Source organism: Buteo buteo, chromosome 5 (assembly GCF_964188355.1).
Source record: "Buteo buteo chromosome 5, bButBut1.hap1.1, whole genome shotgun sequence".
In the NCBI taxonomy this organism is placed as follows: Eukaryota; Metazoa; Chordata; class Aves; order Accipitriformes; family Accipitridae; genus Buteo; species Buteo buteo.
In genome coordinates, this window is record NC_134175.1 from 10,871,933 (window position 1) to 10,942,398 (window position 70,466).

General features: G+C 51.7%; 2 protein-coding genes across 2 annotated transcripts in view; both read right to left on the bottom strand.

Moving 5' to 3' along the window:
• Positions 1–10,531: 10,531 nt before the first annotated feature.
• On the bottom strand, positions 10,532–37,459 carry LOC142031031 (aryl hydrocarbon receptor-like). Its single transcript, XM_075027768.1, has 11 exons — positions 37,349–37,459; positions 37,061–37,248; positions 23,891–23,997; positions 19,498–19,587; positions 18,412–18,535; positions 17,997–18,127; positions 16,977–17,179; positions 16,742–16,851; positions 16,284–16,425; positions 13,973–15,578; positions 10,532–12,424 (listed from the first exon to the last, which is right to left on the bottom strand). The coding sequence occupies exons 1-11, from the start codon at positions 37,387–37,389 to the stop codon at positions 12,269–12,271; spliced, it is 2,898 nt and encodes a 965-aa protein (XP_074883869.1). The 5' UTR covers positions 37,390–37,459; the 3' UTR covers positions 10,532–12,268.
• A 3,961-nt stretch (positions 37,460–41,420) lies between these two features.
• LOC142031594 (uncharacterized) overlaps positions 41,421–70,466 on the bottom strand; it is a 30,327-nt gene continuing 1,281 nt past the window's right edge. Inside the window, exons 2-10 of the mRNA XM_075029261.1 lie at positions 67,252–67,439; positions 52,767–52,885; positions 48,783–48,872; positions 45,668–45,782; positions 45,047–45,186; positions 44,741–44,931; positions 44,244–44,353; positions 43,725–43,866; positions 41,421–43,287 (exon numbers count right to left, since the gene is read on the bottom strand). Coding sequence (XP_074885362.1) covers positions 41,421–43,287; positions 43,725–43,866; positions 44,244–44,353; positions 44,741–44,931; positions 45,047–45,186; positions 45,668–45,782; positions 48,783–48,872; positions 52,767–52,885; positions 67,252–67,439 — 2,962 coding nt within the window. The remainder of the gene's footprint in view (positions 43,288–43,724; positions 43,867–44,243; positions 44,354–44,740; positions 44,932–45,046; positions 45,187–45,667; positions 45,783–48,782; positions 48,873–52,766; positions 52,886–67,251; positions 67,440–70,466) is intronic.

The following is a 70,466-nucleotide window of genomic DNA, read 5'->3' on the forward strand; positions in this document are numbered from 1 at the left end:
GCTGAAAAATTTGGAAGTGCTGACCACAGAGATCTCAGTATAGATCAGGAGACCAAGGGTTAAAGCCCCTCCAGCTGCCAGCTCACCGCCAGTCACTGGGGCTGGGGATGTTCAGCCACTGGGGGTGACAGCAGGAGTTTTAGGGACTGAAATCTCAATGTAGCCAAACCAAATGTAGACTAAAACAAAACATGATGGCTATGTTACCACACCAGTGGAGGGATCTGCAAAGGGACCTGCGCCCCCATGGAGTGGGAATAGCTGCCCTTTTAAGAAAGGCCCACCACCTTTCCCAAAATTGTGAGCAGTTTCTTGCTAGAGGCTGGTGCCACAGGAGGAAACTGAGGGCCCTTCTCGTGTTGAATGAAGCCCTCACTGCCCCCCGGACTGGTCCTTAAAGATAAGGAGCAGCAGAATGGCTGTACTTATTACAGAGACTGCGCTGAATGACAGGGGATGGCAGAATGCCGTATTTGTACAGCTCTGAGCTCACCACAGGGCTGATCTTGCATCATTGCAATAAACACAAAGGCTAGGACACAGCAGCTAGTAAGGAGCCAGTGCACAAGGCACTCTGCGAGCAACAGCACCAGGCCTTGCAACACGCTGCATTTAACCAGACAGCAGAAGATCTCAGCTATAATAGTTAAATATGGCAAAAGATACCTTCATCAGCCTATTCCATGCATATGGCTCTGGGTTTGTCCTAGGAGAACCCTTAGCACCAAGTCCTGCACTTAAGGAGAGGGAGAATAACACCTGGATGAAATGAAGAGCAAACCCTGTGTTGCCCAGGCAGATCCCTTGTAGGTGGAGTTCCTCCAGGCAGATTGTCAGCTCAGATCCCAGGAAGCAGGTCCTTAAAGTGAGTGGCTCATACAAGGCAGCTTCTCTGGCTCACAGACTCAGTAACACAGCAGAGGACTGTTTGAAAGCCCTCATTTTTCCTGTTTCACACCGGTAATGCTATGGTTCCTAATGATGTGACTTTCTCAGCACACACAAAGCATGTCTCAAGCCAGCATGCATTTCACTCATGCAAAACAACAGGCTTAGCAGCAGATACTACCTTTCTAGAGACTAAGTCACACACTCCCTCCATGGGAGACAACACCAAGACATCAACCAAGTGGAGAACCTGGGTGCGGTGGGTTAATCTCTGCCAGCAGCCAAACAACTGCCCAGCTTTTTGCTCACTCCCCTCTTTCATAGGATAGGGGGAAAATAAAAGGAAGGTGAGAAGACTTGTGGATTGACATAAGAGCTTAACAAGGAAAACAAAAGCTACATGCATAAGCAAAGCAAAAAGAGGAATTCAATCTCTACTTCCCATCGCAGATACCCAGCCACTGTTTAGGAAGCAGGGCCTTAGCATAACGGTTGCTTGGGAAAACAAACACCATAACCACAAATGTCCTCCCTTCCTCCTCCTTTCCCTGAGCTTTTGTTGCTGAGCATGACATCATATGGTTTGGGTCATCTGTCCCTGACTGAGCAGTGGTGTTCGTGTTGCCCATACACGAAGATCTCCTATGCCATTCTAAGTTGCACACCATCCACTGGACAGTGAAATGGTTTTCCATCTATTCTCATATTCTGATTAACTTATGAGTACTCAGCTGGATTCATTGTTTCTTGAAATTCAGAAGGATGCATTTGGTCCTTGAGATCATACTTGTCATGACGTTGTTAACTCATGCTGATCCCATTTCTTTCACACAGAGTCAGCAGAAAAACATGCATACCCAGTGAGTTTTAAGCAGCTGGACTGAAAGACCATCATGTTGCTTTTTTTCCTGGCCACTTTCAGATAGGCACTGGGAAAAAAAAAATCCTTTATTTTTCAGATGGAGGATTTCAGATATTTCCTTTTCCTATTTAAAAAATCTGGTGTTGGCACCCAATAAGATTTTGTCATTCTGAGCACTTTTCCTTCTACCTTAGCAAAGGAAAGTCCCTTGCCCTCAAAAAGAAGATAAATTAAAACACCATGCAGGCAGCCTCCCCCCTCAACCCAAAACCCACAAATGGACTTGCACCACTCCTTTTTGCTTCTCCATAGATTAATAGGGTTTGGTTTCCCATACTTACATGCAGATAATGGAAAGCAGGTCCTGGACCATAACAGCTGACTCACAGCACAACAATTGTCAAAACACACTGAGAAACACCCCCCAGGCCCAATGGTCAGGATAACCAGGAGGAAGACCAGAGTCAATGGGATGCCCCAATGCCCCTGGAAGGGTACCCGCTGCTTGGTGGCCTCACCACACAATGGTGAGCCTCTTCCTTAGGGCAGGCAAGTCTCCACATGCATCCAGGGATGCCACAAGCCACAAACACTTAGGATCCTGAAGCTCAGCTCCTCAACCCCATCTCAGCAGAGAGAAGGACAACCTGGGAGCCAGACAGGATGTAGCCACCTCCTCTGTGTTTTGCTCTTTTGCAAATTGATTTGCTCTGTGCCCTCTGCTCTGCTTAATTGATCCACTGCCCATCTCCAGCAAACAAATTGTTCTCCTGTCTCATTCATAATATGCTTCAAATAAAGTGTGCTTCTGCCTGAGCGAACACCCTTCGGGGGTACTTTAAATTGTCACAGTGCATAAGGCTTTTCCTGAAATCTGCGCTTTTACAGTGTTGGGTCTCCACAATGGCCCCTGGAGCCACACTTAATGTGTTTCAAAGGCTGTAGAGACTTCCTTAAACAACTTGGCTAGGAAGGCAAAGCTTGCTTTAAACCAAGTTCTTTCCATCCTCCCTTTTCCCCCAAACCATCTGAGTTTTGCTTTTTTATCCTGAAAACAAAGAAGAAAACCAAGCTCCAAAAAATGTTTCTTGATCAAGCTCTGAGAACCCACCAAATCAAAGCACGCTCTGGTTCAAACTGGGCAAGGATTCAAATCCTTGTGGGATCTGAGGACCAGCAGCCATTGCAGTTGATTCAAGCTGGTCTTGCTGTTTGAGGAACATTGCTGAGGAAATCAGTGAAGTTGAGTGCGTCCCAAAGCATGCTTCGAGCAGGTAGCCAGTGTGCCCAGGAGATATAATCTGTAACTGTAAATCCCACCACAGACCTAATGATGGTACAGAAATGCTGCTGAAGGAGCAGCCATCATTGCTGATGAACAGGAAGGACCTCAGGTTTGAGCTTCTTTGCACCCTTCATATATTTCCAGGACACAGACCAAAAGTAAGCAGAAGGTGCCCAAATGCCACCCAGTCTGCATTTCTTTAGTGATGCTAGACACCTCTGAACAGCTCGTGTGAGAAGGAACTCAGTGAAACACATAGAGACAAGGGGACTGGATTTTGCTTGTGTTCGCATAGATTCAGAAAGTGGACCAGCTCCGCCATGTGTATTATTTGCACATGAAAGCCCTAAAATGCTGTCTGGTTTTGCTGTCAGTCCTGGTAAGAAGCATCCCCCATGAGAGGGAGCTTCGATGTTTGTGCAGGATGGTTTTGGGGAACAAGGAACTCCTCAGCATCAGGAGGCATGGATCCAACTGCTCCGTTTTTGTCTTTGAATCTGCATATCATGGAAAAAAAAAAAGACCAAGACCAAGGTCCCACAGCGTCTTCCCAGGAGCTCTGAGATGGACAGCAAGGCACAAATGCACACCCAGAAGCACAGAGCAGCGCAAAGGTCTTTCACCTCGATTGATGCTGGCAGCTTCTCACTGCGTGGTCTGCCTTGCTCAGAGGCAGCGAGAGCAGATTTGGAGCATGGGCTTGGCAGGATATTGCAAAAGCTGGGATCAGAGCTGCTTCCCAGCTGGAGTCTAAAATAACTATGAGATTACCTCCACAGGGGCGCAGCCAGCATGTATAATGCTTGGCCTGTTCCTCTCCCAGCTTGCCACAGTCTTGCCTGGCTTCCCTTCCACCTTTCTTCAAAGCCTCCTTCACTGCAGGGACATTATTCCTGCCGAGGGGAAAGAGAGGGCTGAAGTTCCCCCCTGCCACCCCCGTCCTGCTCTCCGTTGGGTGCCGTACCCCATGGGGAATGCTTTGCAGGCAGCCTTCAAAGGCCCCCTCTCCTTGTCCGGCTGTCTGGCTGCCAGAGGCTGCCCAGTCCCTCTGCACCATCCATACCCCACCATGCTCCCAGGAGTGCTCCTTTCCTGCCTGCACTGGAGAAAAAGATCTCCGAGTCAACTGCTGGCAGGCAAACAGACACCTTGGGAAAACAACTCTGAAGTTAACTGCAAGCAAATACTTGAAGGACAGGATCAAATCTGTAAACCCCAGGACTGAACCCATAAACTCTCTTCCTTCCCCAGGGGTGGGAGAGGAGAATCCTGTTTCTGCGGAAGCTCCTATTCAGAGGAAAAGTTGACCTGGCCGAATGCAGCTGATCTCCCTTTGGGGATGAACTGAACCACATGGGATCACTATAACTCAGAGAGGACCTCAGAAGAGTTCAGCCCAATGTGTCTGTTACGCTCCACAAATTAGCTCAAATAACTCTACCCAGTGACCCCACAGGAAGGCAACAAGATCTGAGCAAAAGCAAGGATCTTCCAAAGCCACTACGCACTGTGCTGGCCTCACCAGCAGGAGGGATGACAGGTTTGGTGTCACTTCTGTCCCTAAGGTTGATGTAGAGCTCAATCCACCTCTGAGCTCCTCCACTTTGTGTGCAGATGTCACATTGCTTGTTTGCTAGATCCCTTACTGCTGGGGTCCGCTTTCTGCAAAGTAATTCCAGCTATTGATTTTGCAGAGGGCCAATGTGTAAATGGATTTTCTTCTCCCTTGAGAGCTGCAGTTCCCTTTCCCTTGTGTGGCCAGGCCACCATCAGCTTGGGCTGGGATTTTTAACACTAATGCTATTTCACACTCAAGCCAAAGGTTTTCCTGGCATGAACCAACCTGTGAAAAGGCAGCAAGCACAGAGATGAAAACTTGCAAGAGCCATTTCCTCCCCTGGAAAGCCAAAACCACTAGAGATGGCTGGAACAGCTGGCGCTGGAGCCCAGCACCAATGCAGAGGACTGTGCAAAGTACACGTGGAACTTGGTCCAACTGTTCAGTTTGGAGATCCTCTCAGGTGTGTTTGAGGGTTTAGCAACCACTGCTGACCAGGAAGAGGGGAATTAATGATTTAGGGAAGGGGGGGGTTGGAATTCAAAGCAGACATGGGACACCAGGACACTAAACAGCCCTGGAACACCTCACTGCTCAGTGGAAAGACACCTGGAAGACATCAGCAACATAACAACAACAGTACATCTGTTAGCAAAGGCAGGAGCTTCTCACAGTTGCAAAACAACAACAACAGGCTGCCCACATGTCAGGAGAAGGGGCGAGGACAGCAATAGATGGTTATAGCCAACAAACAGCGTTAAAGTAACCAGGCATGGGTGACTCCAACGCTGGCAGATGCTAGTTAGAGTTTAGCATAAAGCCAATTCTGTTCTGTCTTGAAACAGCAAAGTCTCAGGAGAAGGGATCTAACAGACATGATCTCAGTGATGCTGTGAGGGTACAAATCTGCAAAGTAATGCAGCCCCCCTCACCTCCCTAAGAAAAAGGGGTGACTCTGCAGAAGCCGAGCCTTGCATTCCTGAGGAACCACCCCATCACAGCCACACATTAGCCAAGCAAGACAGATCGACAGCGCTCATCCATGAATCAATGCCAGAGAAGGATGGATGCTCCTTCTGGGCCTCCCCAGCCTACTAGCACTGTGCTGGGGTCCAGCAAGACTGGCATAGGGGAGGCTGACTTCACCATCTTGCCATTTTTGTTTACAGATATGCCAGCAGCTCAGGTCCTTGCCTGTCTCAGACACACTGTTGCTGGTCCCCAGGCACCTCTGGTGATTTAGATCACTCCCATGTAGGTGTTCCTCCTGCCCATCTAAAATTAAAGTCTCCTCAAACTTTGCAGAAGGTAAGAAATATAAAACAAAAGCTAACATGCTCTGGGTTGAAAAGAAATGTTTCACTGGAGGTTAAACAGAGTGACGAGTTTTGACTCCAGCTGTCTAAAATCCATCAAGTCAACTGAAGTAAGTTTCAGTATGAAATAATTAAACAGGGGAGCTGAAAACATTTTCTTTAGATTAGATTTGAGATTATTTGTAGTGGCACATACATTTGTCAAACAACATTAAAAGATTCAGCCCATCTAAATCCAACCTTCTTAGGTCCAGAAAATAATAATGATGATGATAATAGTAATATTTATAATAATAATAATAATAAAAACAACAACATCATCAAATCCCATTATTCAAAAGTACCTCCTAGCCATGAGCTGGTCGTTCCATCCAGGACAATGGCTGATGTGCTCCATCATTCTTTATATCACCAGCCAGGCTTGGAAAGTCTTTGGACCTATCAAAAGGATATACAAATGTATTTGGGCAGATGACTGGTATCTGAAGCCCATCGCACATGAAAATCATGGGCACAGAAGGTTGTGTGCATTGACTGGCCACTCAGTATTGGGTACAAAGCATTGCGCAATCCAGATGTTCTGAAGCACCCGTGTATTAGAAGAGACTTTATACTTTAAGTTGTTTTTTTGATTATTTAAACCAAAGTGAAAGGTGTCTGTTCCACAGTTAACTTCACACCCGCTGTCCCAGGCATCCCAAGTCAGGATGCAGCACCGGTCTGCAGCTCTCCTCTCACCCGCCACAGGAGCTCAGCACAGCTCTGGCACTGAGCTGCAGCCAGCAAAGGGGACACGGGCCAGGCGTGAATGAACACCACCTTCCCACATCCTTCTTCATCTCTATTTAATGCACTAACCATCAGAAAGCATTCTGCTCTACTGCCCACGGCTCCAGCCCCCATGTATAATGGATGGTGCACTAGGTGGTGTGGGCAAACACCAGGCTGAGCTTTTATAGAAATATTTACCTTGCTGTCTGCTGCCTTGGGGCCCTGGGAGACATCTGCTCCTGGCCTCCCTGATGCCATCTGGGGACCGGTGCTTTCAGCTTCATGGATGCCGACAGCATCAGATGTTGCCTCTCCCAGCTGGCTCAAGCCAGGAGCCCCCTTTTGCTGCAGGCTGCAACTCAAAGACCCCTGCCCCGGCTGGCATTTGCGAAAATGGTGGGCAAGAAGGTAAAGGAGAAAGATGCAGAGGAAAAAAAAGTAAATCCCCTTTGCTTTCCTCCTCTGCTGCGTGCATGCCATTAAAAGTGCTAAATCCGCTCCCTCCCCAGTTATAAGCCAGCAGGGCAGGAACAGAGCCCTGACACTCTCACCATTGCTCCCAGGTCAGGCACATACCCTGCTACAGGTGAGGGGACACCATGGGCTGTTCCTTGAGAGAGCACGGGGTTCACCCAGGCTCAGCCCCTCCTTGCCATCAACGTCCATCTCCCCATGCAAGGAGGCATCTCATCAGTGCCGGCGAGGCACCCAAATGGACCATAACTGGGCTTCAGTAAGTCTTTGCTTGGGCTGTTCAAACATTTAACTTGGCTAACAATAAGTTCTCTTGGATCCACACGCAAGTCGTGTATTTTTGGCTGCCCACAACCACGTGGCAGAGTTGACAGCAGGCCCGGGGCATGGAGGCAGAGCAGAGTGCACGGAGGGTGCGGGACGAGGAGGGTGTAGGCAAAGAAGAGTGCTGGGTGTAGGACTTTCACCTCCCAGTACAGCCAGAGCAAAGCCACCCAAACATGTCTTACCCTGCTGCAAGGAGGCACCACAGCCCTTCCTGCCCTTCCCTGGATGGAGCCGAGCCCAGAGCTACACAAGCATCCCTAAATCTCTCCCTACTCTTTTTTCTCACACCTTCCTCAGGCTCATCCAGCTCTTCAGGGGTGAGCGCAGCCCACGACACAGCACTCACCCCAGGCGTGCAAACAAGAGCACAACAGCACGTCTGCTTGACTCCCCTCTTCTACTACCGTGGCTCAGGGCAGGCTGTGGATGCTGGGATGCCGAACGGCAGCTTCTCCTTTTCTGCAGCTCACATGGGAGGTTTTCTTCCAGCCAGGCTCCCCAGGCTGGCCAGGTGTGTTGCAAATCATTGCCATAAGGCCCAGGGGAGGACAAGCAGCAGCTGGTGTGAGGATGGGCATGAATTATGGATGTGCCAGCCTCCTTGGAGAGCAGAGGGCACCTCCTGCCACAGAGATGATGCCTTTTGCTCCACAGACCTCACAGAAACACAGCACTGGACAAGTTGATGCCATGGTTGAGTAAAGGACAGCGCCCTGGTGACAAAGCCAGGAGGGCTGCAGTCCTCCCTAGGTCACTTTGGCTGCTGGGAAGCTCTTGGGGCTGTGGAGACAAGTGGCAAGGAAGAGAGAAACCAGTCAGGGTATTTGGTGATGGTACAAGGAGAAAGTTTGCTAGCGGTGAGGTTGTTCACAGCGCCTGGGATTCAACAGACCATTGGAAGTCAGTGACCTGCAGCCGCAAGGATGCTCTGGTGCCTGTGCCCCAGTGCTGAGAGCGGTGATCCCTCCATCCCCATCAGTTTGTGTGGTGCTGTCCATAGCCAACTCCTTAGGAAGAAACAGGGAGAAAAAGCAGAGCAGGGCAGAAAAACGGTAGAATATCTAATTCTCCCAGCATGTCTCCATCAAACTTGAGAAATATTACAATACTGCCTTATTTTGTTAGAGAAAAGCAGGTGCCAGGTAGGGCTGGGAATGTTCTAAAATATTCAGAAAAACAAACTTGTGGCTTTTTCTAATTTCCAGACTGAAAAAAAAAACAATGGAGGGGAAAAGTATCAGCTAGTTTGTCTTAAAAGACATTTTATATTATATAGATATTTAATAAATATATACATTCTATGTTTCAATATATCTTCTCTATATATTTTATATATACAAGGCTGAGTAACTGATCTCATAGAAAACTTTGCACTTTTACCCCAAACCTGAGCAAAGCTCATATTTCAAACTCCTGTATGAAAGAGGGCTTGCCTGGCCCAGCCCAGAGGAAGCTTCTGGTTCTGCATATTGCAGATACCTTCTTAAATCAGACGGTCATGCAGGATGAGCAAAAAGCTCTCGCGGAAGTCTGTCGTAACCACATGCTCACCCTTCTCCATCAAGTTTCTCAGTTCATTTCAAACTTGTTTCTGAGGATTTTTTTTTAAATGGAAAAAAAATAAGAAACACCCAAATTTTATTTTGCATAAAGACCACACTGAATAATAAGAGCAAACTTTTCACTTTAAAGCAACCAACTGCCTCTCTGGAGAATTTACCCTGGTCCATATAAACCCACCTGACCTGCTGATCTCTAGTTATCTCAGCTGATTTTTTCAAAATATTGGCAGAATACTTCCTTTTTCCCCATTCCTTTAAAATCACCAGATACTCAGATCACCAGATCAGAGACTCGGCCGATTCTTTTAATACCCCTGGGTACCAGCTCTCCAAACCTACTGAGATTTAAATATTCAATTGATTTTAACCTCATGGCTTGCTTCTTTTTAGAGACTGGGGTTCACCATCCCACCCTGTCACCTCTCTCCATGTGCCTGTTGATTCCCAAAGAACGGAATGGGCACATGAAGTCTGCTTTCTCTAGAGAGAAGTCACAAACAACCTCCAGGCTGTCCCACGAGCCCTCTGAAATGCCACATCCCCAGGTTGTACAGATCCACAACCCACCCTGAAGACCAGGTGGCATCACCCACTGGAGCTGGCCGAAGATGCTCCTGCAATAAAGGGATGATGTTCATGAACTGGACAGGCAGTGGCTGTGCCCACCCAGCCCTGCCCAGCCCACCAACCTCTCCAGCACTTTGGAAAGTGCCCTCCAGGTACTTGTGGGGCTGCAGGCACGTCCATGGCAGGAGCTGGAAGATGGGTGGTATGTGCCTGGCCTCCCAAAGGCTACGAGTGCTACTGGGGTGGGGTGCTGCACTCCTAGCTGCCCCCCATCCCAACGATGGCTTCACCTTCGGCTATTCCAGGCTACCATCCCGCACGTGGCAATCCCCAGCATTAGATGGGACAACAGGACTGAACCAAGAGCAATTGTGCATGGAGGAAATTTTCTTCTCTGAGGGCTGAGCATCACCCAGAAGCAGCTCGAATCTCCCTGAGCAGAGGGCTTCTTACAGGCAGGGCTGGCAGGAGCCAGAGCCTAGTGCCCAAGCCAGACTGCACACCAAACTCACGTGGAAGCTCAGCTGCCCCCTTCTCCAGCCCTGTAAACCTCAGCTATTCACCAAAGGCAGCAGACAAAGGTGCCCGGGCTGGGCTCTCTCCACCGCATGACCCGAGTGTACTCCCAGGAACAAGGAAAAGCATGTACGACTGAGAAAGCTCCTTTGTAGGAGCCTTCGAGGGGCACTGCCTAACTCCGGTGGGGGAAATGCACAGAAGAAGGTCTTTTAACCACCTTGATGGCACAGCTTGCAACTGCCTCCAGCATGCAAGGGTGAGCACTGCCTGCCTGCCTCGTATGCGGCTGCTGTCCCAGGTCGCCGGTAGCAAGACCTGGGCTCCAACACTGCAGCCAGCCAAGACCTGATATGCTTGAGACAGGGAACAGACACACAACCAGGGAGATATCAGGGGCTGATGTCCAAAACCATTTATTGAAATGAAAAGGCTAGAAAGTTCACATGAAACCGAAGCCAGACACACAGGAGGAGGGATGATGCTTTGTCAGGTTTCCTGAAGGGTTGCTGTATTTCTGATCTTTTGAACAGCCTCTTTGTCCCATTCCATAGGATGCTACTTTGGGAAGGTAAGAGGTTTTTTTCCTCCACTGGAGTGGCATAAAAATAAGTCTGTCAACTCATGTTATATACACACATATGGGCTGTATTTATTTTCTGTGGGAAAATATCACTCTATCAGTACTTAAAATTAAGTATCATTATAGTTATTTTTTTTATCTTACTGAAAACTTTTTTTTTTTGTACATTAAATCTGAAATCTCCTTAGGTTAGGCAGCTCTACTACTTATCTGCAATCTTTTTAGGCACAGATGCAAGTTACGGCTTACACGCCAGCCTGCTCCTGCTATTTGGGAATGACCCCTGCTGCCCATCCAGGTACTTCAGACCCCATCACCCAGGAGAAAAACTGCTTATCAGCCAACCTGGGCACGTCACATACAGCAAAACCCAGGGTGTTCCCTACAGGAGCTCTAATCTGTATCCTAACAAATGGGAACACCCGGGACACAGGGAAACCTGGGGTGAGGAAGGACTAGTGCAACACAAGAACAGAAGTCAGGGTTCACTTTCTTTATAAAACAGGCAATACCTGTACAATGTGGTCACAGCCACAGGTGCCTGGCTGGGATGGCAGGAAATCTAATACCAGAGGTGAAAACTTTTCCTGTCTTTTTTTTTTTTTTGGACACACAAGTCTTGCATCTGTGTTGGATCATGCATGTAATTGCAAAGCTTTGGCGAAGCTGGAGGACGTTAGCCATCAGAAACCTGCTTGTCCTTTGGGGCGAGGGCTGCCTTGCCCAGACATTGTCAGGGACTACTGAACTGTGGGAGCCAAGTGACAGCCACGGAAACAGCCTGGGTTTCCAGAAGCCTGGCAAAACACACCAAAAAATGCACTCAGTTAACAGCAGAACTGCAAAGACTAGTGTGATGGAGGACTCGGTCCCTGGCTTCATGGCAAAGTGTGGGATTTGCCACACAAACATCACACCTTCAACACAGCAGCCTGGCTAGTAATAGAGAGCAATCCTTTTTTTGTTTCCAGAGCAGCAGTTAGTCTCCGAATGCCATTTAAAGACAGCAGCAACCATAAAAGGCCCAAACTTTTCAAAATTGACTCTCAGTAAGATGTGCAGGCAGGATGGGAAGACACTCACCCCACTAGGGAAACAAGAGCAAGGAGGTCGGGTGGGTAGGATGAGAGACAGCAAGTGACAAATGTGCTCTGAGATCCTCCAGCTGACCAAGAGCCACACAACTCTTGAACACCATGAGATAAAGACGAGGCTGCACGTGCCGGCTGACCCACATCACAGCCCAGCTTCTTCCTGTGCCCTGGGGAAATCTGCCCTCCAGCTCTCCTGCCTGCTACTGCCCTACCCAGGCCAGGGACACCTCCATGGGACCAGCACATGGAGCCTCGGCAGGGGCAGGTCTGTGGGAAGTTGATGGAGAAAAAAAAAAAAAAAGAAAAAAGAAAAAAAAAAGAAAAAACCCCCAGCTGAGCCAAAGCAACCAACATCAAGGGCAATGGCAGGACATGTGTGGCAGGGGGAAGGTTTGTTATCTGCAACTTGAAGGAAGCTCCTTCCCCTGGGAATAGTCCTGCTTTGTCCATTCCAGTCTTTCTCTCCTAGAGACAGAAGTCACCGCTGGAGGCATGAGGGTGATCTGGCAGTGCTTCTGCCCGGGGGTGCGGCTGGCAGGGGGGAGCCAGGCTCCCCCCCAGCACCGGGTGGTCTCCAGAAAGTCCCATGGGAGACCTGGGCAAAACACAGCTGCTTTCAGGCTAGAAGAAAAGAGAGAAAACAGTGCTGAGGCATTTTGCAACGTTTTACTAGTACTGGTCGGGCTGATGCCCAGTGGAGGCTGGCGGGAGGGGGAGCACGTCTGCTCCTGCCCTACCACCCCCGGTGGTACAGGGGGTTAGCAGTGACCCCATACACATCCCCACACCCTCCCCCAGGGCCTCTCTTGCAAATGCCAACCCGTCACTTCATTGACAAGAGGCTGAAAAGCACATAGAGGGCAAGTGCATCCAACTTCTTCAGCTGGCACTAATTTTCACCTACTGACCTGCTATTTGACCTTTGCAAAGCCTGACCAGGTAATCACAGCCCTGCAGCTCACTCATGAAACCCATCTGTAAATCACAGGCACCTGGAGTGCATCTGAAGCAAGCACCTGGGTCTTGCACCCTTGTTGCACTCCTCCTGGAAAGCCAAAAACATGCCAGCCACAAGAGGTGGCCACCAAGCTCAAGAGATGTGTCAGGGCTGTTCTTCACTGGTCCTACAAGCTCCCAAACCCCTAGGCTGGACTAGAATCAAGCTCTTCAACACAGCTAGAAGGTGCCTGGTGTATCGAATTGGAGGAGATGGAGAATGGGAGGACTGAGGTGCAGGGTATGGCCTTCAGGAAGAAGCAGAAGATGCTTTATCAGCATTTGATGGCCACAGAGGTTAACACAGAGATGCCTGTGAGACAGCAGGGCACCCTTCCAGTAGCAGATGTCATCTGGCACCGAGGAACAAGCTGCCCTGTGGACAGTAATCGCCAGGGCAGGGCTGGGTAAGCAGGGAGGCAGGACAGACCCACCCTAGACATCTCACCCTGCCTGGTGGAGCTGTGGGCTGGGGAAGCATCACTGCAGAGATAGGCTCCGCCAGGACCTAGACCAGCTCTCCATGCTACCAGCCCCAGCCCAGAAAGTCGATGGTCCTTACAGACATGCATGGCATCTGCATCAGGGAGAGGGGAAAGGGCCAGGCAGCTTTCACTCCCTACAACCTCCCCAGGCAGCCCCAGTTTGGGGTGTTGGCCCCAATCCCAGGGGAGTCAGTTGCGAGGACAGCCCTGAAGGGCACTGTGACACTCAGATTCAATGCTGCAGACCTCACCTTGTGATGCCGGAGGGCTAGCAGCAGCTGGATGGGCTCTCAATAGGGGTTGTGCACAGGCTAGGGGACACTTCCATAAAGGAAAGACCTTACAGTACAGAAGATCTTCATCTTGCACATGCTTTCTACCACCCATCAAAGCTTACCAGTGCATGGTTGGAATTACTCCCTGTACAGAAATGGCAATTAAACAAACCATATGGAAATCAGACCCAGAGACAGCCACCTTCTAAAGGGAGGAACACACATTCTGTTCTTTTGCTCTTCAACCCTTGGTGCAAAGAAAAGCTCCTCAAGTCTTCCTTTCTGGCCATGCACCAGCTAGAGCAAATCGATACCTGTCTACCAACCAGACAGTGTGTGCCTCCCTGTGCTGAGACCCCCAGGAAATACCAGCACAGAAAATACTGAGCATGAGAGCGGAGAAAGGCCCTTACCCTGTGCCTGCTCTCCTGGCTCAATGCAGAGGTGTACGTCCCATAGGGAGTCTCCAGTGGGCTGCCAGTGCTCCCAAAGCACCCTGAAGCTGAGCTTGGAAAAGGGTGCTGGGGCATGGAGGGAACAGGGCTCAGCTGCTTCTCAGGAATAAGCTGGTATGAGGAGGGGGGGGAAAAACTGGGGTATGGAGCCATCTCTTCCTGGGACCCCCCACTGCCCACAGTTTCCATGCTGCAAAATCCGTTCAGGTTAAAGTGTACTGTTGATGTGCCGGGCCCTGGACCCAAGCAGCCCTGGTGCTGGGAGATCAAGTCTTGGCTGATGCTGTAAAAACCAGGCTGAGCTGGGGACCCCAGGAGTGGGGAAACATAGTCCTGCCATGGGCTGGAGCTGCTGCTGGGAAGGACGTGTGGAGCAGAGTCAGGGCCGTGGCCACACAACCCATTAACCAGCAAGTGACGGTGTTTCGGCTGGCTGGGTGGTCCCACACAGCCCTGGCATTGGCTGGGCAGGGAGAAGGACAGGCGAGCATCCTCTTGGGTGGGATGCATGGCTGGGAAGTCACCCTCCAGCTGCCGAGCCCTGGGTGGCACCTGTGGGCAGGGGGCTCCTGGGGGTAAGCCGGGCGCCTTGTCCCATGGGGTGCCCCGCGCCGGCTGGAGGAAGCGGAGCAGACCCTCCTCCCCAGCTGGCCTCCACTGCGAGCCATCGGACAGCTCTTCCTCCTTGGCTGGTTCCGGCAGCAGCAGAGTTGGCTGCCCTGGCACAGCATGGAGGGGCTGTTCCCACAGCGGAGCAGGGAGCTGGCCCGGGGTAACGCTGGGCTGCGCCATGTGCTGGGGCAGGTACTGCGAGTCCTCATAATCTGCGTGGTCCTGGCACATAGTGGTGTCTCCACATGGGCTCGGGGATGTACCTGGCAGGGGACAGACCTGTTGTCCTCCTTCGTGCTTGTTCACCAGAGTGGTGTGGATGTAGGAGAGAATCTTGTTGCTGGCGAGGCAGTTATTCAGGAACTGGTTGTGGTCAGGGTCCATATTGACCATCACCATTTTCTCATCCAACAGGAGGAGCTCCAGGTCCTCAGCATTCAACCCCAGGCCCTCCAGTGCACTGAAGAGCTCGTTGTTGGAACAGCTCTCATCACTCTTAATTGAAAGTGAGTCCAGGGTGGCCAAGAGAGGATCCTCCTGCTGCAAATCCACCAGCTCCTCTTTGAGCTGGTCCCCCCTTGAAGAAACAGGAGCAGCACCCATACTCCAGGCATCTCTTCCTGCATCCAGCAAGGACACATCTTTGAGTTGGTCCACAAAACTGCTGCTGAAGGAGTGGTTAGGTGCAGGAGCTGGATGGGAGGCGTACACCGCCTTGTCCTGTCGCATCACGGCACCCAGCAGAGAACTTGGGTCAATACCATTCTTCTGGGATCGCACTCCATGGCTGTGGGAGATCTTCTTGGACTTGCTGGTTTTCCCTTTGCTCTGGAAAGGGTCAGGGAAGCCCGGGAGAGGGTAAGCGCTTTGGTATAAGAGCGCCTCTCCTGTAGCAAAGGTAAAGGGAAGATGCATGGACCGTTTCCGAAGGTGCTCTCCTCCTTCTTCATCTCTGCAGGGCAGAAAGAGGAGACTGCAGCTTGCATGTGCACAAACACACCCTGCAAAATGCTTCTGCAATGGATAATTGTGATTCCTGCAAGCCAAAGCCCCTTTGCTATGATCAGCATGCATGTACCAAGCAGAACCACACACATGCACATATATGTATGCATTTACGTACAAATACACACACATTTTTATATATACATACACATAAAGCCACACATCCTCAGCATAACCAAGAGGATACTTAAAGTGCAAAGGGTAACAGAGCTCTCTGCCAGACAGAAGTCACACCTTTGCTCTGCTCATCTATGCTGCAGCCACCCCTTAGGACAGGGATGTCTGGCTGCGGCCATATGCCAGCCACATCTGAGGTCCTTGCTGTTCCTGCACCCACATGTCCCTACAGCTGCTGGAGAGTGGCCACCAGTCTCCCCAGGGTAAGTCTGGACCAGTGCCCAGGACACCGGAGCGGGGATGTGAGGTGCAGGGCACTGCTCAGCATGCTCCCATACTTGCAGGGTGGCCTTGCAGAGGGGAATGTGGCTGAACAGCATCAAAGCACAGTATCCTATGGTTGCTCCTTTAAAAGGCACAAGAAGCAATGACGAATCAAACATCCTACCCTGCTCAGGGCATCCCAGAGCCCACACGGATGGAAAAAGCCAGCCTGTCCCCATCCCAGCCTGGGCTGTACCCAGATGGCACTTACACAAGGGGTCTCTGTGTGACAATGATGTACTCGGGCTTGCCGTTCTTGTAGACGAGCCGCGCATTGGCCTGCACCCACTTCCAGCGATTCTCCTTCGTCAGCAAGCGGAAGACTGTCAGGCCGCTCTCGCCCGTCTTCATCACTGCCGGGAGGAAGCACACATGCTGAGGGCTGTCAGCACCTCACCAGAGGCAGGGCTGCCTCCGGTGATGCTGCTGTTTCCAGCTGGGATAAGCAGGTGGAGTCACAGCAGTAGCATGGCTGGCACACACAGGGGACACCATCCCAGCTAAATACCCCTCACTACACTCCACCCCAAGCTCCCTGCAGTGACATAGCAAAGCATAAAGCAAAGCATCCTATGGGAAAGAGCTGCCAGGCTTGACATGGCAGCCAACAGAGCTGCCCATAGTCCCAGCCCGCTCATCAGCACAAGCAACCAGAGAAGGGACTCTTACTCCTGACGTGGTTCTCGGCACAGTACAGCATGTCAGCAGCGTGGACGAACTGGTAGCCAGTGCCACACATCCGCAGCTCTGCCTCGGTGTAGCCCAAAACGATCTTCCCCCTGTGGGAGACGGAGAATGAACCCAGCTCAGAGGCAGAGCCGGAGTGGGACATCACCCAGGCAGAGTAAGGAATGGCACGCTGGAAGTTCGCAGCGTCACCCCTCAAATCAGCTCTGCTGCTTACTTGGCATCGCACGCCAAGGGGGTGAAGTCCAGCTTGTGCTTCGTCCTGAAGATCATGTTCTTGGTTCGGATCTGCAGGATGGACGGGGGCTGCAAGGGGGTGGAGATAGCGAAGAGAGCCAGCTGGGGTGGCAGTGCAGACCCATCTTCAGACCTTTTGTTCTGCCCATGAAGGAATTTCAGCCTGCCTTGAAGGTTTAAAGCCTAGGAAGAGAAGTTCAGTGTCACACAGAAAATTGGATGGAGAGAGAAGAGAGGGAGGAGAGCTGCACAAAAAGCAAGCCATCTCGCCGCAGACTTGATGCAAGCAATTCCTCGTGACTTGACCCTTGTGACTCCAGTGCTCCCCACTAAAATGAGACAGAGGATCAAAGGGATGCTACACTGAGCTCCCTGCAGCAGCAGCTCACTACTTTCTCCCCCTGCAGCCACTCACTGCCGTCCCAGGGCTCAGACACACAGCGGGACTGAGCACATGCTGCAGTTGCATCAGAGCATCGCATAATGCATGAGCTGCTTTGCATTTTAACTGAGCTATATCACAGGCCCATCAGGGATCATAGTACTTCTTCTAAACAAGGGGCAACCCAGAGTCTTTGTGTTGAGTTTCCAGACTAAAGTGGGATGAGAGGGAGAAACAGGATTGTTACACCTGTGATTATGAAGAACCCCATTAACTTGTAGCAGAGAGGAGGAGGGATGAATGCGACCTACTTGGTCTTAAGACATGCCTTTAACACAAAAACCTAGCAGAACATGTGGAGGAAAAGCACTTTTGTTCAAGATCCAGCATCTCTGAGAGGAGAGGAACAAAACCCACACAGAGAGGTTGTAGGTACAGACCAAACCTATGAAAACCAGCAGAAATATCTCCTTGTTGAGACAGGCAAGTGCTGCACACAGCAGAAAGGAGCGCTGGGTCTTTCAAGGCCAACTTTTATGCTTCAGCAGTGGCACGAACCCCTCGGGGTGAGCCTGCACCCCTCCTGCTGTGGAGGTCACAGTGCGGGTCTGTACTCACCAGGAAGCCGGAGGAATTATCCAGGAGGCAGCGAAAACGGCACACAAAGCTCCTTTCCAGAAAGGAGGAGTTTTCTGGGGGCAGCTGATCCGGCTTGTAGGCGACAGCAGAAGAGCTGAGACTCTTCCCCACTGTGGGAGAGAGCAACTAAGAGAGGAGCAAGCAAAGATCCCCCCCAGCAAGGGTTGCAGGTCCCTAGAAAAGGCTGGAGGTCCCCAGCATCAGGCACTGCAGCAGTTTGCAGAGTACAGCAACAGAAACTTGGGGAAAGCCACAATGTTTGGATGAAGCCATGGCTTGAGCCACAAGGACAAAGCCCCACGCATGCGGTGGCAGGGAGCTGGGCTCCCCGGCGTAAGTGGGGAGCTACACATCTCATGCCAACCAGGATGCCTGGCTCCCAGCCTGCGTTTACCTTCTGGAGAAGGCTCCCCCTCCGGAGCGTGGGGTGGGTTGAGGGCCCAGTGGAGGTTGCGTCTGAATTCCTGCTGGTCCTCAGTGTGGATCAGCTCAAAGACACTCTGGTGCATGACATCTGTCTAGAGGAAAAAAGCAATGCGTGAGCTCTGCAGCCTGTCCCCAGGCGCCAGTTTTCACGTCCCACCTGGAAACAGCCTGTCACAGCCCGAACTGGCCATATCTTAGCCAATTTCCCTGGTGCTCAACTAGGTCCCTGGCTGAATGAGGTTGGAGACCTTCCACCAGAGCTGATGCTGGTGGGAACAGACAGCACATCTGGCTCTAAGGACCCCTTGCCCATGTTGGGCCAGACCTCCCCCCCCTCCTAAAAAGCCACTAGCATCAGCAATACAGCTCCCCCTCTGACACACTCGTCCCTGCAGCATGGTGTCCTTCAAAATCCTAGTGCTGACTAATGGGATGAGATGAAAACATGGGTTTGGGAACAAAACAGCAGCAAAGCCACCCCATTCCTACACTGTTCCCAAGAGAATAAGGCATCTGCTCCAGGACTTGCTCCCTCTGCCCAGATGGACAATCCTCATCTACCCCAGATTTGGGGGAAAGCCACCTGTGTGGGGGCAACACCAAATCACAGTAACTAAAGGACTGTAGGTAAGTCCCACTTCTCTGTAAATCTGACCTAGTGCCTTCCAGGTTACCCGGGTGCCCAGATAACCACAAAGCACTCCAGCCTTATGGGATTTACCAGGGGTCACCCAGAGGAGCGAGTGCCCAAAGGCAGGGAACCCCAGACATCTCACCATGGCATTACACAACAGGGCCTTGAACTTCATAGCCTGTCAATGTGGCTGGTGGAAAGCATCTGTGGGGTAGTAAAGTTGCTTTGACACCTCCCAATGACTATGTCTGGCAACATGAGGTCCAAATTCACAAGACCAAGGAAAAGCCCCATGTAGCCCCCCAAGACCTTGTGGTCCCTGCAGAGCTTCCTCCCCTGCAGGGAACCTGGAGCTATTCACCACCAAGGAAAAATCCACTCTGCAAACCCACCGCAGTGAGACAGAGGTGTTCCACCAACCTGGTGAAATCCAAGATAGTCCTGAATTGTATGCGAGGAGTAAAATATCAGTCCTTCCGATGTCACCACCAGCACAAAGCCATTGAGTGCCTAGGGGAGAGGGGAGATCAGCAGGTACACGCCATGCTCACATCACCCTTTTCTAGCAGGATGGTGAGTTCCATTCTGCTTGGACACTAGTCACCCAAGTCCTGGCTGGACCCAGCTAGCAGGCAGCTGAGCCGCTCCCCCACCAAGAGAAAGGTGTAGAGCAGGAGACAAAGCACAGGAAGCCCTGGAAGGAAAGAAAACCCTTCCCAATGGCATCTCACTGTCATAACACTGGGTACTGCCCTGGCTCTCACCAAATCCTCCAGTGCACTGTTCAAGCAGCTTCTTGGTTTCATACCCTTTCTGCAGGACAGGAACAGCACCAGAGACCTCCAACCTTGCAATTGCCTCTATGCACGTACCTTGCCGTGGTGCCAGAGAACATGCACCTAAAAACCCAGGTTTTCGCAGACCTGGTGAATCTGCTTTACCTATCAGAGGTCAAGGCCTGCAGCTCATTCTCAGATTTTCCTCCACTCTGCCTTGCTTGAATAAACCTCACCAACTGAAGGCTGGCTGGAGGAAAATGGGGATCAATATCAGCAGAGCTGAGCTCACCGAGAAAACAGACGATACCTTCTGCTGGGTTTCTTTGAGGTCATGTAGCTCTTCCATACAGCTGCCCAAGCGTATCCTAATCCAAACTGATGGAAAACTTTGCTTCCATCCTGGAAGCGTTCACTCAGACTCAGACTTGGACATTTATACTCATCCTATGTGAAGAGCAAATAAAAATCTCAGAACTCTTTGCAGAACGAAACCGGACACCATCAGGAACTGGTCCATTGTGATATTCTGGCGGAAACAAGCCTTTCTGACAACCTTGAATCAGAACAACGTTTCATGTCGGCTGCATTTAATGTTGACCCGCATCTACCTGGGTGGCTCCGCTCATGTAGTTCCCATCATCCCCACAGCCCAGGATGGTCTTGGCAGCCATGCATGGCTTAGGATGGCGTGAGGCTGGAAAGGCTGGGGGATGTTCAGTGGAGAGCAAACCCACCGCAGATCACTGAGTACTGCCAGCCTTGGCTGGGCATTCCCTGCTGCTGCCTGGCCCATGTGGATGGGGATACTCCTGTTGGTTTGGGAGAAACCTGCCCAGCTTCTGGCCTTGTTTGCATCCCTCCTGTCCTCCTCAGGTGCCAGAGGGGAGGCCTGGAGAAGGACCGTGGCCACGTTAGCCACAAGACACTCCCAGCCACGCTCCCCTTCCTCTGGAGCTCGCTCTCTGTGTGGTGTACAGATTTACACAATGCTAACAGCCCGTGCTGGAGCACGTGCTCATTCATGCATGCCCTCCATCCAAACAGGCTGAATGCTGTGCTCTGTTTTCACAAAATAAATACTCAAGCTGCTTCACCCATGCAGGTTTGAAGCACTAAGCCCTCCCCACAGAAAATAGCAAGTGCAGCCATCAATCTGAAGTTTCCAATGCATTTTTAATGTTACACAACTTACATATTTTACAGTTCACTGGCCCTTCCATCCTCTCCTCGAGCTCCAGGACTGCAAAGTCAACATCCAAGGGAGCATTGCATTTCCCAGCAGGAACAGGCTGAGCTGCTCAGAGCCTCCGTCTTCCTCAAGAGGGGCTCATTCCCACCAGCCTAACAAATTTGGGAAGTAATTTGGGTGTTTTCTCTGAGCCAGCAGCCCCAGGGCTGGCAGGACAGGACACAGGAGAAGGGACCAGGGTGCTGGCTAATAGTGTCCTTTGCACCTGGAGGTCCGTGAAGATTAGAAGTTGCAGAGGAGCGTTCCTACCAGTTTGGGAGTGCAGCTGCTGTCCCAGGAGCCCTGGCTCTTCATCCCTGCTCTCTGGCACCCAGCAGGAGCTGATACATGAAAGAACATTGCTAACACAGGCACTGGCAGGATCCAGGGGAGCACCCCCAAGTGCTGCAGGCATGCAAGCACTGCACCAACCTTTGCCAACCATGGGGAGCAAGCTTCGGTGGCACAGACCCCAGTGCTTTGAAGACCTTGTCATCACCTTGCCAGGGCTGGGAGCAGGCCCACAGGAGTCTCCCCTTGACCCCAAGTGGTAGGCAACACTCTGTGACTCAGTTTCCCCAGCCTTGACATGATCCTGATAGACTTCCAGTCAACACCTTCAAGCCCATGGTGCTGCCTAAGAGCAAAAAGGCCATGAAAACCCAAGAAAATCACCAGTTTAGCTCCCCAGAAGCCAAACAGCTCTCACTGCCAGAACCACCTGGTCACCCCTCCCCGGGGGCAAGAGGACACTCCTGCCAGCTCAAAGCAGGAGTCTTCTAGAAGGCAGGGGTTCTCCTGCAGCATGCACCCCAGAAGCCCTATGGCTATCCAGAGCCAAAACCATCCTGTACCACTAACCTGAGGCAGGGAAGCCACAGTAGCCAGCCCTGGCCTGCTTCCCCCGCTTCGTAATGTATAGACATCAGGATTAATTAGGGTCTAGCGTGTAGTCTCAGCCAAGTGCAGCTATTGTTGCTGCCAACTCCTGTTTCATTGTCCAGGTCGGTGTTTCTCCCCCCTCTCCTTCCCTTTATTCTGGGCACAAACACTCTCTCTATTTACTGGGGTTGATCTCAGTGTGTGGGAATCTGCTGCAGAGGTTAATTAGTGCTGCTAAATGCACTTTAACCCTTTGAGGAGCTTCGGAGGCATTGCTCTGCCGCAGCGGGAGCAAGCAACATCTTGCAGCACTCTGTCCCTCCCCAACTGCACTGACCAGCAGGCAGATTTAATACCCTGCAGCCAGCAATGTGTACTTGCAGCACTGTGCACCTAGGCAGAGGTGGTCCACGCAGTTCTCAGCCTTGCTAAGGCCTTGGCCCCTTCAGAGGGATTTTCTTGCTTAACTTCAGTTTAAGATACTTTCCTCTGCTGAGATTGCTGCTGGAGAAAGCCTTGGTGGAAAAGGACAGACCAAAAAAAGTAAGGCTGGAAAATTAGAGGAGGGGAAGGGAAGAATCAGGGTGGACCAAGAGATGAGACAAAGGAAGTTTGGACATCAAAAGTGACAGATCATGTGGAAGTAATTTTATAAACATGTAGGAGCATTTCCTTGGGGCACAGAGGCAAGTTCTGAGCCCCTGCCACGTCCAGCATCATACAGAGGGACACCTGGGAGAGCCAAATCTAAACCCAGAGCTTTTAACACCCAGCTTTGTACCTCTAAAAGGGTGGAATCAAACTCTGGGAGGAGCTGATGAGCAGGACATCAATCCCCAGCCAGCCCTGCTGAGCACGGTTTTGTTACATGCACAGTAGAAAAGCCTCAGGGTTTTGGTTATTAACCAGCCTGGCTTTAGCATTTCTCTCACTAGACACTGAGATCCTGGCTCCCCAACTCTCAAGCAAGACAGTAATTATACTTACTGCTGAGCGAGCTTTTGGATAGGAGCTGGGGCTGACCAGCATGCTCACCCTGCTCTGGATGACAGCCAGGCAAGGGCACAGCGCTGCAGCCTGTGCCCGGGTGCCAGGCAGGGAGGGAAGGGGAGACCTGTGTCCTCACAGGACCTCGCGCTGCTGGAGCCTGACCTCTTCCTATTCACTGGGCACAGCTTGTAGACAGAAGGTCACCTCCTGGCGTCTCTGAATAAACCATGGAAGCAGCAGGCTCAGCCCAACCATGCCGCAGCATCACCAGCGTCGCCTCCAACATCACCAAAGGAGCCAACTATATGCCTCTCACAGAGCTCCCAGGATAAATCCACGTACCCTGTGTATATGGGCTGAGCATACGGCCCATCAGAACCTATCTATGTACTCAGTGTCATGCATCACTGCCTGAAAATCAGGGACGACTTCCACGACATTTTCTTCCCTGTTTTCACCAGTGTTGGGACACCATACCTGAGTTAGGACCAGGGTGCCTATGCTGAAAACCACACTCAAAACATCTTGCTCTGCTTGGCTCCTGTGTTACACCTATGGCCCATTTACACATGAGGGCAGAGAAGCAGAAGAGCTGAATCTCTGTGCTCAGAAATTCAGCCCTGCTTCCACCAAGATGGAGGGTTTCTTACACACAGACAATTTAGAGATGGCAATTTTCTCCAGGAAGGATGGGAAAAGGAGGGAAGAAGCAACATAGTTTCTGCCCCAGGGACCTGAAGAGGTCTTAAAGCTCTGCTCAGTCAGAAGCACCACAAGCTACACCACGTGAAATCACTGCTTCACCAAAACATCCCGCAATCAATAACAAAATAGCCTGCTCTTTGGGTAAAATTCAAAGGAGCTGGAAAGGGGACAAGACAAAAATCCTTTGAAGGCATCTGCCAGGGAGAGGGGTCCAGCAAGGAGCACTAACCTGCAGAAGCAGCTCACCCTCCGGTACCGCTGCCGAGTCCAGAGCTGGTCCACTGTCACAGTCTTCGTCCCTCTCCGCTTCTTTGGCACCATGATTCTTTAGAGCAACTGCACAAAGCAAAGGGAAGGGACCGTTGTGTGCTGCAGTAACGCATGCAAGCCACCGCCACGAACGTCCAAAATGTGGACCTGGCTGCAAAGGTAGACAATGCTGTGCCAGGGGAAGGTGTGATGTAGTCAGGTCTTTCCTCCACACCTCAAAAGAGTTGATTTTAACAGGACATTTCCCCCCCCGCCCAATACCCTCAACTTCCCCCCGCCCCGTCCTTTAACAACCTACAAGTAAAGAACAGTTAAAGCCAGGGATCATTAAAGCAGGTAGGCATCAGCACAACACCTATGAGGTCCTGTGTTTACCAGCGGTTACCTGCAACCAGTAGCACAAAAGGACGTGTTTAGTGAGCTCACCAGCTGGAAATCTGTCTTTTTATTTAGCAATAGAAACCACGGAGGTCGCCAGTCCCAATCTGGACACAGAGTCAATGCCTCACATCACTAATTGCAAACAGCAAGGGCTAGGCCTTGGTGCCACACCATGCACACCCCACTGGCTCTGGGGGCATGGCAGCAGCTCTGCTCTTGCTGGGGAAGTCACTGCACCCAACATTTCTTTGTGATGCTGAACTAGAATGGATCACCTCATGCGTGCCCTGACTTTGCAAAGGACAGCGGACCAACAGCAGCAAAAGTCTGCTCTACTCAAAAGGCATTGCAGCAAACCCCACTCTTCCAGGATAAGGACCATGCCATTTTGAAGGGTACAATCCAGATAGACCAGTCAATGATGTCTCATTACAGTTCAGCAACATAGCAGGTTTATTCAATCAAATTAAGGCAAGCCACAGCTCACAGCGGGAGAAAAACACCACGGAAAAACACACAGATGAATACAAACACAGACACCCGAGATCACAGGCAAACTAATAGTGATCGATGCACAATAAATACAGATGAGGAAATTTGTCGCTCAGTTTAACTAAAAGACGTGTCTGTAAATTTTCTACTATACTCCCCAAGAGAACAAATCCTGGGGGTAATTTAGAGTGGATAATATTTAAAGAGTAAGATGACAACAAGCCTGTGCATGGCAGGCCTGTCCAAGAGACAGTGGAGATTGCAGCAAAGCCAGGAAGCTTCTTGCAAGCACTGTGAGGACGAAGGATGGCATTTGGCTGCTGGTACCAGTACCTGGTACCAGTACCAGCTGCTCCCACCGGTACCTGGGAGGAAAGGTGCAAGGCACCAGCAGTAGCTGCCACTGCAGCCTGCCTGGTGCACTCCCTTGCTCCTGCTCAGAGAGAGCAAAAGCTCTTTTGAATTTGCCTTTCCCAGCTCCTGTGCTACATGTGCCAAGGAGCTGCCACGCTCAGACGCAACAAGAGCATCAAGTGGACCCTGGAAGTAATTCAACACCCCATAAAGCTGTCAGCGGGAGCAAAGACGCGAGCCGAGACAGAGCAGCAAGTCAGAAGGCACAAGGCACCAGCCACCAGCACGTAAATGAAACCAGGCTCTGTAAGGCTCAGCCCTGTGACTTGCCAAAGCAGCTGCTGAAACTTAGCTCCTCCATCCACGTGGAGCAGATCCTGAAGGACCTCAGCGCCTACATTGCAGAAGCTTGCGGGCGAGCAGCTTCCCAGCTGCTGGGAAAGGTGGATGCTCCAGATGCATCTCCGAGCCTCCCAGGACCACAGGGTCTGAAGCTGAACCCAGCACTGCCCGTGTTCACAGGGCAGCCACAAGCAGAGGGACTGGTTCAGTCTCCAACGTGCAGTCCCCCCATCTATCAGCACTTCTCTGCTGGGAAGGCAAGCACATATGCAAAGCCCCCCCGCCTTCCACCGCCAGGGCTCACCTTCCATTCCAAATTCCTCTGCATCCTCAGCGGGAATTTGCCAAGCATTGGCTTACAGGTGGGTGGGAACAAGGAAGGATGCTGTCTGCAGAGTCTCACCAGTACGCATGTAAGGCTTTGGGGACAAAATGTTCTTCCACCAGACACAGGACCATCCCAAAGATCGACTCTGCTCCATAACCAAATGCAAAGCACGTCCCAGTTCTAATATTGCTTTTAATTAAAAGAAACACCTGATATGGCAGCAAACCCCCTGCTTCTGGGAGGTCTAAGAAATTCTCCTTGGGCTCAGCCCGCACAGATTATTTCAGGACCTATTTGAACACCGGGATTAAGGTTACAGCACGTGTGTGTACGACAGCAGGTCACTGCTGAGCATGCACGCGCTGCCGCGTCCCAACTGCTCCCCTACCCTGAACGCCGTCCTGCTGAGAGCACTGCCGCCCAGGGAAGGGACTGCCCAGGGTCCCCGGCCTGGGTCAGAGCCCAAGAAGCCTGCGCAAGGTCCCAGGCACGGGTCGGCCACCGGGCAGAGCAGCGTGCGAGCGTGGCGGCCGCAACACCCAGGCAGGGTCCTGTGGTGTGGATGGAGCGGGTTTCTGGCAGCACTCTTCCAGCAACTTGCTTTTCTGATTCCTGGGAGCAAAATGTAGGAGCTATGAATTATTAAAGATCTTCAGTCCTCCTCTGCTAGCTCCCAGGCTGCTGCACTGGAGGTGCGAGACAAAAATAAACCTGAATGATAGAAGAGCGGCTAAGGGTGCTGCCCTCTACTCAGAGCTCTGGTTTAATGGTTTGATATTTCCCCACAAAAGGAAAACTTGATCACAACCACTGCCTAAAAATAGACTTTGCTATCAGCATCTGGGCTGCTCCTAAGCTGTGGGGCCAGAGGAAAGACAAGTTAAAATCAGAGGATGGCCCGCTGTCCTCCATCCAGATGCCTGCCACCAAACCCAGCCTACTCCTGCAAACAGGATCGAACCACCAGGGCTGAGGGGCTGCTATCACATAAACCAGAATCCCTGTGGGGGTTTTCCCACGACCTTCAACAAACAGCGCATTTTCCATCCAAGCCACCTAAGGAACCCCAAAGATGACCTGCTCTTGGCTGCGGACATCTAAGTCTGGCCTCCCTCTTGGTGTCCCCTGGCTTTGTCTCTCCATAAATAGCCCCGCACAGCCCCTTGGGTCAGCAATTCAGCAGAACTGTCGCAGCGCATCAGCCTGACAGAGCGGAGACGAGCCGGAGAGCCGCTGCGGCATCCTCCCCGCCTGCCCGGCTACCCCGGGGAAAGGCAAGGCAGGAACAGGGCAAGCTCAGCACCAGGGGAAAGGTGGCCTTCCCAACATGGCACTTGCCTTCATGTTGGGCAGGGAGACAAGGTGCAGTCTTCACCCTCACCGTGTAACTGGGGACAGGAATTTGCAGGGGGGAAGGGGAAAAAAAAAAAAAAAAAAAAAAAAAAAAAAAGAGAGAAGTGGCTTTTCCTGGGCTCCCTCACTCCAGCCACAGCATCACCTTTGCCACTGCCAGCTGTGGAAGGAGGAAGGTGAGGAGAGAGAAGTTGGTCACCGGAAAGCAGCAAGGCTTGCACGTTTTTCCTGCTATTTCTTCAAAGTAAAAAAAAAAAAAAAAAAAAAAAAAAAAAAAAAGCTTCTGCCAGGACCTGTAGGCTATTTTGCCACAAAAAGCCTTTTAGCCCAGAGGAAGAAAAACCTCTCCCTGCCTGGCCCCATCTCTGAGGAACGAGCTTCCTGCCCCCATCTCCCTCCCCACAAGAGGAGGATGTTTTCTGCACCGTGGTGGTCCTCTCGCACAGGTGCCCACGTCACTCACCAGGTCTCTGCTGCCTGGCCCTGTGCTGTCACCCCCAGGAGCAGGAGGGCTGGGGGGCCAACAGGGGAGGGTTTCCTCCCTCCATCCCCAGGACAGCACTTCCCGCAGCGCCCAGCCTGGGAAGCTGTTTCACGTGATGCTGAAGGGACACCTCACCGCCTACCAGGTTCGCCAGTGAACTCCTGAACCTGCCGGCGCTTTGCAGACCTGAGAAATCTCTGCACCAACAAGTGGGTATTAACATTTTTGAGAGGATATCTCCCAGCCCCCTTCCCTCCACATGGCAAAACCTCCAAGTGGGAGCAGAATTTCACATCAGCCGCTGACTGTGAAGGAGGAAAAGGAGACCACTCAGTCCCACACCCACTCCAGGCGCTGATGCAGGAAAAGCGGCAGAAGGAAACCCAACTGCTTCATGGCTTTTCAAGAGCAGCGAGGGCTCATGTCTCCCCACCACCGCTGGTGTCATTTAAAGTAGGGGAGAAAACCCTGAAGCCAGCTGCAAGTGATGGCAGGGACATCTGCATAGCAACTATTAGCATAAGCAGGTCTTGGCAGGGGAGAGAGGAGTTTTGGTAATGGTGCTCCTGGCAAGCATTCTGCTGTAGGGCTCAATGCCCCAGTGCGTATTGGTCACTCTATGGGGAAGAATAGATTGGCTGATTTATTTATTAATGAAATTGCCTTCTATCCACCTCTTTCTTTCTGTCATTTGTGCAAATACCCTGAAAAGCAGGTCTCCCACTCACGTGGGAATAAAAACTTTACTGTGAGTTACCTCCAGATCTTCCTTTCCCACTCACCTCTCCAGCTCCAAGATACTAATGGGCAGAGGGACCTGCAACTCTGCTGCTTGGTACACACACCCTCACATTAAATAACCCCTCAAAATTGTTTGCCTGCACTTTATTGCAATGAAGAAACAAAATATTGGAAATTTAGAGAAAAAGCTCTTCAGGTTTCTTTTGAATAAACTGATGTTTCATTTTTTAATATAGAAGAGTCATTTAAACCAAAAAGTGGTTTCCCCCCAGTCAGAATGCTATTTTCCTTTTAAAATAACTAACTAACTAAAGGGGTTTCCCCACCATAAGAAAAAGGTTTTGCTGATGAGCTCACCTGGGTTCCAGGTAGGAGGCAGGCAATGCCTGCCACAACCCGCTGGCAGCGCAGGAGCACATGAGTTCCCTTCCCTACCACAGCAGCCTCAGGTCACCCGTATCAGACATTACCCATCTCCCTCCTCCCTTGGCTTGGGAGGGTCTCCTCCTGCTAACAATAACTTGCATTGCCCAGTGGCACTGCTGGGGAGATCCTCCAAAATCTGCCACATCCACCCACGAGAGCAAGTGAGCCCACCCAAAAAAGCCAAGGAAGATCCCAGCTCCCTCCCTCTATCACGACACATGAATTCTGCAACACTCTAGTGAAACCAGCACAAGAGCTTTCATTTCCACTGGTGGGAACCCAGCAGGTGACACAGCCACGGCTCAGCAGGAGTGTGCGATGCAGAGAACAACGGCGTGGTGCTAAGGGAGAAAAATTTGGCCCAAACGCCTTCCTGAGTGACATGCTCAAACCAGTGGAAAGTTAAATTGATGTTGTGAAGGCAGGCAAAGCACTGCAGCCTCGTCTCTGGCTTCTCCGACGGCATCTACGCTGTCAACATGCCAAATCTGATCATTGCTCTGTCATTTAATCCACATGTTTCACAGCAAGCTTACATGTGTCCAACTATTTTGAGAAGCAAAGAACAGGAACATGCACTTAGCAAAGTATATCCTATTCTGGGATATTTTTTTTCCTTGTTGAGCATGAACTGGGCTCTTCCTAGCCAATGCAAAATTATTACACTTCCACATATATGGAAGACTCGCAGGATGTAGCTAGCAGCTCCTCTGATATCAAGTGTTTGAAATGCGTTAGAAGGAAAGAGCATCACAGAAATAGCGAGAGAAGCAGGCAGAGTTTGCTGAAACTGGGCAGCAGAGCCGACTTCTCCCTGGTTTGCTGAACCATCAGTTCGTTTCTCACCACTGAGCTGTATGGAGCTCGTTTTCTAGCAACTGGCAAATACTTCTTGAGTTTCCCTTCATAATGGATACTACGGTTTTACTTATCATTTCATAATATCTGCCACAGCTTCCCATTGACACAAATTTCATTAAATAGATGAATTATTTATCCCTTGCCTGAACGGTGCGGATACACCACCTTCCATGAACATGTGTGGTGAATAATGGATGTCTTGTTAAAAGATCTAATTGCACTTCTAAAAGCGAGGAGGCCTTGACTACGTGTAGTTTTCTGTTGTGTCACCAAAGGCACGTGGGTCTCAAAGGGAGAAGCACATGCAGAGGTTTAAACAAGGACAAAGATGACAAGGACCTGCCAGGCTTTTCCTTCTTCTTGCAGCAGAATAGCTGTTCGAACTCTCCTGCTCCCACCACTGGTCCCCCAGGAGCTTTCGGTGTGCATCATCCCAGCCCAAAACCTTAACCTGGAGTTTTTTGCCAGCTCTGCTCCCGCGCTTGTGTTTGAAGGAGCCTTGAAAGACCCCCGTTGCTTGTAGGCGGAGGAGCAGGCAGCCACCAACAGCCCAGTGGAGACCCCAGGGACCTCCGACAGCTTCCTACCAGCTACCCTCATGAGAGCCAGGGAGAAATACTTGGCAAGGAAAGCAGGCAGCAGGAAAACTGCCTACCTAAGGAAGTCACAAGACTTTCCCAGCTTAAATTGCTCTTCCAAGGCCAGCTTATTACCTAGGCAATTAAGAGATCAGGGTGATCACAGGACTAGGCTTTATTTTCTTAAACCATCCCTTAGGCTTTATTGCTACAGCTGTCTGCAGTATGTGGCCAAACAGCTCATAAAGTGTGAGAGCAGATGAAGTGAACAAACGAGCAACCTTAGTCATCTCTAAACAACCGCACATCAATAAACACACGTCCCAGTCTCATGCCCTCACCCCTAAGCAGAGGTTTCAGGGGCACAGTTATATGGTCTATAATAACTACGTAATTTAAAGTGCTTTTCCAGTCTAACCCGACTGCCAGGGAGCAGCTTAGGCACTTTTTGGGCCATCACAGCTCTAGCAATAACTGTCTGCATTCGTACCATAGTTTAAAGAGTTAGGCTCAGTCCTGAGGCTGCACATTGATCCTACAGATGCCACCTAAAATTTTAAGAGAACTCCAGGAAAACCCCCAACCCTCAACACCTGCAGGAGAGTTATTTTTTTAAAAACACGTGGGAGAGGCAAACTGCTTAGGTTTTGGATACATGACACTAACCTTCCATATAAAACATACCATGCATAGCTCAAAACCACATACAGCCCAAAACGAAGGCTACATCTACCCTCTGATCCACGATGACAGACTGTGCTGCTGATAATCCATCTTGATCCAAAAATTTCTAACGCTACAATACATGCCAGGGTACTTGCCTCCTCTCCTCCCAGTCAGCGATGCATCTGAGCTGCCCCGAGGCTGTGCCTTGGCTGCTGGCAAGCCCAGCTCTGCAGGTACGATGCTGCACACAGGCAGAGGTGCACCTGCACCTCCAAGGAGCCCCATTTTGAAGCACAGTTAGCCCATTTCTGGCTTGCAGCAGGGTTCCAACCTGCACCTCTTGGCACCACTGACTGAGCTTTTCTTATCCCTCTTCCTACAGTTTATAAACCCTACACTTGATTCAAAGCCTCGAGAGAAATCCCACGAAATGAAGGCTGCGGGTCAATTGCTGAACGTTGATGCCAGAGCAACCAGCTCAAGCCAAATGAGCAAACGGCAGCGTACCGGGCAGCGTGCCACCCGGTGCTGCCTCCTCCCTGGGAACAGCTGGAAAAGCCATGCTGCGTTGTAGCTCTCCGAAACAGCACAAGCCCAGGAAAGCCCAACTGAGATCAGTTCAGGTGACGGTAGAATCCTGGCAAAGCCCCAGCGTGCAGGCATCTGGGAACAGAGCCACGTGGGCACAGGTCTGTGACAGGCACAGGACCCCCTGGGGACACTGAGCTAGCCCCCGAGGGCAAGTGAATGCCCAAGGGCCAGGCTTGCTGTAGGATGAGAACCACAGCTTGGACGACCTTCCCAGCACGCTGCAGAAAACAAACGGTGAGAGATATTCCTCCAAACTGAGCCCTTGCCTGTTTTGAGGTCTGCCAATTGATGTCCCACCAGGCGCTTAAGTGGACCAGGCAACACAGAAGTTATCCGACAGCCACACAACAAAGTGCCTTTGAGGCATCTTCCTTTTTTGCTAACAAATCACCAGGCAGGGCGAGACCTAGTGAAAAACCTTCCCCTGGAGCATCTTCCTTTCTTCTCTCCCCCTTTCCAGAAGGCAAGGGAAGCAGAAGAAATGGGGACCCCCCCCAAAAGCCAGCAGCATTTGCTGGGCCCTGGCATCAAGAGGAGGAACGGGGAGGGATTAGAGGGGAGCAGCCCGCCAGGCACCGCCGAGCTAAGCTGCCATCGCTCATCCGGTATGACATGCCGTGCAGACCCCGGCAGGACGGCAGGAGAGAGGCTGCTCGGCGGCTTGGCTTTGCTGCACCACTCCAAGGACAGTCCTCAGCATCAGAGGGGAGAGAAGAGGGGGCTCGGGGGAGATGCAGACCACCGCGCCTGGCTGCTCTGGGCAGCGGCAGCCCTGCAGCATGCTCCCACCTCTACTGAGTCACATGCACTGGAAGAGCTTCTTGCAGAGCAGGGAGGAAGATTAAGATGGTGAATGAGAATAAAAAATATTTGTCTCACCAAGGCGGAATAAAGAAAGAAGACATTTGGGGGGACTGTTGTAGAAGAAAAGAGACCTGGATAGGAAAGGAGAAGATAGAAGTCAGCTTGCACTGACATTTGGATAGGACCTTCAATTTGGAAGCCAATTTCAGCTTCTTTTGGTCCTCTTGCTCCAGGCTAACAGTGCTGGGTTCAGGTCAGCACTGCTTTACTCAGCAGGATGGGATGTGGCAAGGGCAGGGCTGGGCCGGGCTCCTCACTGGAGTCCACCTCCCTGGTGGGACATCTCAAGTCCTCCCACATGGCCCTGCTCCCCCACCTAAGTTCACCTCTGTCATGGTAAGCAGCATTCCCATGGACAGAAAGTATTTGTAGACACTTTCAGCTGCGAAGCCAGACAACAGGGTAAAAGAAAGGCACCTGGGCATCACGCAGAGGACAGCAGTGCTGCTCCATCCCAAGAGAAGTCTCTTCCACCCCACCACGGATCAAACCTGGAATGCCGGCGTGTGCTTGCTGGTGGCACAGCTGGCTCCCCACCATCCTTGTCAGCCCTGCCCTGTGCCACAGGAAAACCTGCTGTCCCAGGGTGGGCACTCTGCAATCCCAGTCACTTCTCTGCTCTATGTCCTGGGTGCCAGAGTGTCCTTCAGATGGTCAAAATCAGAGAGAACCTCCTGCCTGACATCAGGACGCCTGTCCACACGACTTGCAGCCCAACACTTGTCTAAACAATCTTATATCATTATTGCTGTACAAGACAAAAAGCAGTGCTCCCTCCAGGAGCAGACCATGGCCAAGAGCCATCATGGCACAGAACCCTCCTTCCCCAGAGATGCTCTACTGGTTTGGCTGGGATAGAGTTAATTTTCTTCACAGTAGCTAGTATGGGGCTGTGTTTTGGATTTGTGCTGAAAGCAGTATTGATAATACAGAGATGGTTTCCTTATCGCTGAGCAGTGCTTAGACAGCATCAAGGCCTTTTCTGCTTCTCACCCCACCCCACCAGTGAGTGGGCTGGGGGTGCACAAGAAGTTGGGAGGGGACACAGCTGGGACAGCTGACCCCAAAGGGATATCCCATACCATAGGACACCATGCTCAGCATATAAAGCTGGGGGAAGAAGGAGGAAGGGAGGACATTTAGATTTATAACATTTCTTTTCCCAAGTCACCGTTACGTGTGATAGAGCCCTGCTTTCCTGGAGATGGCTGAACACCTGCCTGCCAATGGGAAGTGGTAAATGAATTCCTTGTTTTGCTTTGCTTGCGCACGCAGCTTTTGCTTTTCCTATTAAACTGTCTTTATCTCAGCCCATGAGTTTTCTCACTTTTACCCTTCCAATTATCTCCCCCATCCCACCAGAGGGGAGTGAGCAAGTGGCTGCATGAGGCTTAGTTGCCGGCTGGGGTTAAACCATGACAGACGCTGAATGCACATGGCAACTAAACTGCTTCCCACTTTGTTAAACTGGAAAGATTTGCCAGACCGTGAAAAAGGAACAGAATTAATAGACAAACACACACATGAATGCTCTTGTCCTTTGGAATTCCAAAGACCTGCAGAAGACCACAACCTGGCATCAGGGGTTTCACAGCAGAGGCACCCAACCCAGTACTCAGCACGTCAGCCTAAGAAAATTTTTGTTTACATGAATAAACCTGCTTAACAAAGACAACATTTGATAATCTCTAAACCACTCCAGAGATTAAACAACAAAACACTGAGCAGCCTTAAATCCTCTGATTTCTGTCACCTAACTTCAGTAGTGCTTCCAGAGGGGCAGAAAGGGAGCAGGGACAGTTTCACTTGGGGCCATATAAACTATAAAAATCCTCATGCATAAAGGAAAAACATATCTTTTTAAAAATCAAAGACCTCCCGCAATACCTCTCCAAACCAACGTTCAAAGCTCCACCATTCAGATAAAAGCACGCACAGATGCTTCTTGCACACCATATCTCAGCTATCAGCAACAGCCAAATAGCAGGTTTGCTTCCACCGCACAGCTCAGTCAATCCACCCTGACCTGTGCAGATCAGCCTCTGCAATGTAAACACAAGTACGTGTTTAACGAGGGCTGTGAAGCCTGCTCTGCATTTTGAAGAATTTATCATGTGGCCAGAAGGTGATCGGGAGCCTGAAACAAAACAAGGGAAGCTCCCAGAGACTTTACCAGGGACCAAAATCTAGAACCCAGCTGCTTTTAATCACTTGAGCCCATATAAACTTCCCTACACATCAGCTATGCATAAATCAAGATGCTGAAATAAAATTTAAAAATAATTAATTTTCAAATAGCCAGGAGAAGGAGACATACAAAAAATTATTTAAGATGGGGGCTGGAAAAACAGCAGCTGGCACAAATCTGCTGGGTGAATTGCTGTCAGTGATCGCTGGCACCAGCTGAGACCTGCTCCAGGAGGACATGCTGCAAAGATGGTTCTCACAAGGCATGGCAGCACACCCGAACTTCTGCCCTTGCTTTTCCTTGTTGCTCTTTCAGGGAGCGCTCAGCAGGGACATACTTGAGCGAGGGAGATGCCGGCTCCTTCTTCCTCCCCCGTCAATATCAGGGTTTGCACTGCCTGTTTCTGAGCTGCCTTCCGACAGCTCTGGGATGGGCTGGCTGCTCTCAATAAACAAAAAAAAGACCCCAAACTCTTTGCGTTTTCTGATCTGATCTCACACAGGGCTTGCCAGCATTCAGCAGCTAAAACAGCCTCCTCGGGACCCCGTTTCACGTATCCAAGGATGCTGAGCGGGAGTCGGAGCATGCAAGCTCAGCCGGCTCAGCAGCAGGCAGGCAGACCCTGGCTGCCCCTCCTAACCCTGTTCTCTAACAGACCAAGGGGGGAAAAAAACCCCTAAACATGCAGATGACCAAAAAGAAAAAGGGCAAGGAAAGAATAAGCAATAAGCAGAGTATTTTGAACAGCAGCCTTCCAAAGTTGAACTTTATTTCAGCTCCAGCACAGCTTGTCAGAGAGCAACATCACTGTGGCATTCACACTGAAAGGGACTAAAGTAAATTAAAATAATTTTATTTTGTAGATGGGCTGGCCCAGAGCTCCTTTTAATTTTTTTTTTTTTTTTAAAGCTGCAGAAGAGACTCCAGGAAGTCTGCAATCACCATTTGCATATAAAAGGATGAAGCTTTCCTCCTTCCCTCCCACACCTGAATTACTGTGACCTGCCTTAAACCAGACAGAGGCAGGTACCTCACATGTACTCATGTGCTCAGCAGTTGCGGGAAGTTGGCACCACAAAATCAAACTGGATGGAATGACAGAAAAGAAAAAAGGAAAAAGAAGAGAGAGAATCTCAGAATGGGATTTCCCAGTTTCTCGCAATGCAAAACCAAAGTAACCCCCCACGTCGGGGATGCAGGAATGCCAAACCTCAGGACACACAGCCCTAGGCAGGACACTCACTGGGCAGGGGGACAGTCCCCACCGGAGTCATCCTGTGCTTGCTGTTCCCCAGCCAAGCTTGCATGGTGTCCGGGCACAACCACCCTGGAAAGGACGACAAGCCCCAAAGCAACTCCTAGTGTGACACTTTGCAACAAGACCAGCCATTTCAAACCCACCTTTTTAAGGAATCGCTACTACCCCTCTGTTTTATAAATTCTTTAAGCAGTGAACTTTAAATTATTAATGTTTCAGGGGATGAGCAAGGCCCGCACTGCGCCACGGAATCCCACCCCACGCAAGAACAAACGTGCATTAGAAACACCAGCACCATGCTGGTCTTCCTCTGCTTCAGAGCATTGTTGCAGACGATGTGATCGGGGTAACACATTGAGCATTGCAAAGGCTGATGCAGCAAAGCTCCTTAGCAGGGCAAAAATAGTGCAGAAAACACAGTCAATACAGTCAAACAAACAAATTGACCTGATGCTGCAAGGCAAAGAACTCCTCTGCGAGGCCGTTCATTTTTCATTTCACCCACTTGCCAATCCTACAAGCAGGGTTTAAAAGAGAATGGAAAAGGGAGAGAAAAAAAAGGGGGGGATTCAATGCATTCAATGATTTGGAGTTAAAAAGAGAAATTATGGTGTTTCTGAGGTCATATGCAGCATTCTCAAGCCACTGCTATTTCACCAGGGCTGCCTAAATACCCTCCTGTGGGCTCCTATTAATTACAGCAATTATAGCCCAGTGGAATGCGGGCATGTCTTTAACACGGTCTGTTTTAAAAGGTTCCCAAATAAACTGTAACCACATCACAGGTAATTGTTATTCGTTGTCAGCACACTGAGTATTTCACTGTTCTATTATAATGAGAAAAAAAAGAAAGTCACTTGCATGGTGAAACTTTCCAGCGGGGCTGCACAAACACACCACCCACCCTCGCAGCTCTGCCTGCCAAAGCCTCAGCCCGGGCTCACGCTGAAACCCTTCAGCCTAAACCTCAATTTTCTACTTCAGCGGAACCCACAAACAAAATCAACTTCACCCGCCCGCATCCCTCTAATTCCAACCGAGCGGGAGCTCCGCTTTCTCCCAGGCGCGATGCACCCCGAAGCCTTTGCAGTTTGGGATCGCAAAGCGAGAAAATCCGGTGTCAGAAAGGGGGGGGGGGGGAAAGCCAGGGGTGGGAAAAAGCGCTTTGGGGGTGGGGAGGGGAGCAAACCCAGCGGGACGCTGCGGGCGGCGATGCCCTTACCGCTGAAGAAGCTCTTGGCGCGGAGGTAGCCGGCGCTGAGCCGCAGGACCGACAGCTTGTCCAGCCCGGCCACCACCTCCTCGGGGAAGGGCAGCAGCCCCGCCAGCCGCTCCAGCTCCCAGTTCAGCCGCTCCCGGTGCCTTTTGGAGGGGTTGGAGGTGCCGCCTTCGGCCGGCCCCGGCCGCACCCTGCCGGGCAGAGCCGCGTTACCGGGCGCCGGTCCTCGCCACGCCGCGTCCCCCCTCCCTCCCTCCCTCGCCGGGACCCTTCCCCTCGCCCCCCACTCACGCCCGGGGCACTGGCTTCCTCCGCTTGCGACCCGCGTACATGGCCGGGCCGGGGCTCAGCGCGTCCCGGGGCGGGAGCCGTCACCGGAGCAGCCCCGCGCGGGCCGCGGCCTCCGCCGCGAAACCCTCGGGCTCCCGGCGGGGAGATGGAGCGGGAGCGGTCCCGCCTCCCTCCGCCCCCGCCCCGGGAGAGGAGGGGCTGGGGGGGCCGAGGGGGGCGTGGGGTCTGGAGGGGGGGCGGGAGGTGAGGGGCGGAGTGGGGCTGGTGGCTGGGGGTAAGGGGGAATAGGGAGGAGTACGGGGGGATTGGGGTGAGGGGGGGCATGGGGGAATATGGAGGAATACGGGGGTGAGGGGGGCATGGGGGAATATGGAGGAGTACGGGGGGTGGGGGGGGCATGGGGGATTATGGAGGAGTACAGGGGGGTGGGGTGAGGGGGGGTGATGGGGAAATATGGAGGAATACGGGGGGATGGGGGTGAGGGGGGGTGAGGGGGGAATATGGAGGAGTACGGGGGGATGGGGGTGAGGAGGGGCATGGGGGAATATGGAGGAATACGGGGGGATGGGGGTGAGGGGGACATGGGGGAATATGGAGGAGTACGGGGAGTGGGGGGGGTTAGCGGGGGCATGGGGGAATATGGAGGAGTACGGGGGGTGGGGGGTTGAGGGGGGGCATGGGGGAATATGGAGGAATACGGGGGTGAGGGGGGCATGGGGGAATATGGAGGAGTACAGGGGGGTGGGGTGGGGGGGTGAGGGGGGCATGTGGGAATATGGAGGAGTACGGGGGGATGGGGGCAAGGGGGGCATGGGGGAATACGGAGGAATACGGGGGGATAGGGGTGAGGGGGGGCATGGGGGAATATGGGGGAATACAGGGGTGGGGGGGTGAGGGGGGCGAGCAGGGGACAACGGGTGGATGGGGTTAAGGCAGAATATGGGGGCAATGATGGGTGGATGGGAGTGAGAGGATGGGGTTGGGGGGGAATATGGGGGGATAACGGGTGGATGGGGATGAGTGGCGATGCAGGGGGGCTGAAGATGGGGGGGATGTGGGAACAATGGGTGGGAGCGAAGGGGAGATGGGATATGGGGACAATGATGAGTGGATGGGAGGGAGATGGGGGTTTGGGGGCAATGACAGGTGGGTGGGGTGAGTTGGGGTGTGGGGGGCTGAAGGGGGATTGGGAGGTGAGGGGGGATGTGGGGGCAATGAGGTCTGGATGGGGGATGAGGGGAGGAAATGGGGCAGCAAGCCCCGCTACCCACATGGGCGAGGGGTGCGAGCGCTCGTGTCACTACAGTGGTGTTGGCACGCCAGGGTGACCGTCAGCACCACCACGTGCATGTCAACGTGTGCGCCACTGCGAGAGCATGTGTCCGCATCAGGGCACGTGCGAGTGAGTCTGTGTGCCCGTGCGCTAGCGTGCACGGCCGTGGCACCCAGGAAGCTGTGCACACCCGTCGGCATCGAGAGCATAACCGTGCCCGCGAGCCCCACTGCTGCGCAGGGTGGTCAGGGGGTGCAGCCGGGGGACACTGTCGCACCCCTGCCGCTGCGCATGCCCGTAGGGGCTGGGGACAGTGAGAACAAGTGTGCCACACACCCACCCTGGGCTGGGCACACACGGCTGCACACTCACCTGGAGGTGGGGGGGGGTGTGTGCATGCACCAGCCATGTTTCCCCTAGCTCCGTCCTTCCAAAATGCTCCACTGAGTCACACGCAGCAACGGGGCTAGGCACCAAGCAAGCTCAGAACACAAACACACGGGGCATGCAAGCCTGTTTTCATTGCCTGTAACATCGGAGGGTGTCCACAGGGCTGCATTCCTCCCCAAAATTACCCTGTACAAGGCAAAGCACAGCCCTTCCCCACCCGTGATCCCAGCTCCGTGTCTCGCCGGGTGCAGGAGGAGGGGGTGAGCCAGGGCTGTCCTCCTCCTTCAGCCCACAGAAATCAGACTCGGGGCTAAGCTGAAAGGAAGCTTTTTCAAATACTCGCTCAGTCAAGAGGGAAATGGAGAGACACCGTTTCAGGTCAAAACAAACCATCACCGCTATACAAAGCAAATAGCCTTTTAATACGTAACCAAATACAGGGGGTGAGTTTCAGGACATCTTTTTCTCCTCAGCATCGTCTGCCTGCCAACAGCAATACAAAGAAATCACAAAGCATAAAATGAGATACTGCCATGAAAATAGATGTTATATGCACATACACAACGTATAAAGAGAGAAGACACAAGTAACAGAGCACCAGGGGTTTGTCTTGGCCCCACCCCAGCCTGGCAGGGTGTCCCCTCCCCAAGGGCACCTCTTGCAGGACCGGGACCCCTCAGCACCCGCTGGCTGGGGCCGTGCGCTGCTTCACGTCATCTTACAGGTGCCAGGGCAAAAAGGGTTGGTGAGCAGAGTCCATCCTGCTGCTTTTCAGGTCTGCTGACTTGTAAGGCTCCGTATCACGACCAGTCAGCTCCTTGCCCTGTCCTAGGTGCTCCTCCAGGCTGCTTCAGAGGGGTCCAGCATGTTTCCAGCATCGCTCTGCTCCCAGCCTGCAACCAGGAGCTCAACCCTTCCTGAGCCCTATCTTGCCTGGCTAGCAGCCCCGGGAGCCCCAGCACACTGAGGCAAAACAGGGCACAAAGGAAGAGACCTAGAGAGATGAGGCCACCCCACACCAGGACACACACAGGCTTGCTGCTAGGCTAGCTCTGCACTAATTACCTGATTGTACTCATTTGGCAAATAGTACAGGGTTAGTACCGGTGTGAGAGACAGACTCAGGGTGATGGGTGCAAGGGGGGAAGATATGGAGGTCTCAAAGCCCTTTGACCTCTCTGACCAAGCTGGCTTGCCACATCTGGTCTTGAACCAAACCCTCCCCCCAGCCATCATTGCTTTTTCTGTGAGTTTTCCCTTAGGGGTCTGGCAGAACTTGCCCCGTGGTGGGAAAAAACTTAATTCACATCTTAGGTTAAAAAATACAAAAGAAAGGGAATTCAACAAAGTGGTTGTGCTGGTCTCCAGGACAACAGTGTGAAGGGCACTAAGTTGGTCCAAAGTGGAGAGAGGCAGATAGCAGTCACTGCATCCCTTCCTGCCTTTCTCACTGCTTTGGCAAACCCACAACATCCTGAGCAACTGCAGGAGTAAACCCCGTTGTTCCTCCATCTGATGGCACTGCTGAGCACAAGAGAGGAAAGCAAAGAGAAGCCAGTGACAAACCCAAGGGGAGCTTGGCTGGACCTTCCCCACCCTGCTGTAAGGGAAGGGCACAGCCTGGTACCAGCTCTCCCAAACTCCCCAGGAAGGCTGCTGAGGAGCCCAAAATCCCAAGGTGCCTCTGCTTTCGCCAACCCCACCTCCCTCAGAGACCCTTCAAATGCTGCTGAGCTTCTCAAGGGGCTTGGTAACACCCCCTTTTCTAAAGTAACTGGGTCACCAGGGGCTCAGAAGGAGGAGAGGAGATGGTGAGCACAGGAGGGAGGGAGCAAGGAGCAGAGCAGAGGGTCTCAGGCAGGCTGAGATGATGCAGGGGACTGAACAACAACACGACGAGGGTGGTCCACACACACAGGTGATGAGGAGACCACGCTGCATCGAGAAACAGCAATTCAGTGCTACGTGCTTGTAAGGCAGCAGGTCCATCTGCAAGAGGCTGCCACGAGCACACGGGCCAGCAAGCAGGGTGTCCTTCCTTGGACCCCAAGAGTCTGGCAAACCTTCCCACTGGCATGGCTGCATCTCCCTGAAAGGCTTCTCATATAAAAACAAACAAACAAGAAAACCAAAAACAAACCACAAACACTTTATCCTAGACTGCCTGAAAGCTCTGCTAGGGCACCTCGTTTCAGGCACTGGAAGACAAAATCCTGAGCGACCAGGAAGCATGGGGCACCACTCGTAGGTAGGTGTGCATGGCCAGAAGAACTTGTAATTACCGGTGGCTTTTCAAGATGTGGCTCCTAGTTCACACTGAGGCTTCAAAACAGGCTTCCCACATACAGTGCTGTGCCTGCGTCCCCCCGGCACCACCCCTCGCTCCATCCACACGAGCCGGTGCACCCCTCAGGTCCTGCAGCCCTCGCACCTCACCTTGAGCTGGACCTCGCAGGCACAGAGCGGCTGCCCACCCGCAAAGGACACTGATGGGAAGCCAGGGCCCCGCTCGGAGGATGGCAGTGTTCCTGCACCCACCTTCGCAGGGAGAGCTGCTGAGCACCTCAAAACCGAGCCCAGTGAGGAACATGATGCTCCAGGGTGGCTCTCGCTGGGGCAAGGCAAAGCACCCAGCTGCTGGGGAAGGGATATTTTAGAAGCATCTCTAAAAAGGTTGCTGTCGTGTTTAAAAAGGCTATTTCCATACTGGCACTCGGGCAGCACAACGTGGTCCATCTGGTGGGTGCTAGGACCCATGCTGGACCCCAGCAGCAGTCCACCGTGTTGCACCAGACCTGCCCCATCGCATCTCTGAGGAGCTGCCCCAGCCTGCAGGAGCCATGGCTGGCACTGCACAAACCACTTGTCCTCTTGGAGCACTGCCTGCTCCCCTTCCCAGGAAAAGCTGGGCTCTAGGTGGGGTATCAGGGGCTGTTTAGGGAAGCCACCATCCCCTGGCAGCTGGCTGACTCCTAAGGGTGCTGATGCTTGTGCAGGGAGAGCAGCCTCCTCATCACGGAGGTCCCCAGCCCCAGAGAACAAGGACCCATGCGAGCCTTGTGCAGGGCAAGGAGCAGGTTGGGAGGGCACCAACCACAGCCCAGCCCCCGGGGGGGTCTCAGGGCTGCAAGCCAGGAGAGTTTGTGACTCCAGATGCGTTCCTGCAGCTTCCAGCTGTTTCGGAGCTATGGCCATCCAAGCCTCTGATGGGCAACCTCCAGGAGAAGCGCTCTGACCCAAAGCATTGGCTGGGTTTGCCTGGGCTGGGACATTGTGCCACCGAGTCACTAGTGTGTTTGGGTGCAACGGAGGTGGGCAGCTTGACCCCACCAACTTGCACCGAGGCTGGCTCTGATCATTAGGAATAGTGTTATCTACAGGAGTAGAGGTGGTAACTTCTGTTTGAAGCACTTGTCCCGGATTTCCCAGCTGAAGTGCTACAGAGGACTTGCTGCTGGAGACCAGGACATCCAGAACTGTCCCTCCCACCGGCCCGGCTGGGTTAAATGGGACCTGCTGTTCTGGTTGAGCAGAGCTGACCTCGGATGTAACAGAGACTAGAGAGACAACAGCATCCTGGCCTTGTGCACCAGATGCCTGGGGCTGTGGTGGAGCTTGAAACACTGAATTAGCTGCCCAGCAGTGCTGGAAATGAGCCACAGCACTGTTTTCCTCATTGCAGGGTGATGCACTGCAGTGCAGAAAGTCCATGCCCTTCCCAGCACCCTCCCTGAGGAGCATCTGCTCCACATAGGATGTCGCCTCGGTGCCCAGCCTCTCGCCAGCCTCCTGAGCTGGCAGCTCCTCCTCTGCACCCAAACTGAGCAGAGCCTCCTCCCACTGCTGCAGCTCTGCGTTGTCCACGTTGAGGCTATGGAGGGTCTGGCAGATGTTTCCATCCACTTTGCTTTTCTCAAAGAGGGTTTTGATAACGACCAGGAGGGAGTCGCTGTCCTCCTTGGCATCACTAACTTCCTCATTCTGGCTCAGTCCATCAGGCTCAGCGAGGAGATCTGGCAAGGAGAACTGAGGCACGTTATCAGCATGGGAGATGTATATGGATGCATCCTGCTTCATCATGGCCCCAAGAAGAGAGTTGGGGTCTACCGAGCACTGCTTCGAGTGGGAGTTTCCTTGTGTCTGTAACTCCTCCTTAGTCTGGAAGGAGTCCAGGAACTCGGGAAGGTCATTCCCGTACAAGACTGCTTCCCCTGTGGCAAAGCTAAAAGGCAGCTGCAGCTTTCTCTTTCGCAGATGTTCCTCCCCTTCTTCATTCCTTCAGGGCGGAGGGAAAAAGAGATGGAAACAGCATGAGCACCTCCTCTGGGCCAGGCAAAACCACCCTCCCAACAGTGAGACAGGAGCTCACAGCCCTGCCTTGGCTTTTCTAAAGAAAAGGGTGCTGGATTGGGCTGGCTGCGATGCTGCTGATGGCGGACTGTGGCTCTGGGGAGCCCATGGGGAGGTCTGCATGGTTCTGGGAACAGCTGCGTGCCCAGGGCTCACTGCAGCCCTTCTCAGTGTCTGCAGCCACATTCTCAGAGCTGTTTCGCTCACACCTCCCTGCTACAGGAGGGCACATACTGGAAAGTGCTGATCGTGCAACCCAACCACCCTTTCCTCCGCCCCCATTGCCTCTGTGTGCCTCGAGCAGCCCCACGACCACACATGCTAAGAGCAAGTGAAGGCAGCTGGAGATCCAGTGATACTCACGACAGGGCTCGCTGCCGGGCAATGATGCAGTCAGGCTTGCCCCCTTTGTACACCAGCCGGGCATTGGCCTGCACCCACACCCAGCCACCCTTCTTGGTCAGCAGCCGGAAAACAGTCAGCCCGCTCTCCCCTGTCTTCATCACTGGGGCAGGGAGAGAAGAGAGGCAGCACGGATGTGGTTACTCCATGGGGACAGACGAAAGGGACGTGCAAGATGCCACGAGGTTGAGCATCACTTTGCACCCGTAGTACCGGGGCAGAAGATGCAGGACACAGCCAGCATGTGATGCCACGTGTGGTGCTGTCCCTCTGTCAGCTCCCCGAGCAGGTATCACCCAGGAGGGGAGAGCCTTTTTCACAGCTGCTCCAGACTCGGGACAGACGGCCCACCAAGGAGCAACGGTACCGGCATGGCCAGAGCTGCACCGGTACCAGGGAGCCATGAGGGTCCCCCCAAACACACCCAACCCCGATGGCCCCCCCCACCAGCCAGTGCCGCTGCTCCTCCCTGGCACTCACTTCTCACATGGTTCTCCGCGCAGTGCATCATGTCAGCCGCGTGCACAAACTGGTACCCTGACCCCCTCCTGCACAGCTCCGTTTCCGTGTACCCCAGGACAACCTTCCCCCTGAAAACAGTGCAGAAAGCCAATGACACCAGGGATGGATCCCCCAATTGCACCCCACCCACCAGACATGATCCCCTGCCCAGCACCCAGGCAGCTAAGCCAAAGCCTCCCACTTTGGGTAGTGCAACTCTCCATCCTGGGCTGAGCTGCATTCCCTTCTTCCATAGAACAACCCCATGCTGGGTTTGCTGGGCTAAAACACAGCAGCCAAGAAGGGCTGGCACCCAGTTAATCTGCTCCCTGTGTTACTGGGGGGCTGCAGCGGATGGACAAAAGCATCAGGCACCTTGCCATAGGAGTTGGGTCAAAACTGCTCTGCTCCCGCGGGCTATGGTTTTCTGTCCAGCACCAGGGATTCTGCCATGGGGAAGGCGAGAGATGCCCTACCGGGAATCACAGGCCATGGGAGTGAAGTCCAGCTTGTGCTTCGTCTGGAAGATCAGCATCTTGGTCTGAAGCTCCAGGATGGAGAGTGGCTGAAGGAGAGTTGCAATGGCAAAGAGAGCAAGCGGGGACCTGTCCGATGCTGACTTCTGCTGCCCGAGAAGGAATTTCAAGCGCCCATGGAAATTCAAGGCCTTAGAGGGGATTAGAAAATGTGGGTGTGAAGCAAACAGGGTGACGGGAACTGGCTGTGCTCCCATCCCCATGGGACATGAGTGGCCACCAGGGAACAGAAACAGATTTTCTTACCAGAAATCCTGAGGAGTTATCCAGCAAGCAGCGGAAGCGGCAGGTGAAGCTCCTCTCCACAGAGGTCTTCTCGGGGTGGAGGTACTGTGGGCTGGACCTGGTGCTGCATCCAGCCAGCAGTGGCTGGTCAGTGGGAAAGGCTGGGAAACCAAAAGGAAAACGAAGCTTTCCGAGCTGCACGCCTCGAGCTCATGGCCTTGCAGACCTGCTCCTGGTGGAGACTTTGCTGCTCAAGTGAAGCCATGACCTTCACAGATGAGTAAGACCTTGCTGTGGGAAATGACCAGTTCACAATAGTTTCTGGTCCCCTCGCCTCTCAGACAGTAGCAAGACAACAAGCTGCCCCCACTGAAATAAACAGGATTTCAAACCCTGTAAAGCAAAAAGGTTTGGGAGAAGCATCCCCGTCCCTCCAGCACAGCGAAAGGCAGCACATCATTGCTGTTGGCTGCTTTTGGTGACAAGCGGCCGTGCCAACCCCTGGGATGGCTGCGAGTCCCAGAGGGAGGCTATGGGATGTTCTTCAGCACAGGGCTGTGCTTGGTGGCTATAAATGCCACCAGAAGGGTTTTCCCATGCAGAGGTGGCTGGCTGGCCCCCAGGGATCACCCTGGCACTCACCATCGGCAGCGTGCTGGGTGCTGCCAGACGCCGGGGCCCTGTGCAGCTGGCGGCGGAAGGCAGCTCTGTCGTCCGCATGGATCAGCTCGTACACGCTCTGGTAGATGAGATCTGACTGGTATGACACAAGGGGAGAAGAGCATTGACACCTGCCCAGCCTGGCAGAGGTGTCTGGAGGAGGACACAAAAGGAGCCTTTCCTTTGTGGGTACTAAAAGCGCAGCAATTGAGTGTGAAGAAACAGGCAAACGCAACCAGCTTTGTGCGCTGCATGGAGAGCAAGGAACAGGAACCGGCTGCTTTTTTAGGGAGGGCGGCTCAGGGAGGAGGAAAAGGGAGCAGGGGAGGGGGTCTGCCTGGGGAAATCATGGGAACAGCTCAGAGGCTTCTAGAAGCAATAAAAACGGCGATGCCTGAGTAAGCCTGGCTGCTCAGGACTGTCACACTGCCCGTTGCCCCAACATCCTCTTACCATAGCTAAGCAGATCTTTCCAGCCTGTTCCCCACACCAGCAAGGCTGAGGTTCTCCTGGCATCACCCAGCCCTTCCAAGGATGTTTCACTCTGGCTCCTGATCCTTAACTGGAGTCCATGGCAAATGCTGAAACTCCAGCTCCCTCCCCTGCCATGGAAGCCCCTGCTCTTTGGGAAGCTTTGCTCCCCATTGGCAAAGCGAACGCTGCAGCAGTGGCATTTGCCTGGCATGTTTTAACTTCTAGTATCTTCTTAGGACCAAACTCAAGACACAGCGCCAGAAAGGCTGCGGGTTGCCAGAGGCGAATTTGTTTCTGGGTGTATTGGCTTTGTGTGGCAAGGTTTTGGTAGCCGGGGGGGTTGGTTACAGGGGTGGCTTCTGTAAGAAGCTGCTGGAAGCTTCTCCTGTGTCCGAGACAGCCAATACCAGCCGGCTCTAAGACGGACCCACCGCTGGCCAAGGATGAGCCTATCAGCGATAGTGGTAACGCCTCTGGGATAACATTTTTAAGAAGGAAAAAAAAAGTTGGGACAGACGGAAACGGCAGCCAGAGAGAGGAGTGAGAACATGTAAGAGAAACAACCCTGCAGACACCAAGGTCAGTGAAGAAGGAGGGGGAGGAGATGCTCCAGGCACCAGAGCAGAGATTCCCCTGCAGCCCGTGGTGAAGACCCTGGTGAGGCAGGCTGTCCCCCTGCAGTCCAGGGAGGTCCACGGTGGAGCAGATCTCCACCTGCAGCCCATGGAGGACCCCATGCCAGAGCAGGTGGGTTCCTGAAGGAGGCTGTGACCCCGTGGGAAGCCCATGCTGGAGCAGGCTCCTGGCAGGACCTGCGGATCTGTGGAGAGAGGAGCCCATGGAGCAGGTTTGTCTGGCAGGACTTGTGACCCCATGGGGGACTCATGCTGGAGCAGTGTGCTCCTGAAGGACTGCACGCCATGGAAAGGACCCATGCTGGAGCAGTTCGTGAAGAACTGCAGCCCATGGGAAGGACCCACGTTGGAGAAGTTTGTGGAGGACTGTCTCCTGTGGGCGGGACTCCACACTGCAGCTGGGGAAGAGTGTGATGAGCCCTCCCCCTGGGGAGGATGAAGCGGCAGAGATAACGTGTGATGAACTGACCGTAAACCCCATCCCCGTCCCCCTGTGCCACTGGGGGGGGGTTGGATTCTCTAGAATCCGGGAGTGAAGTTGTGCCCGGGAAGAAGGGAGGGGTGGAGGGAAGGTGTTCTGAGATTTGGTTTTATTTCTCATTACCCTACTCTGGTTGATTTGTAATAAATTGTGTTAATTTTCCCCAAGCTGAGTCTGTTTTGCCTATGATGGTAATTGGTGAATGATCTCTCCTGTCCTTATCTCAACCCACAAGCTCTTTGTTATATTTTCTCTCCCCTGTCCAGCTGAGGAGGGGGAGTGATAGAACGGCTTTGGTGGGCACCTGGCATCTAGCCAGGGTCAACCCACCACAGCGGGGTACAAATTGCCAGTCTGCAACAGCACGCAAGACCTCTCTTGTGTTGCCATCCCTAGCCCTCTGCAAATAAGCAGTTTTGTTTCTTCCACAGGATCAATGTAAAAAATAATTTCAAGGTTGATCAGAACATTTTGACCAAATCAAACTATTTTTTTTTTCCAGGCAGGGTGATTTGCTGTTTTAAAAAAGGTTTTTGTAGGTTTTTTTTACTCCAAAGCCATGGGAATCTGTATCCCAGTGCAAACAATCTTCCTTAGTGGGCCACCAGGAAAGACAGACATGCTGATGCTGGACTGTAAAGTTGGCCACATGATAGAAACACCAGCAAGTCCTCACACCTCCTGCCTCCCAACACAGCCCCCTTCTTCTAGGGCCATGCCTTGGACCGGCCTTTCCCATCCCAGTCCTGCATGCTGTGGTGGTCAGCATGGTCTTACCAAGCCCCCGGGCAGCTCAGGCCACCAACTGCCATCTCCCTGCCCTCAGAAATATGCCAGAGCAGAGCCTCCTGCTTAACCAGGTGTACAGGTACTTTGAGAAGACCACTCCCTGCCTGACAGCTGTTTTGACTTGGGGCATCAGCCCCCGAGGATCCCAGTGAGCTGGGAAAGGGTGCAAAGGGGGGATGAAGAAGAAAACACATCAGTCTCTGTGGGTGCACCAGGAACCTATGCAATGAAATGGGTTTGGCAGCCTCATGGCCCTCCTGTTGACTCAGTCCCTTGGCCAAAGGAGCTGGATGTCAGGGGAATTGGAGGCAAGAGGGTGGATGTGGAGAGAGACCTGCTTTTCTTTGGCATCCCATGCAACCCACGGTACTTCAGGGCACTGACACTGCTCACCAGTGAGATACCCTCAGCCCTCTGTAAGTGAGAGCATATGAACCCAGCAGCATGATACAAGAAAAATCTCACACCCCTCTTACACACAAAGACAAGAGGATACAGAGCCTGCCATTGCTCAGCTTGCATCTGTTCCTGCTAAAGTCACAAGCATGCTTGTAGGCTTTCACAGCCCCCAAAGAACATGAGTCATCTGAAAATGTACATCAAAAATGACCCAAGGGAGCTTGGAAGGGAAAAGAAAGCCCTGGCACGGCTATCAGCACCTCCTTCCCAGACCTGGACTGCATCCATCTGTTTACAGCCAGGAAAAAATGGTACCTACCTGATGAAAGCCCAGGTAGTCCTGCACAGTAGGGGAGATGTAGAAGATGTAGCCATCTCCGGTCACGGCAATGACAAATCCATTGAGTGCCTGAAAGCAGAAGTTGAGCCCAGAGTTACTCTCCCTAGCTTCAATCCAGCTGTTGAAAGATGAACTTCTCCAGGTGTTTCTTCAGCAATCGGGGACAGGAAGGGATCTTCTTCATCAACAAGGAACCCCACAAAAAAGGAAAGCACCTTGTGACCATGCAAGACAATCCTGGCTAGTTGGGTTTGGGTTTTTTTTCAGTGTTACCATGAGCAATGATCCAAGACGGACTGACCACTTCTTCTAGACCCATCATTGAAGCCCTCTCACCGCAGGGTAGCTCTTGCATCAGGAGGGACCAGCTAAGGAGAGGTTTCATGGAGGACCTAGAGTTAGTTACCTCCTTGCCAGCTGTACCAGCTGGGTATAGTTATACTCTTCTGGGGCTCTGATTTTCTTTAACAAACTCACCTATCACTTCAATAAGAAACAGCAACAGGCAGTGTAGAGGGAGTAAGGACTGCCTTGAGCAGTGCAGGAGCCTGGTGACTCCGGGAGGACCCTAGCATCCGTTCAAGCATAATGAAGCCTTCAGAGATAGTAACCAAACTGCAGTCAGTCACTGACCTGACCTATTTATCCTCATTAGTTTTAAGGATGACCTCCAAAGACACTTTGGGCCTTGCTCCTCACCCTGAATTTTACAGTTAGGAGATTATACAAGCTTGTTTCTGTATGTCTTCACCCCACACTTTCCCCAATCACCCCCCAAAACCTGCCTTTTAATCCTTAGCATGTGAGGACATTGCTTTCCGTCAAACTCCTGCTCTCAGCTCCAAGGGTACGTGAACAACTCATCACAAAGCACACAAAGTAACACCAAATCCAGTCACCACTATCATTCAAAGATGGTAGTGCAGCTAAAACCAACGCCCATCTTGAAAGCAAAAGAGATGGAAAAATCTGGAAACTCAGATCCTAGATTTGTGAGGGCCCTGACATTGCATCTGTGACATCTGACATGGCATCCCCTCGTCCTTATAAGCATGTAGACTTTTTGACACATCAAGGAGGTGACAGCTTCCTGTTCTCATCTGTCTCCCATTACACAGGACCACAACCTCTTCTCATCTGATTTTGTTCTTGTTCCTGACAAACATCTCAAGAGGCCCCATTGCTCTTGAGATGTTTGTCGGGAACAAACCCCATTGCGCCCCCAATACATCCTGGCATTGAACTGCCACTATGAGACACCATACTGGGAAAATGACTCTCCTCTTCCCAATGTTCTAGATTACAGAAGATAAGGCTTTAAACACAAAACACCAAAATCTCTATAAAAAAAAATCTTTGTGCTTATACCATCTGCCAACTTCACTTCTTGCCTTGTGCTCTGCAATTACATACACATGGTCTGCAGCTAAATCCATACCCAACTGGTAGCTCCTTGCTTGAAAAAGGCCAAACCCACACCAAATCAAAGAAACTATTCCAAAACTATAGGAGATCATGGTGGGGGTGGAGGCAGGGGAGCTCACACCTCTAGTGAATACCCAGAAAAAGAGGCAAGATGAAGATCCAGAGATATCTGGTGACCCTTTCAGGCTGATTTCCTCCAAAAGGAAAGTACTGCACTAGATAGTAATTCTTGCCCCCTGCTCTTGTCTGTAATATATTTAATTTTTTAGTGAATAGAAGGAGAGAAATTAGGAAAAGAAAACCCTAAGTGGAAGTCTGTGTTTAATCAGGATGAGGGCAGAAGTCTCAGCAGATCTCATAAGCATCAGGCCAGGACCTGCCACAAACAGGGACTCTGCCCTCACTGCCCAACTCTGTCATGCTGAGCTGCCCCTGGGGGGACTATGGGGACATGCTGTTTGCTTCAGACCAGGCTGGAGAGAAGGGTCCAGCTGCCCATGATGCCTCTTCAGCTCTGCTCACCATCTCCCCCCATGCAAAGAAGAGGCAGGAGCAATTGGCTGACACAGCTCATGCATTTGCCCATTTACAGCAACACTCAGGCTCGGCCGGGATGGTTTTTTTAGTCATCAGCAGCCCCAAGGAGCAGCATGTTTTATGCTGAGATGCAGAGATGTTTATTCAGCAACCAGCCTTTCCATGGGCCCTTTCTATCCCATTTCCTTCCAGCTTGGATTATTTGAGAGGCTGCTGGATTGAGCATGTTGCTTGATACTGTACAGATGCAGCTTGCAGCAGGACTGGTCCCTTTTCTTTGTGCACTGCAGCCCCCCAAAGGGCCATGAGTCAGAGTTTTCTGCAAATGACAGTATCTGATTAAAATGCTCTTTGAGAAGGACCCCCCCCCCCAAACCATCGGGCAAGCTCAGCTGGGGGATTTCTGTCACATTAACACTTCATAAGCTCTCCAGATGCCTTCAATCACCCAAGGCTGCCAATGCTCTGGTGGGTCAACAAATTGCCATCATGTGGTCCAGCTCAAATCCCTGGAGAGCACTTGGGAGCAGCTCCATTGTGGGACTGGGGCAACCACAGGCTCCCTCCTGACTCTCACATTATTCCAGCTGTTCCTCCATGACTATCATACTTGCAGACATCTGAGACCACTCCTGGGAGCAAAGCCCACATGTGAGAGCACATGGCCCAAGCTTCATTGCCAAAAGTCATGTTGGGTTCTGAGGAGTCACAGCCTCAGCAAAATCCTCCATGGGGGTTCTTGCTGGGGCTCCGCTCGCAGGGGTGCTCGTGCCTGCCTGCCTGTTCATAGCGGTGAGCATTCACGTAAGGCTGTGCAGGAGCAGGGTTGAAGGCACCAGAGTCAGACTTTAAAGACACCCAAGTATCCATCTGCTTTTGTTTGGAGAGGTGGAAGAAGGGACAAGAGGACTCAAGGTCCAGAAAACACAGACATATGCAGTATCAGGAACACAGCCATGGAACGATTAAAGGTCTTGCACAGACTTGCCCTGCAGCCCCAAGGAGCAGCACATTTTAAGTTGAGATGCCGAGATGTTTATTCAGCAACCAGCCTTTCTATGGGCCCTTTCTATCCCATTTCCTTCCAGCTTACATTTATAAATTACAGCCCAAGCAAACAGCATACTGGCCAGCTGATTCACCAGCTCCTTGTTCTCTGAAATTCAGCAAGAGCCATTTCATTAGACACGCGCTGGCCTTTCTACAAAGCAAAGCTTGTACTGCACATTGAATTTGTCCACCACTGTCTCCCAGCTCCATCATCTTTTCTCCCCTTTAACCTTCAAACTGAACCTGGGCTTTTTCCATCCCAGGCAGGCTGTGAACTCGTGCTAGGGACCTCATGCAATGTGCCAGGTAGGGCAAACAGTTCCTAGCAGATGTTTTATTCTGCAGCTATCACCATTCTCCTCTTGGCATTTACCAGAAAACAAGGAACCCACCACCTCTGAGACTAATCAGGAATCATTCCCTACAATTCTGGGTGATACCCCTGCACCTTCCTGGTTGGGATTTACAAACTTGTGCACGTTGGGCCCATGAGCTGTAGCAGGTCCCAAGGAAAAATACCAGGTCTGGGCTTAGTGACAGCTGATGCCTGCGGCTACAGGCACAGAGAGCACCCAACACCTTTGCAAGAAGGACACAACCCACTACCCCAAGCCCTGCTCTGTTCATGGATGCAGTTTACGGCACAGCCCGTACAGAGCCGCTGCAGTGTAACCGAAGTGGCAGCAAACCGCTGCGGGGGGTGGGAGGGAACGGTGGGCACGGGGACCCGTCCCAGCCAGGCAGTGTCACTGGTCCCTGTCCCGAGGTGCTCAGAGCCTGCAGTAACCACAGCGAAGCAGCTCCTGGTAAGGCAGGGTCTCCTCTTCCTCCACAGGTCAATCGCATGCTCCATAGCTGCTGTATGTTTCGGCAGGCAGGGACCGGCTGTCGTGCCCAGCAAATAATGGGAGCTAAGGGAAGACCCTAGATGACCAAGCTACAGCACGATACCTGGAGCAGCAGTTCTCCCTCAGGAAACAGCTCTCTGTCAACCTGCAGGTCCATTCGTCTGTTCCCTCCTGGGGCTCCGAGCTGATCCAGCACACAGTCACCAACGTCCGTAGCTGTGGCTGCAAGCAAGAGGGGAAGAAATCAGTGTGGAATGGGCAAGCCAGGAGCCTCTTCCTCCTCCTCCCCACCCCAGTGCTGCTCCTGCACAGCTGCACTGTGCTACCCAATGCACGGGGACCCACCTCAGAGGAAGATGAGACCAATGGTAGCTGGAGCAGAAACCCTTTACAGAGCCATCCTCAACTTGCCCAAGGCTTCCCTCCAAGAGGAGGGAACCTCCATTTCTGCTGCTTGATCCCATTTCTGGGAAACCTTGCTTCTGCCAAGGTCTGAGGCAGAGACACAAGGAATAGAGGGGAGGTGAGCATTTTTGGGCTGCCCAGGCTAGGAAACACCACCCAACACAGCAAGAAATCTTCAGGTTAGAGCCTGGTAGAGCTGGAGCTGGCTTCAAGCCATCCCAGTGCTACAATGTCTGCTTTCCTGCCCTTCAGGACTGATGACAGACAGTGGCAAAACTTCCCAAACCATCTGAAATGCCATCAAAGCACCCATATTTTTTCTCCCTTCTGCCTTCGGCTGCTTGGAAGCAGATCAGAGGGTTGGTGGCCACGGCACTCCCAGTGAGACACCTGAGCAGCTCTCTGCTCCCAGGACTCACTGCCACAACCTCCCCAGGCTGATTCATGTGCTGCCTCATGTTTCCTCATTAGATGCCTTCAAAGCAACACCCATGGGTGCAGTCAGCGTGAAACCTCCTGCCCCTGGTTGCAGGACCTCGAGCACCACAGGACACAAAGAAAACCGCCTGTTCAGGGAACAGGAACGAGGACGGTGGCTCCCACCCCACCTCTGCCACTGCTGCAAACTCCCGCAGCGCCCTGAGGTCAGACTGAACTCGCACGCCCTGTGCACAGCCACGTCCCGGCAGAGCATCACTGCCTGGCCCATCTGAGCCCTGGGTTTCTGATGGCACTGCATGACCTTGGCTGGATCCAAAGGGAAAAGGTCTTCCTTATTTGGGGGAATGGTAGGAAATGAGGAAAAAGCCCAAACCATCCCAAGTCTGACCACACCTTTCATTTTCTCCATGGTAGAAGCTCTCACCTCACCACTGAAAGGTTTTAAAGCTTTGGTTTCCCCCCTGCCCCCAGTAGCACCAAGTTCAAAGCCAAAATAATTCCAAACCTAAAAAAAGTTTCGTCTGAAACTGCTGATAGGAGACATTTTGTTTTTCTTCAAACCATCAACATGCACAAGCATTTTCCCCGACAGATCTGCATTTTTGTATTAAAAACCAATCTGAGGTCAAAACATCTCTCAGATCTATTTACACGTGGAGCCTGAGTGACAACAAGCACCCACCCACGCAGGCTTTCAGCAACCAGGCGCATGGTTAAAGACAATTAGCTGAAGGTCTTGCATAAGGTGACACAGAGGAGCCAAACTGTTGCAGTCACACAGGTTTCAATAGAAGCGGAGAGGATGCTTGGAGCCCATTAAGCAGAATTAGCCTTGATCTCTGTTGCTGATAGAACTGGGCTACTTCAGCCTCACGAAAACTTTGAGCGCTCCTTGGAGATGCTCAGGCAGCAGCTGAATCTTCTGCCCTTTCTCTCCTCTGCCCTCACTCGCTGGAGGAAAGCTCAGCTTGTGGGCAACTCCCACAGGACATGCCCTCCCTGACAGCTCCCCCGTGGGTCACAGTTTAGCCCGTGCCACAAATCTGCATTGCCCCCCACATAAGCTCACGTTCCTATTTCTGCAGGGGACAACCCTCTGCATAGACACTTCCCAAATCAGCAAGAGGTGGATCAGCTGGGCCAGGGGATGCGAGACTTCTGGGAAAGGTTGGGGATGATGAGGTTCAATGCCAGGAAAGCAGTTGCTGTGCTCAGTTTGCTCACCAGTCAAGGAAAGGCATTCCCTAGGAGTTTCAAAAGGCAGATTTGAGGCAGTCACCAAGCAAAAAAACTCCTCGCACAATTGCCAAGCAATCCCCAAGGAAAAACATCCAAAGCCCATCTGGACCACGGGTATGGCTTCAATTTGCACATGATGGAGCAGAATACTTTCAAAATGAAACATCGATTCTTTTTTTAAATTTGAATGCTTTTGAAAAGCTGACTCCTCTCTAAAGCATTGAGATGAGGCAAGCTGGCAGGAAAATTCAAAAAGAAACCAAGTTCTTCCAAAACAAAGCTCCAAAAGGGCATAGAGCATTTTGAGAGGAGGCACATCCCGAGAGCACATGGTCTCCAGCTCTCTCCCAGTGTCCACCAGCAGCATCTGCAGAGAAAGCTGCAACGAGCTGGGGAGAGCTGCTGTGGGCTTACAGAATCCAACATGAAACACATATTTGCTCATTTTGTGCTTTCCAGCAAAATTATTTCTTCCAACTCTCCCACTGATCTTAGCAAGGGGCTTTCAATCTCCCATCAGAGATGCTGACTTCCCCTACTCTCAAACACAGAGCGGTCCACTTCTGCACTGAGCTAGAAAATTCTTCAGAATCTATCTCCCATAGGACACACTATGATGACATGCCTTGGGGAGAAGGCCTGGAGCAAAGGGAGAGGGTAGGAAACATAAAGAGATGGTGTCTGCCAACAGCTTTGCCACCACGAATCACTGCACTGGAGTTGCAAGGTCCTAACTGCAGGGCACGGATTACAACTGGTGCTTCTAAGCACTGGTGGCATAGAGCAGCTGGTGTTCACATCCAGCCCAGTCCTCACCATGCATGGCCAAAGGCCAGGGAGATGCTGAGGTCAGTGCATGAGGCAAAATGCATGGCACTATCACACCAAAATAATCCAGGAATTTGTGACATGAGCTCCCCTTACTTTCAGCATCACTTCAACACCTGTGGCCTGGTCTTCTTGCAGAGAGCTTCTCTGCTTCCAGAGACAGCCACCCTGATGGGGATGGCCAGTGGCAGAGTAAGCATCCAGCAGACAGGCAGGGCTGAGGCTGCTCTCAGAAGCCACAGTCATTCCTCAGCAGTCTAGATGATCTGGAGACCTCCTCTACCCATTTTCAGGTGGTGACCCTGTTCATGTTCAAACATGTCATGACCAGGTGTTCTCCTCAACCAACAAATCAGGAGCAAAGTGTCCTTGTGGCTCTCCTGCTCCAATCAGGTCTCTGAACATTTCCTTGCCCAAATTGCCAAGAACCACAGGGGTTGGGAGCAATCCCAAGAGATGCCTGAGCACATCCAGAGAGAGGACTCCAGGCCCATGTAACCACCAGGGCTAGAGAGACTACTCCCAGTCACTTTTTTACTTTGAAAGGAAAAAAAAAATAATCCTTTTAATCAAAGTGCAGAAAAAACACCACCCCATCTGCCACAGAGGTAACCTCACGGGAGGGAGGGATCACTCCTGAAAAGTCACCCATTTGCTTGAGACAAGTTATTAGTCTCTGGGGGATTTCACCAGCACATAAATCCACGCTTGCCATAACCAACTTGCAGGATGATCACCCCATGACAGGCAACACTGACTCCATCTCCCAATAACACAGGGTGGTGGCTTGGAGTCTCCTTCCCCTCCCACTGGCTCCCTTGATGCAGTTGGGCAAAGGTGATACAGAAAGCACATCCAGGACGTGCTGCGACTCCAGAGCAGAGCCTGTTGCAAGGTCAAGCTGGAGCTGGCGCTACCAGGAGCGGGGAGGACCAGCAGCCAGGGTTCTTCACCCCAGCAGAGCAGGCTACGTGATGGGGAGATGCCACCCCTCAGCATCCCACCAAGAGCCCCGGGTCCCTCAGCCTGCTGAAGGCACATCTCCAAGACAGCCAAGATGCACTGAAAACAACTGATGGCAAGAAGAGGAGATCCCTATCTGCTGCAAGGCAGAATAAAGCAGCTGCCAAGCCATGTTAAAAGCTGGCTAATTCACCCCCATTTAAGATATTTGTTGTAATGAACCACTATATGTTGAGATGCCCTTCCACACAAAGCAGCTGAGACCACAAAGTGAATGGGATTAAAAGAAACAGGTCCAGCATGTATATAAGCTATAATATACCTACAGTAAAAGAAATAACTATAGATAAAAGGACAATGCACATTTGCTGTTTGTGCCCAGCTTTTTCAGCCTCCTGCTCCGCACCTTTGAGAATTAATAGGAATTACTGCACGATGAAAAAGACCATGACAAAAGTGATCTGCAGTTACTAGACAAATTCTAGGCATTTGCTGAAGCAATTTGGTGATCATTCATATATTCAAAGTTCTGGGATAGAGGCTATCCATGTGTAATGTTTAAGGCAGGAGGGGGAAATCCAGCTCTGTCCTGAACCTCTACACCAGCCAAAGCACTGGAGGAGGCTTCCTGCTGCTGGTGTGATCCCCAAAGACAGGAAGGCTTTCATTCAAAAGGAAGCCACGATCAGTAACATTTTCAGCATTAATGAGTCAGGATGTCTCCTGTACATGCCCAAGAGCATCCCTTTGGATTGGCTTTCTTGCCTCTGCAAGGAGGTTTCTAAGCCCTGCAACATGGATGAAAGACCTCAAGCATGAGAAAGAAAGAAAAAGAAGCAAAGTAGTCTAATCTCTTCACTTTTTGCTCATCACATCACAAAGAAAAACACCGCAATGCAGCCATGGAGGCTAACACCTCCCTTGCCTCTGGCATAGTTTTGTCACTGATAAAAAGTTATTGGTAAAAAAATCCTGGAGTCATTTCTGCTCTTGTGGACCAAGTTACACCAGTGGGAGATGACAGACTTCACCCATGGCAAGCATTTCTCTTTGAACAGAGTCCAGAGATGCCTGGCATCAAGAAACCAGGAGCTCCCAGCTCCTCCAGCAACACTAAGCCATGCACAAACGTTTTCCTCTTGGACTCAGTCCCAAACCCCGTCAAATTAGCACCAACCTTTGCCTCAGCTGTTTAACAAAGGCATCGTGCCAAGCAGAGCAGGCTCATGCCATCCAAGTAAAACAGGCAAATGCCAAAACCACAGATTATAAACCTATTAGAAAAAGTCATCCAGCATTTTTTCCAAGGAGCACAGAAATGCCCAGGAGAGAGCTGGCAGCCCCAAAATCCATGCCAACCTCTTCAACCTGCTGCTGCTGCAAACGGTCCCATACGGTCCTGCAGGATCTTGCCCAGGGAGGGATTTAAACTGGACTCCTTTCACTGCATCAGTTACTTCAGGTCCAGACCCCTGCAGCTCTGGCCCACGGTAACAGCAAATGACAAGGAGATGAATGAAAAAAGCTAATTTAATGCTGACTGCGGTGAGATTACTCGGTGAAACCCGCTGCCAGCTGCCCCACAGCAGAGCTGTGAAGGGACCTCGTGAGATCTCCTAGGCCAACCCCCTGCTTGAGCGGGGTCGGCCAGAGCAGATTTCCCAGGACCATGAGCACAGAGGGCAGATGGGGATCTTGGATCTAGCCTTCCTAACTGCACCACTGCAGGGACGGCAAACGTCTGAGACTGCTGGTGGGAAGCACAGACCTGGGGGATTCATCCTGCACTCCTTCATTGGTAGGTGAATGGAGACCCATCAGGACTCCAGATCCTGTGGTGGCAGGAGCATGCGACCCAGCACATCCTCGTGGGATCCATCTCTGCACTGGTACCTGCTGGTGCTCAAACTCCTGCCTGCAAATGGCAGGTCTAGGCTTTGCTGTGGAGCTAAGAGGTTGTCATTGTGGCTGAAAGATGTCAGCCAGGACCACTTGGACCTGGCACAGACGAGCTCTTGCTCAGGACAGACCAAGCAGAAGATCCCATTGTGGCTGTCTGGAGAGCCCTAGGTGCCCAGGGGAAAGGCTGCATCATGCAAGACCTTCCCCAAGTTCATCCTAAATATGTTGCAACCATGATATGGGCACAGTCTAAAAATACATCCACGTATATAAATGTCAGCTGCAACACTGACTGCTCTTCACAGCCTGTGACCTGACACCTCTGGTGCATCAGCATGAAGAACAGCCTCTGAAGGTGGTCCCACCTAGGCAGCTCCTTCCTGCAGCCTTAACCCCTGCTCTCCACCAAGCCAAAATGCCCAATAACCTTGTAGGCATACCTCTAGGTCTCCAGCTGTGCTTGCAAGGCGCAGGGTGAAGCCTGCAAAGGAGACAGGCTTGCCACGTATCAGTTGGGTCACAGCCCCTGCAGGACACTATCCTGCCCTCCCTTATGCTTGGCCAGTGGACCAGACTGGGTGTTTGGTGGAGGTTTGGCAGGAGATGAAACAGAGCAAGGAGACATGTGTGGACCACACGTTCTCAAAAACACACACATGGAAAATGGCACCTCCTGTCCCAGGCTGACACTGGGTTGGGTGTGGGCCAGTGGGTTACAGGGAGGTACCCCACTACTTGCCATTTGTTAGGAGCTGTTAGTCATCTCAAACTTTGCCAAATTCCAGAGCATGGTTTCATACTAGGAGAGGGTTTTCCACTGTTCTCTCTATTGCAGACCTTACTACCTGGGTGACCTTAATCTAGGAAGAAGGCATGGCAGCACATAACCTAAGCACATCCTCTCCACCTCTCAGAGCATTTTAAGTCCCATTTTCTTGCTGCTCTCATGCTTGGCAGAGCCACATCTGCAGCTCCCAGCATCTGCTTCTTTTGTTACGCGAACCCTAGGAAATGAACCCCAGCGCAGATCTCCAGCTAGCTGGAGGTTTTCCAAACCACTCAGCACTAAACAAATCCATCCAAGCTTTCATGAGATCTCACTGTTTGCAGCAAGTGGAGCTCCCGTCACAGAGCCCAGAGCATCATAGCAGCCAGCAACACTGCGAACATAGAGACAAGCTTTTCTCCTGGAGCACTTACTCTCAAAGAGACAGGGATCAGCAATCAGGAGACCTTCAGACATAGGTCCAAGTAGCAATCACTGCAAATCGGTTTGCAGACAAAAGCTCCACGCAGGTCTGGCAGTGAGGTTCAGCCATTTTTTATACAACTGACAAAACCTTTAAGTGCCTTTATGGCAGGTTTTGATAGCACCAGAGTCGTCATTGCTATCCACCAGCACTCAAAGGCTCAATCTGATGAGCAAAGCTTGGAAGAGACCAAGCCCTTGAACCTCCACCTTGCCATGTTTTATCCATATAACCTTGGGTAAGATTGAAACTTTCCTAATGCTCAAAGCAGGCTCTGACCCTGGGAGCATGAAGGTGCTTCATCTAGTTCAGGAGAAGAGTGAACACAGGACTGCTCAACTACTGCAGGTCCCCACCTGAAGTATAGCCAACTGCACAGGGCAAGCTTTTCCCCTAGGTGTGCACCAGCCACAAGATGGTGAGAAGTGCATGCTGCAAAGCAAAGGAAGAAGGAAATTTGGACTTCTGGGTCTATTCTTCCTCCTGACTACAGGGAAGAGTCAGACGCAGGGGACATAGCCACCACCATCCTGCTGGTACTTGGCACACATCACCTGAGGGCCTCCGTGGCTTGAGACACACATCTGCCATATGCCAAACCCAAGACAGTGCTGCCTTCAGCTTCACCCACAGTGATTTATGCAACCCCCATGCTACTCCTAGGAGAGCAGGGAGACCAATCCTGCCAACTTTCATACTGTAGAAGAGCTTGGCTAAAATGTGCTGAGATTTTAGCAACCAATCTCAAAATCCAGTCCCACCCAACCCCAGGGGAAGGAGTTGTTCAGGAGCTGACAATCATGGCCAATCCAGACGATTTCCCTGAACACCTGACTCCAAACTTGCATGCCAAATTTCCACTATTTCTTTTTTTTTTTTTTTTCATTTGCACATGGAAGACTGTGATACCAGGCAGAAGAGAGCTGTACATCCGCAGCACTTGCACCAGGGGACAAACAAGTTACAGCAGATGTGTGTATGCCCCAAATGAGCCTATGGATGCACAGAGCTTTGAAAGCTCTCTTCTCAATGCCTGAAGCTTGTCATTTCCAGCAAACTACAAGTTTTTCTGGTTTCTCATTAAAGCACAGACAGAAGAGAGAAAACATTTAAAAGCAATGCAGATTTAAAAGATGATCCAGTGAGTCATTAGCCTGCAATAGAATCTCCTGGTTTCCAAACAGCCCTATGCTCCAGAACCAAGTTCAAATTCCAAAAGCACTTTCTTTCAACTTTCAAATATCAAATCCTTGTGAGCTTCCAGCTGCGATTCTGCTGCCTGCTTATCCAACTGCAGACACCAAGTACACATCATGATAACCGTGATCCTCCCCGGGTGGGAGAGGCAAGAATGCAGAAGCTTCCATGTACCTGCTGCTGACCCATGGCTCTCACGGCTGGCCCTCACCTTGGCCATCCCCCTTACTGTGCCCACCAACCAGCTCTTCCTCGCACCCCAGGGAAGGTGATGGTGAGCTAAAAGCAGCATTATGGAGGAGTATCACAGGGATATCCAGGAGGGGACACTGGAGTTTCACACCAGGCAAGCACAAGAAAGCCCAAACTTTGGGAGCCAGTTCCCCAGAGAGTTTGGACATCAATTTCTTTTCTGCTTTGAGTTTGTTGATGGGGCTGGGCAAACACTAGCAGGAAAGGGTACCCTGGCCAATGCACACCCTGCTCAGTGCTAGCCCACTAGCCAGGGCAGTCAATCAGACTGACCTCCAGCATGGCCCCAGATGACCTGGGTCTGATCCCGTCCAGATGACATGGGACAAGTCCCTTTCTCTGGTATCCACCATGTAAGCAGGCACTGTTACCAACATCCAAACTCACTCTGGGTTGCCTTTCACTCTGTCCCACCCAGGACACTGCCCCAGACCCCAGTGCCCGACTTCCTAAACCCCATTAAATAGAACTGTTCCCAAGCCAGAGGCACATAGTAGCTATGTATCAGAAATACCAGAGAAGATGGAGAAGGCTGGAAACTCTCACATTTCTCCTTGTGTAAGCAGCCAGAAAAGTTGCAGACAACACAGGAAAGCTGTCCTACAGCTGGAGGGAGCATGTAGCACAAGAAAATGAGGAGCCTCAGGACATCACCCTGAGCCCACTTGCAATTTCCTTTCTGAAAGCAGAGTTTGGACACTGGATATAAACCAAGCTCGCAGAAGGACAGATTTAGAGGCCACAACACAGCCAGCCCAGAGCATGGTTTCCAGAAGGATAACAGATCCAGTTGCATGATAACAGATCCAGTTGCATGGTGCTGCAAAACTCACATTTAGGTCACCAAGCTTTTAAAATGAATCCTGTTTGCTTTGTCCCTCAGATAAAGCAACCTTACAAAAGTCACCATGCAAACATTTACAGTAGGCACAAAAACCTGTGCAAACCCAGCTCTAAATCCAACATGCAAAATAAGAGCTGGGCTCATTCCCTCAAAGTGAGGGCCATGCTCAGTCTAAGATGCAAACTGGTGGAAACACCAGGAATTGGTCATTTTTTCCATGAAGACTAGTCAACCCCCAAAATAGCACAAGATCAGAGAAAGATCAGAAAAGCTGTAGAGCTTGTCAGAGAACACTAACCATCCTTGCTGAGCTTTCAGTGTATCCACAGAAGTTGATACCATTTCTGTCCTGTGTAGAGGAGGTCTTATAAAACATTTCTAAACCAGATCTTTCTCCACCAGCCGCTGCTTGTTCATGGCATCTGTGTGGCAGATGACTTATGTTGACCTGGGCCAGCGTCACAGGTGCCACATGCATTTTTATGAGCCTGCTGGTTACTGCAGCCCTGTCTGCTGGTGTCAGAGCGGAGGGCTCCAGGAAAACCTGAAGCTCCCAGGAAGTTATCAGCAAAACCTCCATGCTGGACCTACGCAGGTCTCTGAAGCTGTCAGGGAAGGCTGTATGCTGGTTTTCCTGCTTCAGGTGGCCAGGCAGCAAGTCTGACTGCCTCAAAAGACCAAAAAGGGATAAAACAGCAGCTCTAACCAAGGGCTGCAGTTGGATAGGCTCAGCCTGCACGCGAACTGACATGGCCAAAACAAGCTTCTGGACACCAGCACAAAGCCTGGCCAGCAAAAATGCAAGTGAAGTTTCCCTGATAACTCAAGCAGGTGTTGCATGCTCTTCAGGATGGGACCTCTGGAGAGGAAGGTGTGTGGATCCTTCCACCACCCCCAAGAAGAAACCAGCAGAAGACCTGTCACCTCTACAGGGTCTTACTGAGTTAGTTTCCAAACCAGCAAAAGCCACAGCAGGAGGAAATACCTGCCAATGCAGATATGGCAGGGAGGACCAGAGGATTGTTCAGAAGAAGCATCGTCCATCTCGTCTCTTACCAGTCTTTCTCCAAACACCCACCACCAGCAACAAAAAGCCAAACTCAGTTTGGTTCGTCTCTACTCCCAGAAGCACCACCATGCATCATGCTGGATGGGAAACTTAAAGCAGGGAGGGAGAGCAGAAGGACACCAAATGGTGGGCAGCAGCTAATTCCTTCTGCCTTTCACAACAATTGCTCTATCTCCTGCCCCAAAGACTTGAATATCTGCTCCAAAGACATGAAACCAAGAGGAGGCAGAGCCTCCGGTGGGCTTTTTGGCACATGCTGTGTTTCTTGCAAGAACCATCTTTAGCAGTACATGGGATCTTTACTTTTAACCTGTGACACAGCCCAGCAGGCATATGTCCAGGGTCACCCACTGGCATCCACCTCCCTCCCAGACTGGTTATAACCATGTAGTTTGGTTCCACATAGACTCTATTAACCCTTTGCCTAGGAGAAAGGGCAAATGCCCAGACTTGACAGAAATGCTTGAAAAGAGGAACTCTTTATCAGTATGGCACCAATTAAAGCTGCCTGGAGAAAAGGCAATGGGCTTGGGCTGCTGATGGAGACAGGTCGAGGCAGCAGAGGACAGGGATGCTCACCAGGCAATACCACACTCTCCTGCCGCAAGAGAGGAGCCTGCACGAAGCAGAAAGCAGACGACAGCAAAACTGAATGGGAAAGCACAGCACAAGGGCTTACACTGTCTCCCCGCGAAATGCCTGACATGATACACCATGAGCAAGTTGCCGTGACTTGCAGATGACACTGGTCTTCATCAAGGCAGGACTCAAACCAAGGTCGACCTTGATGAATCGGTGGGATGATCTGAAGTCAAACAAGATGAACTTCAGGGCAGACACGGGCAAAGCAAGGAGGGGATGGAAATCAAAGGCACAGTGGCCAAATGGGAATAATTGGCCTGGCAGAATGGGTCTCCAAGGAGGGGACAAGGCTGCCACCAAACGTGAATGCATGCAGTGATGATTGCTTTTCCAAAGCAGCTCTCACGCTGGGAAGCACATGGTGAGCCCATCCAGTGGGAACCGCTGCTGCTCAGAGGTAGGGGCCCCAGCTGGAGAGCTTGGCACAGGGGTCTCCTCCTGGGGACCGGCATCCCCAGCTGCAGAGGGCCCCGGGAGAGCCCCCGAGGGACAGGTTACAAACCTGACACGGTGCAAAAGCTAAGGGAGCCAAGTTTGGTCAGTCTGGAGGGGAGAAGATGCGATAAGGAGCCTTTAAGTATAAAAAGGTGCTGATGGCTTCCTGCCCTCCACATGCCCTGCCTTCACCAGGGTCCACCACCCGTTCCATTGAACCCAAGGCACTGGAGATGAAATGTGTCCCTGTCCATACAATCTGACTGCCCTCCATGTCATGCCATGCACACACACCAGTCCATGCCTCTCCCAGCTGCAAGAGTCACCCCAGCCCTCCAGCACTGCTCCTCAGCATTTAAGCAACTGCTTTTGTAAGCAGGTTATGAAAGCAATCCCTGGCAGCCTTTCAGGCTTTATTTGCCTTGCAGCCTGCAGTTTGTGTCCTGCTGGCAGGCAGGGGAGCCTGACGACTCATGGATGTGCGGTGACTACCCCCCATCCAGGGTCTGCACCCCCTTTTTCCCTCTTAGCCCAGACACATGCTGGGTGCTGCAGAGCCCAGCTGTATCAGTAAGGAGGGCTGATTGCTGCCTTTTTTTGAATGTCAATGAAGAATGCAGTGCAGGTTAATGCTATGCCAGCACTGCCTTGGACAGAAGGACCTGCTGCATCCCCAAAACATCACATCTTGCCATCACTGCATTAGGCTGCCTTACTTCCCAGCTACCCATCCTGCATCTCATAGACAGGCAGGGAGTGAATTCCATTTTCCAGGTTTTCCTGCCAAAAAGCAGAAAATAGAGGAAGAGACACTCAGCAAGGCTCACTCTCAGTCCAACCATGCCTTTGAGGAGCCCAGCACCACCCAAAGCATATCCAATACTGTGCATGCAGCAATCACCCCTCTTGTGCAAAGGCAGCCAGCCAGCACAAGACATTTTCCCTCCACGGCAAGGTGCCTCTTCACACCCCCACCATGTCCTTTGGAGTCCTGCTCCCAGGAAGGACCTCCTGGGTCACAGCCTTTCTGACCCAGCAACAGTCAGCCAGTACTGGTACAGGCTCAGCACAGCCTTCAGCAGCTGGCAACTCCAAAGATGTGCCAGAGGCACTCAGGGAACTGCTAACACCACAAGAGAGGTCAGGTCAGCACCTGGGGCCAAACAATCAGCATCTCCAGGGGATGGACGAGTGTCCACCACACTCACAGCCACACTGGATGGTCTGTCAGTGACCCTGGAGTCCTTTGCAGAGGCAACACACTGTTGTGATGCTCCAACACTGTCCCAGGGATGGGAGTTGGAGGAGCAGGACGGAGCTGCTCTGGTTGCCAACTGAGAAACCAGCTCTGCTGGAGAGATCTCACCATTGCAGCCCCACATGTGAGCTACAGCTTCAGGAGTAGGAGCCAAACCATCCACAACTCCTGGGCCTGGAAGAGGCTCCTCAGCACGGTATGGCATGAGCACATCAGCACAAAACTTCCCTGGGCTATGGCTGGGCTGAGACGGTGGCCAGCAGGTCTGTGCACCCAGGGTAGCTTGGCTGGCCTCCTCTTTGCAGTAATTTTCTTGCTCATAAAGGCAGCACCACATCAGGTGATGTGTAATGTGTACAAAGGATCCCAGCTTCTCAAACCCAAGGTCTGCAGAAAAACCCTGGAGCCCCAGCACAAGTGTTTTCACCAGCAGTAACTATCTCAGATACATCAGCTGAAAATCCAGAGGGCAATCACTGCTGTGACCTGTGAGCAGGAAGAAGGACCTACAAGCACTTGGGGGAAAAACACACCCCAAAAGCCCCTGGTGCCAAGAAAAGAAGCAAAATAGCAGCGATGTCGAGCCACAGTTGCTCTCCTGCTGCGGTTGCTGCCCTGTACCAGGATTTCCACAGCAGCAGGGCTGCAGAGAGGCAAACGCGAGGAGATTGGCTTTCCAGGCATATCGGCTCAACCCTTCATCCCGCAAAAATGAACTGGGGTCTCTGGGTATGAGACATCACCCTCAATCTTATAGAAATGCTCATTAGAGAAGTATAATAGACCCACCACAGCTGAGCCCAGCAGGCCAGGGTGGCAAGCGCAGCAGTCTGAGACACCCCCCCCCCCCCGCCGCCCAAGGAAGAAAGGGGAGAAAAATGAGCTGATGGGATGCCAAACTGAACAAGGGCCTCAGGAGCAGCCTTGTTTAACCAGCCAGCCTCAACAAGCCCTGTGCAACACCTCCTACTGCCGTGCCACTTCGCCTGCCCAGCAGAGACAGCAGCCCACAGATACTGGGGATTTTCAATTTAATTTAATTATAAACCACAGTTCCAGTTAGATGAGGGAAATGTTGCTGTTAGCAAGACACACTGTTTTACCTATCGCTCCCTGCTTCACTGTGGGCCGGTAGGAGCGGGACACAGGAGGGGTTTTGGACATAAAGGAGGGGTGGTACTGCTGCTAATGAGAAGTAGATGGAGAAACTTTGCAGGAGGTCTCATTTGCTGGGCAGGCACCCAAGCTGCTCCCCTCCACCCACAGTGCCATTTCTCTGCCAGACACCACCTCCGAAAGGGATGGGGCCAGGGTCCTCTGCTCCCAACACCCCCCCAGCCTCTCCCAAATCAATTGCCTGCCTGCTCTCCACCCCTGCACCTCAGTTTCCAAGACCAAACTAGGTGGTCTCACTTTTCCAAGGATGTTGCTTTTGTGAGACACCAAGCCCCTGTAACTGACTGGAGAGGATTAGATTTGGGTGTGCAGCATGCAAAAATGAAGGTGATTCCTTCCACAGGGGACATGGATGAAACGTGTGTCATGGCAGCAAAAGAAGACCTGAGGGGTGGATGTTCCATGAGCATAGCAACTCCCAGCAACCATTGCCAACTGCTCCACATTTCTGGAGACACAGCTCTTTCCTCCCCAGTTTTCCAGGGCATTTTCAGGCCAATATCTCAACTAAAGGTGCGACAGTGATGTATTAACATACAAGGTTCTGGTACTGCAGCTCATCATCCTCCTGCCTTCAGGAGACACAACTTTCCATCCCAAAGCAAACATGGCTTGGGGTGCGATATGAACTGTGCAGTGGGAATTGACCCCAGGGGCTTTTTCACCCCTCACAACATGGATACTCACCCATCAAGTAGCTCTTCACCTTCAGGTATCCGACAGCCAGTCGGAGGATGGAGAGTTTATCAAGCCTGGTGCGCACATCTTCAGGGAAGGGCAGCAAGCCGGTCAGCTTGTTCAGCTCCTGGTTGAGCCGGTCTCGATGCCGCTTGGATGGGTTGGACTTCACACCCTCAGGGGGTGGTGGTTTGGGGCTGGAAGAGGCAAAGGAGAGTTTAATCAAACTGGGCCTGTCTGACAGGCTCTTTCCAAACCCAGTGTTGACTTTAGTGCAGCCACAACAACAGTAGACCATCAGGTGGCCAAGGTAAGGCCACACGGCAGTGAGAGCAAGCTCCAGCAAGCCCAAAAGGCAATGGCTGGAGGAGACATGGCCATCCCAACCGGCCACCTTCTGCAGCCCCAGGGATGATGTTCTCCAGCTGGAGCGTGGGGTGATCCTCAGATGGGTACCTTAATGTGCAGCCTGGCTGAGACAGCTCAGCTGGACACCACAGCCTTGCTCCCACCAGAGCCCTGGCAGGGAAAAAGACACTGAGGGCAGAGATCTACAAGCCATCAGAGCATCTCTTGGAGGTCTGGTTAGACTTTTCCACCCACAGTCTGCTATGTCCACCCTTTCTCCTCTTCCTCATCCCATACCTTTCTCACACAGCAGGTCTCTCCCTGGCCACATGCCACATGCTCACACCAGGTCCTCACCACAGAAAGCTCTACCTTGAGTTTCTCAGAAGATTGCCAGGCCTTGGCAATAAGCATGCTAACAAATAGCAAGAATGAGAAGCAGGCAGGTCCAAAAAGATTTTTTTATTTGACTTTATTTCAATTAGCTTCTTTTAAGTTTCCTCTGACTCCTCAGAGCCTGAATCCATTGCTTTAATTATGAATATTACAAAGAGGAGTACATGTGAAAGTTAATGACAGGATTTGGACAAAGAGATAGGGTGGCTTAGTGCACAGCACTTAGAAAACAGCCTCTTTAAAAAAAAAAAAGATTTTAAAAAAAATTTGTTCTCTTCCAATATTCTGATTTCTGATCCTTTCAGATGGGCATTTCCAACCTAAAACAACATCTGATGCCAAACTTAGGCTCTGGGACCATCTGGGACTCCATCTGCAGAAGGAGTAGGGTCCATGAGAGCAGCTCTTCTCTGTCTTAAGCTGACATGGGCACCCATCTCTATCAGCTGCAGTTATTTCACACACTACAGCTGAAATCTCAGCCACAGCAGTAAGAGGTTAGTTAATAACATTAATGAGTCTTGGATGTCACCTTGTCTCCTTTGGTTTTTAATGCTGGTTTGAATTTTTGAGCTTGAAGAAAAACCCTTCAGACCCCTGCCTCTGTATTTGGTTCCACTGCATCCCCTAACATGCAGCTTTTATTGTTTTGATGTAATTTGTCTAACCACAACCTCCCTCTCTGCAGGCATCCTTGCTTCATAAAGTAGCTTTGGATAACAGGATCTGCCAGTATTTAGCAGCAATTTAAACTCTCCCCTCTACTACCACTCTTAAATCTCATCTGGCAGGACTGCTCGCATGTGTGACAAGAGAGGAAATGAGCATTAAATGAAATGCAGTGAGGTGCCTGTTGAATTTTCATTGCGGAGAGGTACCAAGGGATCTTCTAAGCATGAATGGAAAATTGTAGCATTTCTGCAGAAAAGCTCAATCATGCTCTTTTGTAACATAAGCATCAGGAGGGATATACCCTGCTTCTCGGAGAGGCTGGGTACAACTCATCACCAAACTTGTCCATACAACCTGGACAAAACACACTGGCACCAGTGCTTTTATGTACTCCATTACCCAGTGGCTTAAACACTTTTGAAGTCACAGTCACTCATCAGGAAGGAAAAAATAAAATAGTTTTCCTTTGACTCTGTCTCTGATTAATTAAAAAAAAAAAGAGAGGTAAAGAAAATTATTCTGAGTTTCCTCAGATATCCTCTAAAGAAAAGTCCTCTGCCCACTCACTATCCAAATTTAGCCCATAAACAGCCAAGAAGGAAGAGAAAATGAGACTGGAGATAACCAAGGAGTGCTGCTCTGTATGGGAGTGGGTAAAACGCAGAGGTGTAATGTGGTCTCTTGTATAGTCTGGCCAAGCACTGGAAATACTCTGCCTGAGACACACGTGGTGATAGTCAGCAGCGAAGCTAAAGGAGGCTAAGGAGGACACCTCAACATCTCTGTCTGTGCACGTCCCCAGCTGCAGCATGCAGGGTGTTTCACGGCTAGCCTTGAGAGGAGACATGACGAAGAGGCAAATGGCTCTGGTGACGCCAAGTGGCTCTTTTTGCAGCCAATTTCTGCAGGCAAATGCTGCACCCAGGATCTCCCAGGGCCAGAGGCTTCACAGTTCTCCATCCTTACGGATGCCACAGGGAAACAGCTTCCAGGTGCTTACTGCCAACAGCTCTGTTTGCTCTCTGCCAGGCAGTTATGAAGCTCCCAAGAGCTCTATGCAAGCCAGCAGGCAGGGCCAAGAGAAACGCCAGCCCCCCATCAACATGAACTTACCAAGGGAAAGGCATTGACTTGAGCACAACCACTTTATTAGCCACCAGAGAATCCGCACAAGCAAGCACTGCAGGAAACAACATTTCCTGCCGCTCATGGAAACAGTGAAGCTTGGTCTAGATGTTTAAAATCTGTTTAAATTCCCTGCCCTTAGGCCTGTCTCCATCCACACTGCAGGGCTAAGCACTGACAGTCTTTCCTGGCCCTGGGCACCATGCAAGGCTGTCCCAGGGAGCACTGCTACCCAAGCACAACCTGGACTTCCACAAAGCAGCTCAACATCTATGCAACAAGCAAGGAAAAGACACCTTAAAGAGGTCTGAGGCCCCGTTCTGTTTGCAGGAGTTCTAATGCAGCACCGTCTTATGAAATGGATAAGGTGCAAAGCTCAGCATGGCCGTGCCACAAAGTTCACGATGAAGTTGCTGAGAAAAGCGGCTGGCCCCCGTGTAGATGGGCTGGAGCAGAGCGGCAGGGAAAGCTCTGCTCCCAGGAGGGCAAAGGCTGTGCCACTGCTGCACTGTTGTTTTTCCCCAGTTGCCCTTTGAACCGGGAACCCAGCAGGAAGTTTATCACTTTTGCAAGCTGGCAAGTACCAAGTGATATTAACTATTAACAACAGCTGAGGTTGCCTGAGCTGATATATTGTCTCCTAATTTTTATTATTTTTTTTAATAAGTTAAAAAGCCCTGAGC

What these genes read in the sequence shown, in the direction of transcription:
- LOC142031031 (XM_075027768.1), bottom strand. Translation starts at nt 37,389, where the DNA reads ATGTACGCGGGTCGCAAGCGGAGGAAGCCAGTGCCCCGGGC. An exon ending in CGCCAAGAGCTTCTTCAGCG is followed by an intron (nt 23,998 to 37,060) that starts GTAAGGGCATCG and finishes TGCTTTGTGCAG; the next exon opens with TTGCTCTAAAGAATCATGGT. An exon ending in ATAATTCCTCCGGCTTCCTG is followed by an intron (nt 17,180 to 17,996) that starts GTGAGTACAGAC and finishes TTCTCTTCCTAG; the next exon opens with GCTTTAAACCTTCAAGGCAG.